Here is a 72089-nt window from a genome sequence, read left to right as displayed (position 1 = left end):
CACCCTGGCCCATAATCACTGTGCACTCAGCCTGCGTGCTGCGTTCACCTATTTCTACCTGACATGTGAAAACCTCCTTTACCTGTAAAGATGCACTGGATGAATAAGAATACAGTTTGCGATTAACTTGTGGTACTCTTGAGTCACACTATTTTCTCTGCTTTAAGTATTTCCCAGGTCTTCTCATCTATAATGCTGCTTGATGCCCCTGAGTCTATGAGCATGTTCAGACTAACATTTCCTACTGAGAATGGGACTGTCTCTGTCTTACTGTCATTGTTTATTGTGAAAGCATAGTCTCTCTGTTCTTCCTCTTCCACACATTTCACTGTTTTTGCTGCCCTTTGTTTTTGCACATTTTGTAAAACTGATCCTTCCCATTACTGTTTCGTTGCATTTCTTGCATCTCCGTTTATGATCAGACCCTTCCCGTCTGTGAATAACTCGAATGCTGTCAACCATCTTGACCAGCGTGGAGCTATCGTCCCGGGATCACTGTAGCAGTCAAACTTCGCGATCCCCGAATTATTCTCCATTTTCTGATCTATTCACTAACTCACTCACAGATTTAACTACCCTGTTGCAGGTGTAGGTGCACATAAATAACAGGCAGAGTCGGGCTGTGTCACTTAGTAACGTGTATTCACCGGCTGTGCCCATAACAGAACTGAGGCATGTTACACAAGGCAAGTATATATCAATCAGTGCCCACAGGGGGCGCTGTTGGCTGCATAACATTACCCTACAACATCTCCCTTCCTTTCGTAGAATACAATACCAAACAATATAATGGATAGTATTAGCCATTAGAACATTACTGCTCATATCCCGATATTAAAATAGTGCATCAAGAAGGAACAGCAAGTCCATATCAACCAAAACCTTTGCAGAACAATAACAACAAAATGGCAGCACCAGAACATCCACAAGACCACTGAATAAGAACATTAGAAGTGAACATCACAGTTTTTGTTTCGCTTTTTTTTAATTAAATGCCCACAGTCCAGTGTGTGTGTGTGTGTGTGTGTGTGTGTGTGTGTGTGTGTGTGTGTGTGTGTGTGTGTGTGTGTGTGTGTGTGTGTGTGTGTGTGTGTGTGTGTGTTTTAAACAATGTCCACTGTCCCGCATATGTGTGTGTGTGTGTGTGTGTGTGTGTGTGTGTGTGTGTGTGTGTGTGTGTGTGTGTGTGTGTGTGTGTCAATCTCAGTACAGTGTATGACCTAGAGGTCAAGTCTTTCTGGAGGCTTAATCTGCCTCCCACTCCGGGAGAAGGCCCAGCCCTCTAACTCACGGCATGGTGTGGTCACAGCCTGTAGGGGAGATGGTGGCGACCTCGGGGCTGACGACCTTGGAGACATCGCAGGGCTGCTGACGACTTCCTCCATGCTGCCCCCGCCCACATGGCCCATTTAGCTGCACACGTGCCCACAGGCTGCTCCGGTGGCCGTTCTGTGTGGGCTGACGGCTGTGGAGGGGCAACCTCCGCTGGTCGGAGGGGCGACCTCCGCTGGTCAGAGATAAACCCTGTTGCGACGATACGTGGTCCCCTCCACGTTGACGAGATAGGACCGCGGTCCCACCTGCTGCAGGTACACACCTCTCCGCCATCGGCCTGTCCTGTCACCTGGGAGTGTTTTCATCCTGACAGGCTGGCCGACGTTCAGCTCTGGCAGATCCCTCCAGTTCTGTCCAACCCAGTCGCACGGACTTTCGTGATGGCATCACGTTAATTAATCTATCGTGATACCATCACGATTATGACCTGATTTACTTGATGTGGTCATGATCTGATAGAACCCTAACCCTAACCCTAACCTTCGTGACCACATCACGTAAATCAGATCATAATCGTGATGGTATCACGATCGAAAGTCCGTGCGACTGGGTAGGTTCTGTCATATGTCAGCTTCGCCTTAGCAGCTGCCTTGAGGGCCACCGGGACATTTCTTGGTGCGCACTGGACAGGGGCCACAGTGCTATCCAACTCGAAGTGAACATCACCTGGCAGTGACTCGACTGGGCTGGTGAACACGTCATTGTAAGTGTTAATGAGACAGCCTTTGGTTAGCTCACCTGTCTTGCAGTGCTCCACTTTATTCAGCTCATGAAGCGTATCAAGCCAAGTCTCTCGCATGTCTCCCCTGAAAGCAAGGGCTTCTGGCTGGTGTGCACGACCTCAAAGTCCAGTCTGTGCATTTTGCCCCTGATGACACACTGTGTGCTGTCCACGCCCATTGAGCTCATCCACTCACTGTTGTAGAGTCTCAGCCTGGTGAGGCTTTTCTGAAGAGGCACTCTAGGTGCCAGTCTCATCTTGTCTTTCAAGCTCATCACGTTGCAGGTGGCTCCAGAGTCAAGCTGGCACCTCTGGACCCCTCTGTGCAGTGGCAGGTTTACAAACCAATATTTTCCTTGAGTGTTCACAGCCCCCATGCTCTCAGCCGTGTACACATCCCTCTCATCGCGGTCGCTGTCCTCTGGGTCCCCTAGCGGCGGGTCATCCACAGCGTTCAACTGACGTGCTTGCTGGCCTCTTTTCATGCATACTTTGGCAAAGTGATTAGCAGTGCCACACAAGCGACATGACTTTCCAAATGCGGGGCACAGGTCTCGCCCCCGTCTGTGCGGTGTGCCACAGTACTTGCATTCACTTGTGCCTCTCTGTGGCTGTGCAGATGTGTTGGTGGGCTCGGATGGCCTGCTGGTAGGTCTCCGTCCTGGTCGCTGTCCATGTGCTACATTGATGCTCTCCCCAGGCACAGAGCTGCTAAGTGACATGGATTTTAACTTATTGTCCAACACCTCCGCTGCACGGCAAATGTCAATAGCTCCCTCCAACTTAAGCTCCTTTTCTCCTAGCATGCGTCGTCTGGCGCCCTCATCAGTTGTTCCAAGAATAAGCCTGTCCCTTATGAGCTCGTCTCTTATAGCTCCATATTCACATGTGGCAGCCTTTTCTCTCAGTCTTGTGACAAAAGCATCCACAGGTCCTCCGTTCTCTTGTTTAAGGTTGCCAAAAACATACCTCTCAATGATGACGTTTTCGGTAGGTGTAAAGTATTCCCCCAGTTTGTCGAGTATCGCTCTGGCGTCTTTCTGCTCTTCCGCTGTGAGTCCAAGGTTGTGCATGTAAACATGGAGGCATTCCTTCCCCATTAGCCTCCTGAGTGTTGCTGCCTGCACCGGCTTCTCTGCCTTGTCGATCCCGGTCGCAAGCAAATAATTCATGGGCTCCGGAGGCGGAATATTGGAAGCCATCGTCTTGGCTCGATGCTAATGCTAGCAGGCTAACTGAAACTTCTAGCTACGCTTAGTAAAAAAAATAAACGCACGCTGTTCAAGCAACAGACAACGTAAGACTCACTTTGGGTTCCAATACAGCTTCTGACACCATGTTGCAGGTGTAGGTGCATATAAATAATAGACAGAGTCAGGCTGTGTCTCTTAGTAACGTGTATTCACCGGCTGTGCCCATAACAGAACTGAGGCGTTTACACAAGGCAAGTATACATCAATCAGTGCCCCCAGGGGGCGCTGTTGGCTGCATAACATTACCCTACAACATACCTGTTACCCTCGTCGCCATTGTTGTGTATTAAGATCACCGAATTACACTCAATACTTAACGAATTGAATCACACGGACACGGAGTAAACCATAACGTGATTTTAGGGAAACTTCCATTCCAACACACTGCTGCGTGTCACATCAACTTCCCGGTTCCCATCACTCTATGTGCTAAAGTTATCAGTCTTAAGTTGATGTGACATGCAGCAGGGTGTTGGAATGGAAGTTTCCCTAAAGTCACGTTAAGGTTTACTCCGTGTCCGTGTGATTCAGTTCGTTAAGTTTTAAGTCTTAATACACAACAATGTATTATGTATTAATCACTGGAATAGGCTTGTCAGAGCTTTTACCGCAGGGTTCAGTACGTCGAAGCACGGAGTGGTGTTCTGGGAGACTTCTTGTAGAGGGCTGCCTGATTGCCGCAGGTGTGTCTGATGGATGATGCAAACACCTGGTGCAGCGCAGCGCTCGTCTCCTCAGAGCGCGAACCGAGCGCTCGGATGTTCCCGGCGCATCCGAGCTGGAGGAGTGGCTCGAACGTGCCGGCGAGGCAGCTCGGGGAGGTGAAACCACAACAGGACCCCCACCTCCCCCCCTCCTACGGGAGACACCGGGTGACCGGGCGACCGTGCGACGGCGTCGGGGTGGGCCAGATAGAACTCCTCCAGGAGTACGGGGTCGGCCAGGTAGGCCCGTAACCAAGCCAGTCCATCAGGTATTGGTAACCCCGGCACATGCAGAGAACGACGAGAAGTCAGATGACTTCCCAGACCAAATCGCCACCGTCGAGGACCCTGGGAGGCGGAGGAGCTTGGACAGGGGGACAGGGGCTAGAGGCTACCGGTTTGAGGTGAGAGACATGAAACACAGGATAGATCTTGAGTGAGGCAGGGAGGAGGAGACGTACCGCGGAGGGCTTGATGATGCGGTCAGTGGTGTAGGGACCGATGTAGCGAGGCGCCAGCTTCCGGGAGAGAGTCGGGAGGGGCAGGTCCTGGGCCAGTAGCCACACCCTCTGGCCAGGACGATAGGCCGGGGCTGGCACTCCCCGCCGGTTGGCGCCGCGCCGGGACCGCTCTGTGGCTCGCAACATAGCGGCCCGGGCGATCTTCCAGATGCGATGGCACCGGCGGAGATGGGCCCTGGTGGACGGGACCGCCACCTCCAACTCCTGACGGGGAAACAAAAAAGAAGCCCGCTGCAACCGGGGATGACGAGGGCCTTATGATTCCTGAGGCCAGGGACTCTGTGATGTAATTGTGCATAGACTCCTTCTCCAGGACCGAGAGGTTATATATAACCGACCGTTTGGAAGGGCGGCCCCGGGAAGGAGGTCTATGGCGCAATCATAGGGATGGTGAGGGGGAAGTAAAAGGGCACTGTCTTTGCTAAACACAGGAGCTGAATCGTAATAAACAGAGGGTACACCAGTGAGATCCGGGGGAGAGAGCACGAGACTGGGGCCACTGAACGGAGCGAGAGCGAAGCGAAGGCAGTTGGCATGACACGCAACGCTCCAACCCAATATCCGCCCAATGGACCATGAGATGTGGGGATCGTGCCACGGTCTACCTAACACTAGGGTCGCTGTAGGGGCGTGCAAGACCAAAAAACGCGCAGTCTCTACGTCATTACCCGAAAGAGTGAGCGTGAGAGAAACTGTGCTGTGTGTAATCCTACCAAGTGAACGACCGTCTAAGACTTGGGCTATGAGGGGAGTGTCAAGGGGGACGAGTGGAATGCCGGTTTGCCGGGCCAGCGGGATGTCAATGAAACACTCGTCCGCCCCCGAATCTAACAGTGCACTGATAGAAATTGATTCCTTATCCCAGGTGAGAGTGGCAGGAAACAACCGGTTGTGCTCTTCTTTGGACTGGGGCAGGGTGGTCAAGTTCACTAGGACACACCCCACTAGTGAGCCTGGTCTTTTGGGCGAGTCGGGCAGGCTCGGATGTAGTGGCCCGTCTTCCCACAGTAGAGGCAGAGTCCGCCCCCGAATCTAACAGTGCGCTGATAGAAATTGATTCCTTATCCCAGGTGAGAGTGGCAGGAAACAACCAGTTGTGCTCTTCTTTGGACTGGGGCAGGGTGGTCAAGTTCATTAGGACACACCCCACTAGTGAGCCTGGTCTTTTGGGCGAGTCAGGCAGGCTCAGATGTACTGGCCCGTCTTCCCACAGTAGAGGCAGAGTCAGTCACGCATCCTCTGCTCCCGTTCCTCCAGTGGAAGCCGTGACCGACCCAACTGCATAGACTCCTACTCCGACCTGGATACAGATGATGCTGGGAGTTGCATGGAGTACTGAGAGGGTGGCGAGTGGCTGCAGGACGCTGGAACAGGGGACCTGCTGGTAGTATGGGCGGGGGTAGGTCTATGGGAGGCTCCGGCACGTTGAGCGCACTCCAGACGCCGCTCCCGCAACCATTCGTCAATCTGGAGAGCGAGGTTGATGAGCTCATTGAAGGAAGAGGGCCGGTCTCTAACAATGAGATCCTTAATGGAATCACCGAGCCCCCTCCTGTACGCGCTCTTAAGCATTGTGTCGCCCCACCCACTGCCCCGACTCGAAAGGTCCATAGTTAGATCCGAAGCATTGTTCGGCAAAGTGAGTCTAGTTAGCAGCGCTGGCTAACTAACGTAGCCGTTCCCTCTGCACGTAAGGAACTCCACAAAGACGAAAGAAGAAAAAGCTCGCTAGAAGGACGACAATGGCAGACGGATTTCGGCGACCAGACCCTCTTACCTTCGATGGTAATTATTGTATTTTTAAATCACGTCAGGACACAGCGCTGTCGCTCGACACAACCTCTCCATGGCATTCTTTATTTAGACTGACACAGCATCAAAGGCAGACCCGATCAAACAACCAAGAGCCCGCAGGCATCACCAATCGATCCCAGCACAATAGAACAGCACCAAATCAAATGCAGCACTGTCGATGTGTGCAGACATAACAATCCCCCCCCCCCCCCGGCCTAGCATGAGAGAGGCTGGGGAGACGCCTGTGGTCGAGTGCTGTGTGGCCCAATAGTGCAGCAGAGTGTGACGGATGGCCTGCGTGAAAGAGCACCCTTGGGCCATGTGTGCTCTGAGGCCGTTCTTCAGTGACTGGTGAAAACGTTCAACGCCGCCATTGGCCTGGGGGTGGTAGTACGCAGTGCGTATATGACGGATGCCCTTGCTTTCGAGATAAGCAGTGAACTCAGCAGAGACCAGCTGAGGGCCGTTGTCAGTGGTGATGGCCTTTGGGAGGCCCCAGCGAGAGAAAAGAGAGTCCAGGAAGTCGATGATGATCTGTGAGGTCACAGTGCCGGAAGTGGTGAGTTCAGGCCATTTTGAGTGTAGATCGTAGGCGACCACCATGAAGCGTTGGTGGTGGGGAACTCCATGGATCTCACCACAAATGTCCAACTGCAGGTGTTCCCAGGGCTGAGAGGGCCAGGCGAGAGGTTGCAGGGGTGGGGGAGCCTGGTGGCCAGTCTTGCCACTCACAAGGCAGGCAGAACAGTCCTTCACCAGAGCCTCAATATCTCTGTCTATCCCCGGCCACCACACCAGGTCTCGGCAGCGCTGTTTCAGTTTCACAATGCCCAGGTGGCCTTCATGCGCCGTATTCAAAACACATGCACGGAGAGCAGCTGGGACCACTGTGCAAAACCCACGTGCCACGCAGGTGTCGTTCCAGCAGGAGAGCTCTTGTCTGACTCGGGCGAACGCAGCCAGCTCCTCTGGGACCTTGTGAGGCCAGCCGTTCTGGATGTAGGTGCGGAGCTGGGAGAGGACAGGGTCCTGTTCGGAGGCTGCCCTCAGCTCCTGCAGAGAGACAGTGGCCTGGAGGGGTGTGTGTAGCATTTGGACAATGTCCTTTTCCACACAGTCAGTGTCCGTCTGTGGAGCTGGGGTGGAGACAGAGCGAGAGAGCAGGTCGGCGACAACATTGTCTCTGCCTGGGGTGAACTGCAGGCTGAAGTTGTACTGGCGGAGGCGGTCAGACCAGCGGTGCAGCCTCAGGGGTTTGTGGCCTGTCCCAGATGTGGACAGCAGCGCTGTCAGGGCCTGGTGATCTGTCCTGAGGGTGAAGGAGCGGCCATAGAGGTAGAGGTGCCACCTTTCACAAGCCCAGATACAGGCTAATGCCTCACGCTCACCCACGGAGTACCGCTGCTCGGTCAGGTTGAGGGCACGGGAGGCGAAGGCAATGGGCTTCTCCATACCGTTCTGGGTTTGAGACAGCACAGCCCCTATCGCTGTGGCTGATGCGTCACAGGTCACAAAGGTGGAGCTGGAGATGTCGAAGTGAGCCAACACTGGTGGTGAAGTCAGTTGAGTCTTGAGATCACGCACAGCGTCACTGCATGCCTTTGACCACACCCATGGCTCGTCCTTACGCAGCAGCTGGCGCAGGGGGGCTGTGGTCGCAGAGTACTGGGGAAGAAACCTCAGGTAGTAACTTGTCATACCCAGGAAGGAGGCGACCTGGGCGGCCGAGCTGGGCTCAGGGATGGCCTGAATGGCGTCCACGTTGGATTGTAGTGGAGTTACACCGCTCGCTGACAGCCGGAACCCCACGAAGTCGATGGCTGGCACAGAGAGGACACATTTCTCAGCATTGAGAGTTAGCTTGTGCTTGGACAGGGCTGCGAAGACCATGTTAAGGCGCTTGTCGTGGATTTCACAGGTGGGCCCGTGTACCACTATATCGTCCAGATAAATGGCCACGCCCAGTATGCCAGCCAGCACGGAGACCATGATTTTCTGGAAGAAGCCAGGAGCGGAGCTGAGACCGAAAGGCATCCTGGTGTAGCGAAACACTCCTGCATGTGTCACAAAGGCTGTGAGGTTTCGGCTGCTGGGGTGGAGGGGCACCTGTAAGTACCCCTGTCTGAGGTCGAGCTTGGAGAACACCTCAGAGCCATAGAACTGAGCAGTGAGTTCTTCTGAGGTGGGCAGTGGATACTTATCAGGGACCACTGCCTTATTTACTGCACGTAGATCGACGCAGACACGCAGGCCCCCCGACTTCTTCTTAGCCACCACGAGGTTTGAGACCCAAGGTGACGCATCCACCGGTTCAATGATGCCAGCTTCCAGCAGTTGTTGCAGCTCGGCGGAGACCCCATCATGGAGAGCCAACGGGATGCGGCGCAGTGGTTGGATGACAGATTTCACAGCAGAGTTGAGGAGAGGTTGATGGGTGAAGGCGGAGAGGCAGCCCAGCCCCACAAACAGCGATGGCCACTTCTGCTGCCAAGGTGTGGCGACAGTCAGGATTGCTGCCCCCCTTGCGTCTAAGAGGGAGAACCCCAGAGCGGAGAACAGGTCCAGGCCCATCAGGTTGGCCCCACGGCGTGCCACATGAAAAACTGCATTGGGCACCAGCTTGGTTCCATAGCGGACAGTCACTTGGAGAGAGCCAACCAGATCGATTTTGGAGTCACCATACCCACAGAGGACAGCTGAGGGTGCGGACAGTGGCAGTGAACCGAAAAATTGACTGTAGGTATCAACATTCAGGAGAGACACACTTGCACCGGTGTCCAACAGCAGGGGGATGCACACATCATTAATGTTGACTGTGCATGATTTGAATGACACTGGCCCAGAGCTCACCTTGTGAATGACGGCGGTTGAAGACTGGGGGGTGTGGCCCTCTGACCCAGCCGGGGAAGATCGACAGACGTTGGCAAAGTGATTGTGCTTACCGCAGCTACGGCATGTCTGGCCACGGGCAGGGCAGTTCTGAGCCCTTGAAACATGAGACCGAGACCCACAGTTACCACAGGACTGTTGAGGGCGGGGCCGAGAACGCCGTCGTTGCAGGTGCAAGACGTCCCCAGTGGAGTCGGCGCCCGCCTCGCTCTGGTTGGGTTGCGTCCCGAGGGGCAGCCGTGAGTAGAGGGAGGAGTCGTTGGCAGCTTGACTGGAGGTGGCCACTTGCTGTGTATTTAGCATAGCAGCACACTCAGCTGCTCCCTCAACCTGTAGTGCGATGGTAATTGCTCTGGACAGCAGCAGATCGTCTTTTTCCAGCAGGAGAGTCTCACGCACCTTTGCGTTGTTGGTGTGTTCGATTAGCTGGTCGCGAACCATCTCGTCCTGAAGCGCGCCAAACTTGCATGAGCTAGCTAGCCCTCGCAAATTAGCTACGTACTGCCGCACAGACTCACCAGGCAGTTGGTGTCGCTGACGGAATATTAATCGCCGAAGGAGGGCACTCTGTGGAGCAGCGAAATGGGTGCTCATAAGTCCCACAGCTTCGGCAAAGCTTGTGACGTTCCCCAGAGTCCCGAGCACACGATGACCCTCTGCTCCCAAGCAGTGTAGCAACAGAGCCGTCTTCCTAGCCTGGCTCACGTCGTCGAGCCCTGAGGCGATGATGTAATTTTCAAAACTATGTAGCCAGCGTGTCCATGGTACCGGAGGCTCGCCAGGTAATGCCAGGAAGGGGGCAGGTGGTGGGAGAGAAATATCAGCCATCCTCGTCGCCAATATTGTATTTTTAAATCACTTCAGGACACAGCGCTGTCGCTCGACACAACCTCTCCGTGGCATTCTTTATTTAGACTGACACAGCATCAAAGGCAGACCCGATCAAACAACCCAGAGCCCGCAGGCATCACCAATCGATCCCAGCACAATAGAACAGCACCAAATCAAATGCAGCACTGTCGATGTGTGCAGACATAACAGTAATGTAGCAGAGAATTGGCGCATATTCGACCAGGAATATGACATATTCATCGCCGCAGCGCACAGTGACAAACCAGCCAAAACGCAAGCATACATACTGCTAAACTTAGCAGGAGCAGAGGCGATCGAATGTGAACGCTCATTCACATATTTACCAGCGGTGCTCCCAGAAGACGGGGTCGTCATAAGGCGGGCAGAGACACGAGAAGACCCGGAATGTTTGAAAAGAAAATTCAGGTAAATTTGCAACCCTCAGACAAACATCACCATGGAGAGGCATTCCTTCGACTCCAGAAACCTGGGGAAACAGTGGAAGCATATATGAGTACACTCAGGATCAAATCTAAAAGCTGTAATTTCGGAGTTCTCCAGCAGGAGCTGATCAGAGATCGTTTAGTGTGTGGCATTACCAGTGATAAGTGTCAGAAAAGCTCTACTCAAGGAAAGTGAGCTAACTCTAGCTAAGGCTATTCATATGTGTCAAATAAGTGAACAAGCTGAGCAACACAGCAAAACTCTGACCACTCCAATGCATGCCCCAGTCAGCGTGGATGCTGTCCAATATCCAAAAGCCTTTAGAAAAAAGCAGAAGGGAGTCAGATTAACGTCGCAGTGTGAACAAACTTCAACAACAGGGATCACCAACTGCAGAAATTGCGGTGGAAATCACCCACCAAGGGAGTGTCCGGCATACGGGCAGCAGTGCCACAACTGCAACAAATACAACCATTTCAAAAGGTACTGCAGGTCTGCTAGACAAGCCCGTGCATACAAACTTGTCAATCATCTGGTCACAGCAGAGGACTCAGACAGCAGCGATGGCTCATTTCATCTAGATGGACTATCACTAGACACTAGAGAAATCAGCACAATCAACCTGGAGAACATAAAGAACAAAAAGGAGATCTATTGCTCCGTCACAGTGAATGGCAAACCATTGAAACTAGAAGTAGACACTGGGGCCAAGTGTAATGTCATCTCCTCAGACACTTACAACTTCGTGAAACAGCTAGAGAAAATCGACAAGACACAGACAGCCAAACTAGTCGCATACGGCGGAACCGTGATCCACACAGAAGGCACTGCGCTGCTAAACTGTCAAACGAGGACGCAGACACACACGCTGCAGTTCCATGTGGTGAAAAACAATGTCCAACCACTACTTGGCCTACCAGACTGCCTAAAGATGGACTTAATCACTCTAAACAACGAGGTACATCAAGTTGACGTCAGCGAGGATTCAACATTCTCACACATAATATTCTCTGAATATGCTGACCTGTTCAACGACGAGATTGGCTCACTACCAGTAACATACTCAATGAAAGTCGACCCAAATGTCACACCTATCATGAGGCCACCAAGGCGCATCCCCGTAGCGATGAAGGACAAAGTCAAAAAAGAGCTGGATCGGATGGTGACATTGGGAGTAATCACACCAATGACAGAGCCCACAGAATGGGTTTCTGCAATGGTTGCCACACACAAGAAGGACACTGACAACATTCGCATATGCATCGATCCACGTGACTTGAATGAAGCTTTAATGCGCCCTCACCATCCTATGCTCACGGTCGAAGAGGTGGCTACACAAATGTCTGACGCCACTGTGTTTTCGGTGCTGGGTGCAAAAAGTTCATTCTGGCAAATCAAACTAGACACAGAATCCTCCATCCGAACAACATTTGCCACACCCCTGGGGAGGTTCAGATTCCTGAGAATGCCCTTTGGAATCAGTTCGGCATCAGAGGTCTTCCAACGAGCGATGGAGCAGGTCTTCACAGGCTATCCATGTGCGATCATCGTCGATGACATCATCATGGCCGGCAACAGAGTAGAGGAACATGATGCCAACCTCAAAAAGGTCCTGGACAGGGCTCGGAAAGTGAAGCTCAGACTGAATCCGGTGAAATGCAGGTTCAGACTCAAACAGGTGAGCTACGTGGGACACGTCTTCACAGACCAGGGGCTCAAAGCTGACCCTGCGAAGATAAAAGCAATCGCTGAGATACCCCCACCTGAACACAAGGCTGCTCTTCAGAGATTCTTAGGAATGACACCATAACTTGGAAAGTTCATCCCTAACTCCAGTGAACTGTCTGCACCACTTCGCCAGCTGCTGCAACGTGACGTAGCCTGGTGTTGGAAAAAGGAACACAAAGATGCATTCAACAGACTGAAGGCCCACATATCACGCCCTTTGGTGCGAAATACTATGACGTGAGAAAGCCTGTCACACTCACCTGTGATGCATCACAGTATGGCCTTGGTGCAGCTTGCCTACAGGGAGGCGAACCCATAGCATATGCCTCGCGCACCTTGACGGAGACTGAGACAAGATATGCTCAGGTAGAAAAGGAGCTGCTGGCGGTGGTGTTTGCATGTTTCAAGTCCTACGACTATGTCTACGGCAAGCCAATCACAGTCGAAACTGACCATCAGCCCCTCATCACAATCCTGAACAAATCAATCCACACTGCACCAGCGCGTCTGCAACGCATGATGCTGACGCAAGTTCAACTTGATGCTTGTCTAGAAGAAAGGGAAGTTTCGGCCATGTACTTGGCCGACACGCTGTCTCGTGCACCAAGGAAAAGCGCATCACAGCATCAAACTGAACAGAAAGACTTCAAAGTGATGGCAGTCCAGCCCATCTCATCAAATCGTCTGAAGGAGCTGCGAGAACACACAGCTGCAGACTCTTCAATGCAAGCTCTCTGCCGCACTATAAAGCAAGGATGGCCCGACCGAGCAAGCAGTGCTGCAGCCGCTGCAAGACCATTCTTTGCATTCCGGGATAAGCTCACCATCGACAATGACATTGTAATGAAAGGACCAAGAGTGGTCATTCCCCAAACACTACAGTCTGAGTACCTGACCATTCTACACAAAGGACATCCTGGGGCCGAAGCAACGAAACGCAGAGCATGTAATATTGCATTCTGGCCATCCATGGCAAAGGATGTTGAGAACATGGTCCAAGCCTGCAGTGTGTGCAACAGTCTAAAAGGACATCAACAGAAAGAGCCACTGCAACCTACCCCAATCCCAGAAGTGCCCTGGTCCACCATCGCCACAGACATCTTCGAGTGGAACAGTCACCACTACTGGTCTTGGTTGACTCGTACTCAGGGTGGTATGAAATCGACCCACTTAAAAACCTCTCCTCACAAAATGTGGTCAACAAGGTAAAGCGGCACTTCTCAATCCATGGCGTCCCTGACACTGTCTTTTCAGACAATGGCACCCAGTTCTCCAGTCAGACTTTTCATGAGTTTGCCACAACCTGGGGTTTCCACCACGCCACCAGCAGTCCTGAATACCCACAAGCAAACGGCCTGGCAGAACGCGCAGTTCGAAGCGCAAACAGGCTGCTTGAAACTTCAAAGAGAGATGGGACAGATCTACTTCTGAATCTGCTGAACATTCGGAACGTGCCACGAGATACAACCCTGGGCTCTCCCGCTCAGCGTCTCCTATCTAGGAGAACACGCACCACCCTACCTGCCAGCCAGCAGCTGTTGGCGCAATCGTCAAAGGACAGCCTGTTTCATGTACACACACACACACACACACACACACACACACACACACACACACACACACACACATACAGGACAGGGTAAGGTGTGATTTGAACTGAATTCTGTAGCCTGGATGGTTTCAACAGTTTGTACATTGGAATGATTTATGTATGTATCTTTGCTGTTGGATGATGACTTATGTGTACTGTAAAGTTTAATGTAGGTTTTTGCTATTTTTGTTTGTTTTGTTTTTGTTTTTCTCTGTCTTGTTTTAAATGTATGTATTAAATGTATTGTTTTTACGTGGACCCCAGTAAGACTAGTGGTGCTTTAGGGCACAGCTAATGGGGATCCTGATAAATAAACTAAACTAAACTAAACTAAACCAAACTAAACACTGTAATGGTCCGGGCTCAGCTGTCAAAGAAACGGGGAATGCAGAAAGCGCACTATGACAAGTCAAGCAGGCCACTGCCTGCACTGGAACCGTCCCAAATGGTCCGTCTTCAGACTATAGGGACATGACAAGATCGGAGTGATCAAAAGGAAGTGCAACGAACCTAGATCTTACATCGTTGAATCGGAAGGAAAGGAATACAGGAGAAACCGACGGCACATTCTGCCAGTATCGGAACCTCAACATATCCTCGACCAAAATGAACACGTTCCATCAGTACTTACCAGAGCAAGACAAGGATGGCACTCAAGTGGAACGCATTCCATCAGTACTCACTAGAGAGCCAGACCATGGCCCTCAAGCGACCACTGAAGAGCCACCACCAGTCGTGGAGCCACCTGGACAATCTCAATCCCCCTATATCACAAGATCTGGGAGGATTTCAAAGCCCAACCCAAAATACACTGAATGAAGAGTGCATGGACACAAGAACTGACTTGCCTTGTTGGTTGAAATGTTAAATGGTAAATTCTACCTACCGTCATAAGTATACTTCTCTTGTTGAAATGTTGTTGAAATGTTGTTGAACTGTTTAATGTTATATTAACACACAGGCGTAGTTCGTGTAAGACCAGTACAAGCTAGCCAGTACTGCTTTACTAAATATAAGCTACTTGGAAACACAGTGAACATTTTGAAAACATAATTGCAGCTCTGAACTAAAGAAGGAGGATGTAGTTAACCTTGTAGCGTTATGTTTGTACTGACCTGCATTCCATACTTACAGAATAGTCACGTGATCATGCAGCCTAGTGGCGGCATTATACACACAGCTACATGCCTGTACACTGTACCTGAGTTCCCCTGCAACGATTATTAAATGTTAAGCCTAGACACTAACACTGCCTCCATGCGAGTCATTCTACACTCTTGGACATCATTTACTTCCTCATATGTTTCTCCATCGTCTGCACTTTGTGAGATTGTTGGTACTTGTTGCTGCTCTGGCCTGTGAGCTGGTTTTGGTCCTGTAACTGGTTCTTTGTCAGCTGATACATTTCTCACTGGTTGGAACTGATGAGCGGAGGGATCCAGCAGCCTCTGTGGCTCTGAGTGAGTAGCACGAGGTCTAATAGGAGTCATCCTATACACCAGTATGAGACGGGGGCTATGTGAATCCTCTTCTTTGTCCGTCTCATAAGAGTCCTGCTCTGACATCCCATTGTTGTTAGTTCTCCGTTTCGTTTGTTCCCTTTTTACAGATCCAGTTCCAGTCTCTTCTAAAGGTAAGGCATTCACTGGCAGCAAGAGATTTTGATGGAGCACCCGGATGACTTTGCCTCCACGCTCAGCTTGTACTTTGTACACAGGCCCTTCACCGACTCTCTCGATCATACGGTGGACCCTCTCCTCCCAGTATGCACGGAGTTTGCTTGGGCAGCCTCTTTCGGAGAGGTTCCGCACAAGCACCCTGTCACCTGGTTGGAGGGTGGCACCTTTCACATCCTTGTCATATTGCCTTTTTCCCTTTACTGAGGATTTTTTACTATTTTCTGAGGCAATTTTGAATGCCTCCCGCATCCTGCTTGCCCATTTTTGTGCAACCATTTGCTGTCTGGGGTCTCTTGCTCAGGTTTCAGGTCAAAGACTAAGTTGATTGGCAAGCGTGGAGCTCTTCCATATAAGAGAAAGAATGGTGAGTATCCCATAGTTTCGTGGGCAGCGCAAATTGTACGCGTTGTGGTGACCCACATCTATATAACGAAAGACATTCACCTAAGAGGACAGTGTACCTTTAAGGGAAGAGGCGAGGGGTCAGATAATGCACTTCCGCTTCCGGTTCACAGTTCAGTGTCGTTGTCGAATGTATGACATGCTAAGTTGGAGCTAGTAAACTACCTCGACTACGTCTACTCACGTCTCCTGTCTCGTTGTTTTCTAACTCCACATTGGTGACCCCGACGTGATCGAACTACTAATACGAGTATGTCTGACAACGAAGACGCCGGTGCTAACAACATGGCTATTGCTAACGCTAGCATTTACGCCGCTACTGTGAAGCTACCCGACTTTTGGCAGCATAATCCACGGCCGTGGTTTCAACATGTAGAAGCCCAGTTCCAGCTGAGAGGGATAACGCAGGATGCAACGCAGTACTTCCACGTAGTGGCGGCGTTAGACGCATCGACAACGGCGCGAGCAATGACACTGTTGGAAGCTCCGCCAGCTGCTGGCAAGTACGATGCTATAAAGACATTCCTCCTGAAACTATTTGAACTGTCGGAGCTGGAGAAGGCATACCGTTTACTGTCCCTGAATGGCCTCGGCGACGGCAAACCGTCTGAGTTAATGGAAAAATTGCTGTCTGTGCTGGGATCGGCTGATCCGGCCTTTCTTTTCACACACATTTTTCTGAGGCAGCTCCCCACGCCTGTACGCACAGCACTGGCCAGTTCTCCTCTCGCCGCCTCCAAGGACTACCGTTCTCTGGCTGCTGAAGCAGACAGGGTTTTCCTGGCCAACCGGCAACAGTTTGTGCATGCCCTGCTACCCCACCAGACCGCCCCACCACCACCTGTGTACGACTATATGGACACCGCGGCTGCGGTGACAGCCTGCCGCCAACCTGACGACGGGCTGTGTTATTACCATGCCAGGTTTGGGGCAAAAGCAAAACAGTGTCGCAAACCCTGCAGTTACAGGGTTCAGGGAAACGCCAAGGCCGGCGCTCATTAACGGCTATGGGCGCCGGCCGTGACTGCAAGCTGTTGTTCATCAGAGACTCCTTGTCGGGCCGACGGCTGCTGGTTGACTCTGGCGCTCAACGCAGCATACTACCAGCACAAGCTGTGGACACGTTGACCGACAGTCACGGCCCCCAGATGGACGCCGCCAACGGCACGTCCATTCGGACGTACGGTATCAGACATGTGGACGTGTGTTTTGGCGGCCGACGTTTCGGCTGGAACTTTGTGATGGCTGCTGTATCCACCCCGCTCCTAGGTGCGGATTTCCTCTGTGCTTTCAACCTGCTGGTGGATGTTAAAAACTGTCGCATGATTGATGCCGTCTCTTTTGCGTCATACCCCTGCACGCTTGGGGGGGGCTGGAGCGCTGTGCCTCGCTAACACACTCTCCCCCGGGGATCCATACCAACGCCTGCTCGCAAATTTCCCCGAGCTCACCACACCCACCTTCTCCTCGGCGGTGGCCAAGCACGGCGTGGAACATCATATCACCACAGTGGGCCCCCCAGTTTACGCCCGGGCCCGACGCCTCGACTCGGCCAAGCTCGCAATAGCCAGGGAGGAGTTTTCGACTATGGAGCGCCTCGGCATTGTCCGCCGTTCTGACAGCCCGTGGGCTTCCCCTCTTCACATGGTTACTAAGGCCGACGGGGGTTGGCGCCCGTGCGGGGACATGGTCGCCTAAACAATGCCACGACCCCCAACCGGTACCCCATACCGCACATACAAGATTTTTCTACCCACCTGGCGGGCGCTGCCATCCATTCCAAAATCGACTTAGTGCGGGGGTATCACCAAGTGCCGGTCCACCCACTGGATGTCCCAAAAACGGCTGTCATCACACCCTTTGGGCTCTTTGAGTTCTTACGTATGCCTTTCGGCCTTAAAGGGGCGGCGCAGACGTTTCAGCGCCTTATGGATTCTGTGCTCCGCGACATGCCATTTTTGTTTGTGTACTTAGACGACATCCTCGTGGCCAGCGCGTCGGCGGAGGAACACATGACGCACCTCAGACAGCTGTTCGACAGGCTCAGCGAACACGGCCTCATCATCAACCCAGCTAAGTGTCAGTTCGGGGAGTCGTCCATCACCTTCCTTGGGCACCACATCACTCCACAGGGGGCCGTTCCCCTCCCTGCCAGGGTTGAGGCTGTCACCATGTTCCCCCGCCCCCGCACTGTACAGTCGCTGCAGGAATTCCTGGGCATGGTGAACTTTTATAACCGTTTCCTGCCCCGTGCCGACTACGCCGTGGGGGCCGTGTGTGAGCAGTGGGTGGGGGGGGGTGGCTGGCAGCCGTTGGCGTTCTTCAGTAAACAACTCCGTGAGAGCGAGCGCAAATACAGCACCTTTGATAGGGAACTACTGGGTCTCTTCCTCGCAACCAGACACTTTAGGTTCCTATTGGAGGACCGACAGTTCACCGCTTTCGTGGACCACAAACCGCTGACGTTCTGTATGGCCAAAACCTCAGAACCGTGGTCTGGGCGTCAGCAGCGTCATCTCGCGGCGGTTTCCGAGTTTACCACGGACATACAACACGTGTCGGGCAAGGATAACTCCGTCGCCGACTGCCTTTCACGGGCGGTTGTTAACGCCGTTCACTTGGGACTCGACTACGCCGCTATGGCAGCGGACCAAGCCAAGGACGCGACCGTTCAAGACTACCGGTCGACCCCTACGGCGCTACGGCTGGAGGACGTGACGTTCGACGCGGCCAACACCACCCTCCTCTGTGACATCTCCACCGGTCAACCGCGCCCCCTGGTGCCTACTTCCTGGCGGCGCCGAGTTTTCGACACCGTCCACGGCCTTTCCCACCCGGGAGTGAAGGCCTCGACCAAATTGGTGAGCGTCAAGTTTGTTTGGCCTGGGCTCCGTAAGGATGTTAGAGCCTGGGCCGGCTCTTGTGTGGCGTGCCAACGCGCCAAGGTGCACCGCCATACCAAGGCCCCTTTGGCGCCGTTTGTGGTTCCAGAGAGGCGGTTTGACCACGTCAATGTTGACCTGGTGGGTCCCCTGCCCCCCTCCCGTGGTTATACGTTCCTCCTCACTATTGTGGACAGGGCCACCAGGTGGCCAGAGGCTATTCCCTTGTCCTCCACGACGGCAGCAGAGGTAGCACGGGCGTTCATCGGCTGCTGGGTGGCCCGTTTCGGCACACCGGGTGACATCACGAGCGACCGGGGCTCCCAGTTTACCTCGGAGCTCTGGACGGCGGTCGCTGAGCACCTGGGGATGAAGATCCACCGCACTACGGCGTACAACCCGCAGAGCAACGGACTTTGTGAGCGGTTCCATCGGGACATGAAAGCCGCTCTGCGGGCAAGCCTCACTGGCTGCGACTGGATGGACCGGCTCCCATGGGTCATGCTCGGCCTGCGTTCGGCCCCGAAGGAAGACCTCCAGACCTCTTCCGCTGAGCTGGTGTATGGCCAGCCCCTGCGAGTTCCGGGGGAGTTTCTTCCGGATGCTACGACACCCTGGTCGGCCGCCTCTCACCTCAGTGCGTCCCGGAGCGCTGCCGGTGCCTTCGCTCCCGTTCCGATGTCTCAACACTGCCTCCCCCGGTCCTACGTCCCCAAGGATCTGCCATCGGCGAGGTACGTCTTCATTAGGCACGACAGCCATCGGTCCCCGCTGCAGCCCCCATACGACGGGCCCTTCCGCGTCCTGGAGGCGGGGGATAAGAACTTTGTGGTGGACATGGGGGGCAGGCCGGAGCGGGTCGCTATAGACCGTCTCAAGCCTGCTCACTTGGACATTGGGGAGCCAATGCAATTGGCCCTACCCCCGCGGCGGGGACGCCCTCCTAGGTCGGCCCCGGCACCTGCCTCTGTTCCTGCTTCGGCCCCGCCTATGGCCCGGGTTTCGGCCCCATCTGTTTCCCCTCCTGTGAAGCGCAGCCGTTATGGCCGCAGGGTCCACCCCCCGACTCGTCACTTGTTTTCCCCGTGACTTTGCACTATGTCATTGACTGTTCTGTTGTAGAGTCTATTTTTATGTTCATGAGTTGCGCTTTTGCTGTTTTGCATTGTTTTGTGTAGGTGAATTCTGGGGGGGCCTGTGTGGTGACCCACATCTATATAACTAGAGACATTCACCTAAGAGAGAATGCACTTCCGCTTCCGGTCCAGAGAGTTCAGTGTCGTTGTCGAATATATGACATGTAAAGTTGGAGCTAGTAAACTACCTCGACTACGTCTACTCTCACGTCTCCTGTCTCGTTGTTTTCTAACTCCACATTGTCCTATTTTATTTTATTGTATTTATTTTATCTTTTTAATTTATTATTTCTGTTCGCTTGTTTTGTCCTCATTGTCTTTGACATGTTTGATGTACTGTTCTTAGCTACTCTGTTGTTACAGAGCATACTGGCTTTGTTTGATGTGTTTGTATATTGGAAGTCTTGATTAAAAACAATCTTTTAAAAAAATCCTCCTCTCCTTCTTCTTCTTCTTCTGCTGCTGCTGCTGCTGCTTCTTCTGCTGGATTAATGGCGAATTGCAACCAGATGGAGCATTATCGCCACCTACAGTCCAGCATCCCTGAGAAAAGTGACGCAAGTCCTCATTTGCGCTTGGGGCAATGATCTTAATGCGCCGCAGCTATGACACCTACAAATCCAGGCAAACTAGCAATTTGCATAAATGCTTCTTTTTTTGTATTAATTCAAATTGAGTGGTGGGTAAATTAATGAATCTGCGTATTTTCGTGCTGTAAGGGTAATTATAAAGTTTCACTGATGATTCTTGTTGCATTTTTCCCAGCTGCCAAAAAGCGTCAAGTTACAATGACTGGCTCCTGCGGACAGGGCATCTGTTTTGCTTGTAGCTTGTGTGACTGCATGAGGTCAGTCATAAACATTATCCATCTCGATATAACGATATCATTTGATAAACTCGTTGTTGCCAAATGGGCGCGGTGCATCTCTTCCCCTAGGGGATCTATTTTTACCTCCACCTGAGCGCCATCTTCTGGGGACTCCCAACAGGCTATGATTAGGATAGCTCACACGCTCTCTTAAATTCTGTGGGAAACGGGAATACTTTCCTCAACAAAGAACGGTGATTAAAATGCTCTTAATACTATTCTTAATAGCAGGACCAATTTCATGCAGTGAGAAATATTGGACGGTTATGACCGATTTCCAACTCAAACGCGCTTGATTAATCCGCGCCGCAACTATACATAAAGGAGATTCGCTCCCTGATGACAAGCGCGCACACAGCGCTCGGATGACATCATAGAGCCGCGCCACTTACTTTACAACGCGGGTTGATGACGACACGCTGGCGCGCACAAACCGCTACCGGCGCGAGGACCCACGGTCACGCAAATCTGTTTCACACAAGCACACGTCACAGTATACAGAACAAAGAGACACTGCCATTAATGTCCCCCGATAAAAAACACAAAAACAAGCGTATTGCTTCCTTTCGATCTAGATCACCGTGTCCTAGTGTGTCTAAAAGTGGAAGTAAAGATAACCTTTACCTCCACCTTCAGGTTAAATGAGGATATATGCTTTGTTCGATCTTTGGGATTCATATGCTTGATAAATTGATGGTTCTGAGAGGACGAAGAAGTCGACCACAATTTACTTTTAAATTATTACTGGAATTAGGAGATGATGGCAGAAAATACTGAATTTTAAAAGATTTTCTGAAAAAGTCAGGAGTGAAAATTAGCGAAAAATCTTCTTCTTTCGGCTTGTTCTGTTTCCCAGGGGCCGGACAGTTTCCATCGGTACCCTGTGACAGCACCGATGGCGGTCTTGTCAATCCGCATAATGATTTGGCACAACACAAACCCTGTGGCCGGGGGACAGGTATGGACGGCGCTGGACGCCATGCCAGTATTCACGGACTTGCGCCCATGCCTGTCGCCATGGAAGTTAGCGAAAATTATTGTTTTGTTAGTTTTTGTTTTTAGTACAATAGATGGCGCGTGTGTACAGTTGACGGATGTAATCTGCTTTTAAAACTGAAAGAAGAAGATTCACAGCGACCGGAAGTCGGTTGCCCTTTTGGCGCGGTCCGCGTGAGCCGCGTCGGCCATCTTTGCGTTCTACCATTGAGAGATTACTACTCTGTCCCGCGTGTGTCAAGGTACTGACGCTATTAACTTATCCCGTCTGTTGCGGTCAGCGCTGTTTTACACCGTCGGTTCGTTTAGAGCTTCAGGGAATCACAACTGTGCAACGTTGGGAACTGCTGAGCGTTCGAAGAAAAGAAAGAAGAAAGAGAGAAAGGCAATCCTCGGATCGGATAAAGATTCCTGCTGTTATGGCGACTGCTACCCCTAGCCGTGAAGCGGGTCGGCCGGCGGCCTCGACTCCTCTCTCCCCGACCCGCATCTCCCGCCTGCAGGAGAAACAGGAGCTGCAGCACTTGAACGACAGGCTTGCGGTCTACATCGACCGGGTACGAGCTCTGGAGCTGGAGAACGACCGGTTGATGGTCAAAGTGTCCGAGAAGGAAGAGGTGACGACCAGAGAGGTGAGCTGAGCGCCGCCATGCCGATTTTTACCTGCCCGCTGGTGTCTAAAATAACATTGTAAATAACGACCCACCCAACGTAGCAGATTATAAATATGGCCCACCCAACAGAGACGCTAGGTCTAATGGAGTCCAAAACAAAGCTAACAAGTCGCGGTACGCAAGCAATAATTGCAAATAACCCACAATAAAATATCTTCAGTAGCGAATTTCCTTATGTACCCACGGAGCTCATTGTCCAAACATAATATTGTCGTTGTGGTGTAGAAGCAAACGTCCGATAACTAAAACGTTGTCGCTGATAAGCGTTAATGGTGTGCGCTGCTTGGCTACATAGAGAGAGAGAGCAGCGTCTCATACATTCTGCTCGGCGCCTTAACCAGCGAGGCTTACGGAGGTTTGAGCGGGAGGGCGCGCGACACCACCCGTCTTGTGCGGAACGCGGATCCGTCAGATTATGTGACCACGCTTTTCAAACACGCTATTTCACACGGGATACTTCAGTCAAATCACGTTAGAAATGGCTAAGATTGGGCATTCTGTTGGAGATGGTTAATTTTTGACGTGGCTTTGGTGTGGTTAAAATATGGATTGACTAGCATCAAAGGGCACGGTGAAAATAGCGCGTTTTGAGGGCAGGGTCACATACATGATGGGTCACAGAGTTTGGTGTAACACCGGAGCATGGCGGACATGTTGAGCGCGGTTAGCTCCGTTTCAGTGTGTTCACCAGCCTGGGACAGGTGTTGAGTGATTAAGGCATTACTGTATTTTCTCCAGAAGAAGTTAGGTAAATGCACTTTATAAGGCATATGTATCATATCTTATATGGGTCCAGGTTTCATGTACAGCCTATACTTGTCTTCTCTGGTTGTTTATTGCCTATATGAGCACCAGTGTAAATAAACAGTATGCAGTGATTTTGAATGTCCAGTCTCATATGAAGTATAATTTCCAAATGAAAATGGTTTTGAAATTTAACTGTTTAGAACAACGTTTCATTTCATGTTACCATAGACATGGCGAGACACACCGTACCCACTTAGCCTCTGGTTTAAACAACAAATGGCCACTCTAATCTTACAGGACACTTAACATTTAAAGGCTTCTGTGGTAGTATCTGTAGCAATGTCAAACAGTGGACTAGGCAAATGAGCCCCAGTTGGTTATTTAGGGTTCTTCTTTGATGGAAATAATTTTTCCATGACTTTTACTTGAACGTACTTGTGGAACAGACTCAAAATCATATTTATTTTCAAGTAGTTCAAGAAGATAAAAGGAATTTGACTTGGTATGTTGGTGCATGAAGAAAAAAATTAACAGCAACAGTAAGGTAAAAGTTAAAAGAATAATAAGATTTAAATACAAGACAAAATAAAAATAATTAAAAATGGGTGAAATAAGGTGCAATAATGTGGAAATACTGGGAATATGGCAAGTACTCTATTTTCAAATTTTAAGTGAGAATTTTGTAATAAGTTATTTTCAGAATGAGTTGTTGCAGAATAAGCATTAGTTACATGTTAGTGCGGGCTTTATGCAAAGTGTCCATGTACAGAGAGCACAGTAGGACATATATTGCACTGTGTGTGCATATGAGTATGTGTGCAGGTATATGTCATGTCGTGGTTTGAAGAGGGGGGGGGTAGTGTCAAAATCTTTGAGTGTCTTTGGGCTTGTTGGAAATGCCTACTGCTGTGGGGAAGAAGCCATTCTTGTGGCGCGAGGTTCTGGTTTTTATAGACCTTAACCTCTTGCCAGAGGGAAGTATTAACTTAGCTGGTCACCTTACATACCCCCTTCAAACAACCATACAAACTTCAAGCATTGTTGTCCAATCTCTGTGGCCAAAAACATGCAAGCTCAGCTAATAAAATAGAAATTAAATTAAAATAGAAATATGATGTTGTAACCCACATGATTACATGTACCCTGTGACGTATGTAAGTTCCACGAGTAGCCTCTAGGAGGCACACTAGCTACAAAGTTTAAACCATACAAACAGCCGTCGACAATAGAGAAGAGAAATACGGATATTTAGAAATACGGACAACTGTGACTATGGATACTTGAATTATTGATATTTGAGCTACAGGACAATTGAACTACGACAAAAAAGATCCCTCCCATGAAGCTTCCTTGACAGATGATCTCCTGTTGAAGGAAGAAGGAAGACTCTCTTCTCTTGTGTTTTGTACGCTGCTGGAATCCTGACTGGGTTTTTTTTGTACCCCGAACAACCCCCCTTGCTACACCGTTTGGAACCCTTGGATACCCCCTTTGGATTGCCCCCATCATCGCCCTGGATTTGGATTCATCATCATCGCCTCTACATTAACTTGCCTCTGTGATTGTGGTAGGATCTGGACATTGCACCTTGCAGAGATTGGAAGACTGAATCATTCCCCCTTTTCTTTTCTTTATTATTTTCTTTGAGTGCACTCATACTTTATTTTGGATTATTTTCTTTAATTTGTTAGTGTAGAATATGGCTGCATAAGTAATATATTCGAAGGGTATAAAATAGAATATAGATAGATATAGACAATAAATAGAATATTAGGAAGAACTTTTAAAAAGTATAATAGAGTAAAATATATATATATATATATATATATATATATATATATATATATATATAACACATCTAATTTAGTATTGATATTGAAATAACTTTACTTTGAACTGTTGAAATAAATTGTTTTTTTTTTATTGTAAACTATACCCACGAGTGTGTGTGTTGTCTTTGGGGTGAGTACTAGAATCTGGTCTAGAAAAAAACCTACACCAATCTCCACTGAACTTAGACATTAGACTGTAAACTGTCCCTGCGCAAGCATAGGCCCATTCCCCTGTCGTGCAGGTTACAGAAAGTTGGCGAGCCAGCCAGGAGATTGGTTAATTAGCGTTTCAGGCCATATACTACCCCACTGACCACACCTCTCTATAAAATACTTGATTATATATTTATTTATTTTTGAAAATAACACAGTCAATATGGATCTTTGCAATCAGTATAAAGTCCATGGACAAAACTGCTTATTAGTTGAAGGTGTCAATGAAATGAGCTCTGCCGAAACGATAATAAGCTTCTTCGAACAACATGGGAAGATCTCATCCTGCATCAGAGTTACGGATGAGCCCAACCAACCTAATGGTAGGGTAATAATAGAATTTGAGTGTGAAAAGTCAATCACCAGGATAACCCCAGATACCCTTGGCCTTATACCTAGCCCTGTTGATCCAACTACTCTATGGAATGTCAGAACAATTAGACAAATATGTCAAGAGGAAATAGGCAAAGACTTAGCCCAGCAATATCTCGAAGAACTCAGCGCTATTGGTGGTAGTGCCATGTCAGGCTATGCCTCCATCTTAGAAAATGAACTGAGACGCATTCGGTCTACAGCATCACAGAAAACTGACAACACGTCTTTACCGGATCACAGCCCTATGCAGGACACTCAGCCTAACATTGATGTTGAGCACATGCCTAGCATGACCCAAGAATGTAACAGACGGCCATCTATATCTGACATTCACCGTGCTCCAACCACACACTCATCCGTGCGTAATTCAATGAGCCTTGAAGGAGACATCATTAGTCCCCCGAGTATCCAGAACATAGTAGTAGAACATGTTATTAAGAATGAGTCAACACAACCATACAGTAGCCCAAGTAAAATTCGAACCTTCTCAGGTAGGCTTCCAAAGCCAAATGGGGAAGTAGATTATGAAGCTTGGAGAACTCAAGTTGAGCTGCTTCTAAGTGACACCTATGTCACCGATTCACAAAAAATCAGAAAGGTTCTAGAGAGTTTGGTTGGTCCAGCTTCTGACATGGTGAAACCACTTGGTGTCAATGCAAACCCTGTTGCGTACGTAAACCACATCGAATCAGCCTTTGGAGTCGTAGAAGATGGAGAAGAGCTTTTTGCTGCATTCTTGAGTGCAAACCAGAATTCTGGAGAGAAGCCATCTGATTATTTGTTCAGACTTCAGACCCTCCTCACTAAAGTCATCTCTAGAGGGGGAGCTTCACTTGTAGATTCAGAAAAACACTTAATAAGACAGTTCTGCAGAGGATGCTGGGACCACTCGTTGATTTTAGGTCTTCAGCTTGAACAGAAAAAAAATAGCCCATCCTCATTTCCTGAATTGCTTCATCAGCTTAGGACAGAAGAAGGCCGTCGTTCAGCTAAACTAGATAGGATGAAGAAACATCTAGGGAGCTCAAAAGCTTCAGTGCATGCCCACACTGTTTATGGAATCGAAGCCCCAGCCGAAAACAAAAATGAAGACACACAGAAACTCCGCGATGAGGTAGCTGAGTTAAAGAAACAAATTGCAACCCTGTCCATCAAGGAAGAACCACAGCCAAACAGAACTCAGATTGAAACCAGCTGCATGGTCACGAATGCCTCCACACCTCGAATTTACACACCTCGTTTTCCCAAGCCATGGTTCTGCTTTAAATGTGGTGGAGATGGTCACATTGCTGCCCACTGTGTGAGTGCCCCCAACCCCGTTCTTGTCCATCAAAAGAACACCGAGCTGAGACAAAAACGTGAAGCTCACAGGAATACGCATACCTTCACCTCCATGCCTTTAAACTAGTAGCAGCTCCTGTTTCGGGACGTTCAGGAGCTAAGTACCAGCATAAGAGTCCCAAACCCATTAATGATATTATGAATAGAACCCAGACAAGAAAAAATAGATACAGACAAAGATACCAAAATAGCCAATCCCTTCCCTGTGAACTTGTAGGGCCACGCTGCACTGCATCTGTCTCCATTGAAGGAATAGAATGTGAATCAATCCTTGACACCGGTTCCCAAGTAACAACCATTTCAGAGACATTCTACTTGAACCACTTATCGTTCCTCCCCATCCAGCCCATTCAGACTCTTTTCCAGATAGAAGGTGCAGGTGGCCAACATGTTTCTTACCAGGGTTATATCCAAGCCCTCATCTCCTTCCCCAGCAGCATCACTGGCGTAGCTGAACAGGTCTCTTCATTAGTTCTCATTGTGCCAAATTGCCATTTTAACACTCAGATTCCCCTATTGATTGGAACCAGTGTCCTTGACAGATTATATGAAGGTGGCATAGAAAAGCATGGAAGAGAATTCTTACAAAGGCCCAATATCAATAGTGACTGTATCTTGCTGTTCCAGCATGTTGCCCTAAGTCATCAGGAAGAGATTTCCACCAATCATGTTAAGTTGCATGGCCGCCATCCTGTCACCATTCCACCAGGAAGAAAAGTGTCTGTCTTTGGAGATGTCAGAGTGAAGAAACATTTCCCACGTTCCCTTTTCGTGGTCGAATCCCCTGAAACCGTTTCCTTACCTGGTGGAGTGTTCGTTGAAAATTCCTTGATAGAAACTCCACTTCGATCTTTAAACAAGATTCCTGTCATTCTCAGAAATGTGACTGATCGTAGTGTCACACTGCATCCAAGGCAGGTGATAGCTGAAATGATGGTAGCACAGTATGTGATGCCGTCTGAATCCCAAAATATGACTGTGCCTGACATCCCTCAGTCTCAAAGTAACACCACCAACTTTGATTTGGAAGATTCCCCCATTCCAGAAGAGTGGAAAAAACGGATCACACACCAGCTGAAGAGCATGCCAGAGGTGTTTGCTGTTGATGACTTGTCTCATGGTCATACGACTGCAGTAAAACATCGCATCCGACTCCAGGATGAGGCCCCTTTTAGAGAGCGACCCAGACCCATTCATCCCTCTGACAGAGAAGCTGTCAAACAACATCTAAGAGAGCTGCTAGACGCTGGAATTATTCCCGAGTCAGAGTCTCCATTTGCTTCCCCCATTGTAGTTGTCAAGAAGAAGAATGGTGCAATAAGACTCTGCATAGATTTCAGGAAGCTGAACATGAGAACGATCAAAGATGCCTATGCTCCCCCCAACATCGAAGACACCTTCTCTGCTCTTAGTGGAGCCAAATGGTTTTCTGTCATGGATCTGAAGTCAGGGTACTATCAAGTAGAAGTTGCAGAGGAAGATAAGCACAAGACCGCTTTTGTCTGCCCTCTAGGCTTCTATGAGTTTAATCGTATGCCCCAAGGTGTGACAAATGCACCAAGCACCTTTCAGAGATTGATGGAGAAATGTGTTGGAGACCTGCATCTCAATGAAGTACTAGTATTTCTGGATGACCTGATTGTCTTCTCTGACACACTAGAAGAGCACGAGGCCAGATTGATGGAAGTGTTGAACCGGCTCAAAGACTATGGCCTAAAGTTGTCCCCTGAAAAATGCCATTTTTTCCAGACTTCTGTTAAATACCTTGGCCATGTTGTAGATGCCAATGGAGTCCACACAGATCCAAGCAAAGTCTCTGCTTTGAGAGAATGGCCTCAACCCACCAACAGAAAAGAGCTCAAATGCTTCCTAGGATTTGCTGGATATTACCGACGTTTTGTGGAAGGGTACTCTAAAATAGCAAAGCCATTGAATGCTCTAACTGCTGGCTATGTTGCTCCAAGGAAAAGAGGGAAGATTTACAAGAAGGACAGGGTCAAGACTTCCATCAATCCCACCTTACCTTTTGGAAATGAGTGGACTTAAGAGTGTGACGTTGCTTTTAGAACTCTCATAGATAAACTGACTTCGGCCCCTGTTCTTGCCTTCGCCAATCCCAATCTTCCTTACGTCCTGCATACTGATGCCAGCCGCGATGGTCTCGGTGCTGCGCTCTATCAGGAACACGATGGGAAGCTGAGGGTTGTAGCTTATGCCAGCAGAGGACTATCCAGAAGTGAACAAAACTATCCTGCCCACAAGCAAGAGTACCTCGCCTTGAAATGGGCCATCTGTGAGAAATTCCATGATTACCTCTATGGAACAGAATTTCAGGTTTTAACAGACAATAACCCCCTAACTTATGTGTTGACCACAGCAAAGCTTGATGCAGCAGGACATCGCTGGTTAGCCGCTGTATCAACCTACAGATTCACCATAAAGTATAGGGCTGGGATCAGCAATCAAGACGCCGATGGGTTGTCCAGCGACCTCAGAGTCCGTCAGAAGAAGATGAGTTCAAGCAGGAGAAAGCGAGGATAGAAGAGCTGAAGCAAAGGGTTTTGGATGGAGAAAGCAAAAATGTTTCTGGTGACATGCTGTTTGCTTTATGTCAACGCCACTCTGTGACCACTTTGGCTGACTATTTGCAGCCAGAACTCCCCATTCTTGCTGAATCCTTAGCTGCCATCCCTGATGACTTTGTGTTCTCTTGACAAGGCACCCTCCCTGGAATGACTCACAATGACTGGTATCAGTCTCAAAGACAGGATCCATCTATCAGACGTGTGATCAGTTTCATTCAAGGAAACCGAAAACCCACTTTTCAAGAGATGTCCTCTGAACTGGCAGAAGTCAAGCTGCTCCTTAGAGAATGGAATAGACTAGAGCTTATAGATGGAGTACTGTTCAGGAAATGTCTTAATCGTGGGAATCAGATCTATCAGCTGGTGCTGCCTAGTAGCCACAGAGAAAGAGCATTGCAAGGCCTTCATGATGAAGTCGGTCATCTTGGCGCTCAGCGTGTCCTTCATCTTGTTCGTTCCAGATTTTTCTGGCCAAAGATGTTTCAGTCTGTTGAACAGAAGTGTAGAACTTGTGAAAGATGCGTGAGGCGGAAAGCCAATTCCCAGCATGCTGCTCATATGGAGAATATACAGACCAGTTATCCCCTTGAACTGGTGTGTATGGATTACCTCTGTATTGAGCCTGATAGTAAGGACACTAGAAACATCCTCGTCATCACGGATCACTTCACCAAGTTTGCCGTTGCCATCCCCACGAAAGACCAAAAGGCGAATACGGTTGCCAAAACACTGTGGAAAAACTTCATTGTACAATATGGTTTTCCAAGTCGCCTTCTCAGTGACCAGGGGAGAGATTTTGAATCCCACACCATCAAGGAGTTGTGCTGTCTGATTGGAACCGAAAAGATCGGAACCACGCCATACCATCCACGTGGAAACCCTGTCGAGAGATTTAACAGGACCCTTCTCAGCATGCTTGGGACACTAGAAGACAAGGATAAATATCATTGGAGGGACTTTGTCAAACCGCTAGTCCATGCATACAACTGCACGAAAAATGACACCACAGGCTACTCTCCATATGAATTGTTGTTTGGTAGGCAGCCAAGACTACCCATTGATCTGGTTCTAGGCCTTACACCAGACCAAATTGGATTCAAGTCGCATTCGGAGTATGTTAAACATCTTCGACAGCGCCTCCAAGACAGCTATGCACTTGCTTCTGAAAGCTCTAAGAAGATGGGAGAGAAGAATAAAGCCAGGTTTGATAATAAGATCAGAGCCGCAGAACTTGTTCCCGGAGATAGAGTCCTGGTGAAGAATGTCAATTTAAGAGGAAAACATAAACTTGCGGACAGATGGGAAAAGGAAGTCCATACTGTGGTGAAGAGGATGGGAGATGGCCCGGTGTATGTCGTCAAGCAAGAACAGGGTGAAGGTCCACACCGTACCCTTCACAGAGACCTTCTTCTGCCCTGCGGCTTTCTACCTGTTACAGATAAAGTCTCAGAACCTGAAACAAACTTACCAACAAGGAGGCTGAGACGCAGGGAAGCAGTCTCGCAGCAGACCAGGCATGACAATATTGTTGACCCAGATATGCCCAGCAGTGATGAGGATGAGGATTGCTATCCACAGATCTCCACAAGGTTTCCCCAAAGCATTAGGACAACCACACAGGCCACCCCTCTAGCACGTGCCACGGAACTGTTGAACCCAGTCGGGTTGAATCCAAGTCCGTCGGAGTTCTCCCAATCTGATAGTCCACTCCTTAGTGAAGTACCCCATACCCCTGAGTCTGTTCACAATCAGTTACTTGAAAAGAAACCAATTGGGCGTGAGACAGAAGTAGTCACAGATTAATTCTCTCAACCTGTTCGAAGACACTTACCTGAGGGAGACCCCGCATCATCTACTACTGTTGTACCTCAATTTGGACCTATTGAAGGACATTCACCTGAAAACAACCCACTTGAACCTGAGAGTGCACCGCCCACTGGTGTGACAGGCCAGGCTGATCTGTCTGACGGAAACCCGTCTGAGAGCGAACCGATCAGAAGATCTATCAGAGAAAGACATCCCCCTGAGAGACTCTGTTATGGTGAACTAGGAAGGCCTTTAGTCCTAGCCATGGCCTCATTTTTCGAAAGTTTGGGCAGAAATGTCCCTGATTCTTCTAGAGTGCCCTCTGCAAGACCATACAGTGTTTAGACGCATGCAGAGACTGATGCGGTTTAGAGGGGGAGAATGTAACCCACATGATTACATGTACCCTGTGACGTATGTAAGTTCCACGAGTAGCCTCTAGGAGGCACACTAGCTACAGAGTTTAAACCATACAAACAGCCGTCGACAATAGAGAAGAGAAATACGGATATTTAGAAATACGGACAACTGTGACTATGGATACTTGAATTACTGATATTTGAACTACGGATATTTGAGCTACAGGACAATTGAACTACGACAAAAAAAGATCCCTCCCATGAAGCTTCCTTGACAGATGATCTCCTGTTGAAGGAAGAAGGAAGACTCTCTTCTCTTGTGTTTTGTACGCTGCTGGAATCCTGACTGGTTTTTTTTGTACCCCGAACAACCCCCCTTGCTACACCGTTTGGAACCCTTGGATACCCCCTTTGGATTGCCCCCATCATCGCCCTGGATTTGGATTCATCATCATCGCCTCTACATTAACTTGCCTCTGTGATTGTGGTAGGATCTGGACATTGCACCTTGCACAGATTGGAAGACTGAATCATTCCCCCTTTTCTTTTCTTTATTATTTTCTTTGAGTGCACTCATACTTTATTTTGGATTATTTTCTTTAATTTGTTAGTGTAGAATATGGCTGCATAAGTAATATATTCGAAGGGTATAAAATAGAATATAGATAGATATAGACAATAAATAGAATATTAGGAAGAACTTTTAAAAAGTATAATAGAGTAAAATATATATATATATATAACACATCTAATTTAGTGTTGATATTGAAATAACTTTACTTTGAACTGTTGAAATAAATTGTTTTTTTTTATTGTAAACTATACCCACGAGTGTGTGTGTTGTCTTTGGGGTGAGTACTAGAATCTGGTCTAGAAAAAAACCTACACCAATCTCCACTGAACTTAGACATTAGACTGTAAACTGTCCCTGCGCAAGCATAGGCCCATTCCCCTGTCGTGCAGGTTACAATGTCATTGGCTAAAAATAAGGGAGGGGTCAGAATAGTTTACCAATGGACAACTGTTGGACTACGGCGTTAACTTTTTTATATATATAATATACCAATGGATATGACTAGATTTCCTAATCTCTTGGATTAAAGAAATTAAGTATATGACAAATATTTGTAGATTAGTCCTATGTCAGTTTGGAAACATAGCTTCGATCGGAACCCTGTTTTGTAGCTTCTACCATTTTGTCAGGGATTTAAATCTTACAAGAGCTCCAAAAGCATCAAAAAGGACAAATATCCCAAATAATGCCCACTTTTTGCAAAGCACAACTTGTTTTTAGTACAGATGGGTTGGCAGTCTAAGTCAAATATAATGGGTTTCACCCAAGCTTTCTTCAGGCGTTGGCTGCCAGCATAACAGCCAAATACTTAATTAAGTCCGGCCAACTACTTTGATATATTCAATTTTTATTCTAATAAAATAGTTTTAATTAACAAGTTGCAATCTGTCTATCAGTCCTGCCCCCACATATAAATGTGCACACACTTAGCTGAAAGATTGTGTCCTGCCAAGTAGAGAGCGGAGAGTCGGCCTCAGTGTTTGACAAATAATAACAAAATAATTGATGACAGAACACATTAAGAATTGCATTGATTGCACAGACAGGAGACATCCTCATTAGCTGGGCTACTTTTTTACAGCAAAGCCATCTCTAAGACTCATTGCAAACACACTAAAGCATGCAATGTTGTCAAAGTAACAGGCCCATGTCATATTAGTAAAATGTAGGCTATCCCACAGGCTCACACTGTAATTTTACTTTAAAATGTCCTAGAATGCTTTTATATTTTTTGCCATTGACCAATTATGCAAACTAATGTGAGATGCCCCAAATCATGTTTTAAAAATAATATGGAACTTATTGCAGTAATATATGTGAAGTACAGTGCATCTGGAAAGTATTCACACCCCTTCACTTTCCCCACATTTTGTTATGTTACAGCCTTATTCCAAAATGGATTCAATTCTTTTTTTTCCCCTCATCAATCTACACACAATACCCCATATTGACAAAGTGAAAAGGGTTTTGTAGAAATTTTTGCAAATTTATTAAACATAAAAAACTGAAATATTGCATGTACATAAGTATTCACACCCTTTGCTATGACACTCAAAATTGAGCTCTGGTTCATCCTGTTACCACTGATCATCCTTGAGATGTTTCTACATCTTAATTGGAGTCCACCTGTAGTAAATTCAATTGATTGGACATGATATGGAAAGGCACACACCTGTCTATATAAGGTCCCACTGTTGACAGCGCATGTGAGAGCAGAAACCAAGCCATGAAGTCAAAGGAATTGTCTGTGGACCTCCAAGACAGGATTGTATCGAGGCACAGATCTGGGGAAGGGTACAAAAACATTTCTATTGCTTTGAAGGTCCCGAAGAGCACAGTGGTCTCCATCATTCCTAAATGGAAGAAGTTTGGATCCACCAGGACTCTTCCTAGAGCTGGCCACCCAGCCAAACTGAGCAATCGGGGGAGAAGGGCCTTGGTCAGGGAGATGACCAAGAACCCGATGGTCACTCTGACAGAGCTCCAGCATTCCTCTGTGGAGATGGGAAACCTTCCAGAAGGACAACCATCTCTGCAGCACTCCACCAATCAGGCCTTTATGGTAGAGTGGCCAGACGGAAGCCTCTGCTCAGTAAAAGGCACATGACAGCCCGCTTGGAGTTTGCCAGAAAGCACCTAAAGCAGCAGTCCCCAACCCCCGGGCCGCGGACCGGTACTAGTCCATGGGTCATTTGGTACCGGGCCGCAGGGAAAGAATAAATAACTTACATTATTTCCGTTTTATTTATTATCTGAGTCTGAACGATGTTTTATTTTGAAAAATGACCGGATTCCCTCTGTTACATCCGTCTATGACTCACTCTTGACGCTTGTCTCGGTCACGTGATACGTTGCCGCAAAAATTAAACCCACAAGCTAGCAAAATGAGTAAAAAACAAACGTCTTTGGAAAGTTTCTTTGCGAAGGGGAAAAGGCCCAGTGAGGAGACAGAAGAGCCTACGACTTCCAAGAAAAAGAAAGCTGCATTTAACAGACAATACCAGGAGTCCTACTAAAAATATGGATTTATCGCGACAGGTGATTCCCACGCAGCAAGCCCGCTCTGCATAATGTGTGGCGACCGGCTCTCTAATGAGGCAATGAAGCCTTCAAAACGGCTTCGCCACTTGGAGACCAAGCACCCTGCATTAAAAGACAAGCCTTCGGAGTATTTTGAAATAAAAAAGCATGAACAAGAAGGACAGAAGCAATTACTGAGGGCCACCACATCAACAAATGCGAGTGCACTGAGAGCATCATACTTGGTGGCTAATCGTATTGCTAAGGCTAAGAAGCCATTCACCATTGGTGAAGAATTGATCCTGCCCGCCACTAAAGACATTTGCCGTGAACTTCTAGGAGAGGCTGCGGTTAAAAAGATAGCACAGGTGCCTCTTTCGGCCAGCACCGTCACTCGGCACATTGAGGAAATAGCAGAGGACATTGAGACACAATTGTTGGAGAGGATTAATACATCACTGTGGTACGCACTCCAGGTTGATGAGTCTACAGATATTGACAACAAGGCAATACTACTTGTTTATGTGCGATATCTTTATCAGGAGGATGTGCATGAGGATATGTTATGTGCACTATCGTTGCCAACCAAAACCACAGCCATAGAACTATTCAAGTCGCTGGATGATTATATATCAGGAAAACTGAAATGGTCCTTTTGTGTCGGCATATGCACAGACGGAGCTGCTGCCATGACTGGACGGCTGTCTGGTTTAACTACTCGGATTAAGGAGGTTGCACCTGAATGTGAGTCTACGCATTGTGTCATTCACCAGGAAATGCTGGCTAGCCGAAAAATACCACCGGAACTTAACAGCGTATAGAATGATGTCGTTAAAGTTATTAACCACGTCAGAGCACGCGCCCTTAACTTGCGACTGTTCGAGCAGTTTTGTGAGGAGATGGACGCGGAGTACAGACACCTTATCTTATACACAGAAATAAGATGGTTATCCCGAGGGAGATCGCTGGCCAGAGTGTTTGAATTACGAGAGCCGCTGCAGAGATTTCTCTCAGAAAAAAGTCACCGCTGGCAGCACATGTCAGTGACGAGGAATGGGTCGCAAAACTCGCTTACTTGTGCGACATATTCAACCTGCTCAATGAACTCAATCGGTTACTTCAGGGGGAAATGACAACTGTCTTCAAGTTGGCAGATAAAGTAGCTGCATTTAAAGCCAAACTGGATTTGTGGGGACGGCACGTGAACAGAGGTATATTTGACATGTTTCAAACATTCGCGGGGATTTTGGAAGAGACTGAGACCGAGCCTTCATTCTCCCAGCTGGTGCACGATCACCTGTCTTTGCTTTTAAAAGAGTTTGAGCGCTACTTCCCAACCACAAAAGACCCACGAACTGCCACGGAATGGTTCCGCAACCCATTTGTCAACAAACCAGGTGAATCCAGCATGTCAATGCAAGAAGAAGATCAACTGCTGGAGATCGCAAATGGCGGCGGCCTTAAAAGTATGTTTGAGACAACAACTCTGCCGGTGTTCTGGATTAAAGTCACGGCAGAATACCCTGAGATCGCCACAACAGCACTGAAAACCCTGTTGCCATTTCTGACATCCTATTTGTGTGAAGCGGGATTTTCTGCAGTGACAGCAACCAAAACAAAATGACGGAGTAGACTGGACATAAGCAACACACTTCGGGTGTCAGTGTGTCCCATTACCCCTAGATGGGACCGTCTCGTTGCAGAGAAACAAGCTCAGGGCTCCCACTGATTTAGTGTTATGGTGAGTTGTATTTTCATGCAATTTATATTTGTTTTTGTGTTGTATCTTATTTTGAAGGCATGTTTAAACGTTACCATGGCGACCAGAGAGTGTTAGGGGGCAGAGAGGATGTTACTCATGTTATGTTGTTGGCGCGATGTTACGAGGACGCTGCTAATAAAGTTGCATACAAGTACACAGTGGATTCACGTTTATTATTATATTTAGAAAATACCACAGTTTTTATGCTGGTTGTATCATTTTATTTTGTGTATTTATCCGCCACACCTTAAAGGCTGGTCCGTGAAAATATTGTCTGACATTAAACCAGTCCGTGGCGCAAAAAAGGTTGGGGACCGCTGACCTAAAGGACTCTCAGACCATGAGAAACAAGATTCTCTGGTCTGATGAAACCAAGATTGAACTCTTTGGCATGAATCCAAACGTCACGTCTGGAGGAAACCAGGCACCTCTCATCACCTTGCTAATACCATCCCTACAGTGAAGCATGGTGGTGGTAGCATCATGCTGTGGGGATGTTTTTCAGTGGCAGGAACTGGGAGACTAGTCAGGATCGAGGGAAAGATGAATGGAGTACAGTACAGAGAGATCCTTGATGAAAACCTGCTCCAGAGCGCTCAGGACCTCAGACTGGGGCGAAGGTTTGCCTTTCAACATGACAACGACCCTAAGCACACAGCCAAGACAACGAAGGAGTGGCTTTGGGACAAGTCTGTGAATGTCCTAGAATGGCCCAGCCAGAGCCCAGACTTGAACCCCATTGAACATCTCTAGAAAGACGTGAAAATAGCTGTGCAGCGACGCTCCCCATCCAACCTTACAGAGCTCGAGAGGATCTGCAGAGAAGAATGGGAGAAATACCCCAAATATAGGTGTGCCAAGCTTGTAGCTTCATACCCAAGAAGATTTGAGGCTGTAATCGCTGCCAAGGGTGCCTCAACCAAGTACTGAGTAAAAGGTGTGAATACTTATGGACATGCAATATTTCAGTTTTTTATTTTTAATAAATTTGCAAAAATTTCTCCAAAACCCTTTTTGCTTTGTCATTATGGGGTATTGTATGTAGATTGATGAGAAAAAAAAGGAATTTAATCCATTTTGGAATAAGGCTGTAACATAACAAAATGTGGGGAAAGTGGAGGGGTGTGAATACTTTACGGATGCACTGTATATATGTTTTTCCACGTCATACACTACCGTTCAAAAGTTTGGGATCACCCAAACAATTTTGTGTTTTCCATGAAAAGTCACACTTATTCACCACCATATGTTGTGAAATGAATAGAAAATAGAGTCAAGACATTGACAAGGTTAGAAATAATGATTTGTATTTGAAATAAGATTTTTTTTTACATCAAACTTTGCTTTCGTCAAAGAATCCTCCATTTGCAGCAATTACAGCATTGCAGACCTTTGGCATTCTAGCTGTTAATTTGTTGAGGTAATCTGGAGAAATTGCACCCCACGCTTCCAGAAGCAGCTCCCACAAGTTGGATTGGTTGGATGGGCACTTCTTTGAGCAGATTGAGTTTCTGGAGCATCACATTTGTGGGGTCAATTAAACGCTCAAAATGGCCAGAGAAAGAGAACTTTCATCTGAAACTCAACAGTCTATTCTTGTTCTTAGAAATGAAGGCTATTCCATGTGAGAAATTGCTAAGAAATTGAAGATTTCCTACACCGGTGTGTACTACTCCCTTCAGAGGACAGCACAAACAGGCTCTAACCAGAGTAGAAAAAGAAGTGGGAGGCCGCGTTGCACAACTGAGCAAGAAGATAAGTACATTAGAGTCTCTAGTTTGAGAAACAGACGCCTCACAGGTCCCCAACTGGCATCTTCATTAAATAGTACCTGTTAGAGCCTGTTTGTGCTGTCCTCTGAAGGGAGTAGTACACACCGGTGTAGGAAATCTTCAATTTCTTAGCAATTTCTCGCATGGAATAGCCTTCATTTCTAAGAACAAGAATAGACTGTCGAGTTTCAGATGAAAGTTCTCTTTTTCTGGCCATTTTGAGCGTTTAATTGACCCCACAAATGTGATGCTCCAGAAACTCAATCTGCTCAAAGAAGCGCCCATCCAACCAATCCAACTTGTGGGAGCTGCTTCTGGAAGCGTGGGGTGCAATTTCTCCAGATTACCTCAACAAATTAACAGCTAGAATGCCAAAGGTCTGCAATGCTGTAATTGCTGCAAATGGAGGATTCTTTGACGAAAGCAAAGTTTGATGTAAAAAAAATCTTATTTCAAATACAAATCATTATTTCTAACCTTGTCAATGTCTTGACTCTATTTTCTATTCATTTCACAACATATGGTGGTGAATAAGTGTGACTTTTCATGGAAAACACGAAATTGTTTGGGTGATCCCAAACTTTTGAACGGTAGTGTATATTTTATCCATGGTTTACATGTTTGGTTATCCTGTCACTGACCCATCATTGTGGCATGTCGGGATAAACCCAAAATGAAAAATAAGGTCTGATTATTCTTTATTACAAAAGTTCTGATCAGTCAGGAATAGGCGTGGTTTTAAATGGTAATGGATATTTACAGACTGGGCTTAAACGCACAAGAAACCTAATTCTCCTTTACAATAATTTGCTACGTTTTCATTTTTCATATGAAGGAGTTTATTTTTACTTGTGCAAATAGCAGCATAAACAACAACAGAACATGAGAACATCGTCACATCCTCACACACCTGCAGCGCTGCTATTAACAAAATAAAAAAGACGGAATAAAATAGACCAACAGGCCTACATGAAAAATGTAAATTCCAAATAGTAGCCAGACTTTCTAAAGAACAAAAACAGTTTAAAGGGTCCACTGTGGTAAAGCGGTCTAAGCATCGGCTTTTTGTCGATGCAGTTGCCCACTGGGGACCAGGGTTTGCGCCTTGGTCTCGTCAGATCCGACTATGGCCGGATTCCATGAAGCAGCAATAATTGGCAACACTGTCTTCGGGAGGGGGCGGAGTCGGCTTGTGTTCGTCACATAAATGCGTCTCTGTGTGTGTGGGGAAAAAGCAGTGGTTCGGCCTGGATTCGCCTCGTCACGAAAGTGGCGAGGCGTCTCCTTCAAGACTGCCGGCCGGAGAGATGCAGTTGGCGAACGCATGCAGTACGAGGGTGGGTGTTTGAGCTAGAATAGGGAGCAATTGGCCACTAAATTGGGTGAAAATCAGAAATAAATCTTTTCCAAAAAAAAAAAGAACAAAAACAGATTAACAAAGCAAAAACACACTGAATCCTCCGGCTCCAAGTGCGCTGTATAATCATAAATCTTCCGTGTAGAAAAATATTTCATAACTTACTAGGATAAAGAGCTAGTAGCCAGACTTTCTGTTTAAACAGATTAACAAAACAAAAACGTACATTCAGTCCTCTAGCTAATTAATTATCATAAACAGCCAACCGATAAACAAAAGGCCTACGTCAGTCCTCAGCATAGCGAACAGCTTTTCTACTGGTTTTTATTCAGAAATAGCAACATGTCAGCATGCTGTTGGGTTATTCTAGAGCACACTGTTTACTGTGAGACCCGTGACGGAGAATATCCGCTCGCATGGTACAGATGTCCCAGGAATGCAGAGATGGCGCCTCGCTAGAGTGGCCAGCCTCAAGAAGCGCGTCTGATTAGCTTTCCACAAGACGAGGATTCGTATCCACTGAGGGGGGCTTGTCTGTCATATGTGTCCACCTCTGTCTCTGGGTCATTCGCTTGTTGAGAGGCGTTGTAGTCGTCTCCCAGGAGCAACATCATGGTGTTTCCCTGGTGGTGTTGTGGACACATGCAGACACTTTCTCAGTAAGTCTCCACCACATCAATTAGTTTAGCTGTGAGGATGTTAGCCGTGTGTCTGCCTGGCGTACTTTGTGTTAATAGAATGGCTGATTTAACCTGCCGGCCTTATCGATATCGTGGCATGTAACTGTCACATAGCTCTACGTTGTGAGCACCGTCCAGCAGTCGTTCGTAAGAGCCACAAATTTAGTGCTAGCAAGTTGCATTTTAAGCTCTCGTTTTTTCTCTGCAAAACGGGCTTCAATTTGACAGGTAATGGCAGGGGTGGAAATTAACTTTTTTGTCCACCTGCCACTGTGGCTGGTGGATTCCAAAATCTACCAGCCACTCAATTTTTTTACCAGCCACTTTCTTGTTTTAACCGGCAGTGTGTAACTGCATGTGAAAAATAATAAAACAAGATCCACAATATTCAAGCAATAGGCTATTTTAAATATTTAAACTCTTAAAATACTATTTTCAAAATCTAGTTTACTCTTCTATGGTTTTCAAAATTGTGTACACTACCTTTAAAACATTTAACATATTTGTCAAAAAATAACCAGTGTATCAGTGCCACCAAAATTCCCTTTATTATTACGTAAACCAAGACTGTAACAAGTAGAAGGAATTGTGTCAGTATGGGTCTTAATTCAACACTTAATCTAACGTTAGTAAATGACGATTTACTTGCTAACTACACGTAACGTTAGCTAGCTAATGACATTACATGACAGCTATATTCTGACCTTAATTCAACACTTAATCTAACGTTAGTGAATAGATTTCTAAAAAATTACGATTTACTTGCATTGCCACACGTAATCTGTAAATGGCCTTCCTTTTTTGGCGATTGCGTGGGCATTTCTAAACAGTAGGCTCATCTTCTCCAACTGGGACGTGTTCATGGCAGCGGTATCCTGTGGGGTCGATTTTCCCTGTACTATCTTTATTACATGGATGTGGCATTTGGATGATTCATCGTCTTTTATGGCTTCCAATTTTAGGTTTTTTAGTCCCAATGATGAAACTGTTAGCTTTCTTGTTGGCATCTGAAGCGTGTTGACGACATACCCAACAGAACATTGTCTGGCTTGTCTCCTCGTAAACTAACCAATCACGGGACTCTCTGTCTCCGTTGTCAGTTATTCTCCACTTCTCATTAAAAAAACGTTTTCGTTTCGTCTTCGCCTCTTTAACCTGTCTCCTCCTGGGATGTTTTCTCTGCAGACCTCTTAACCCCTGCGATGTAACGCCACATTGTGTTTTCTGGCTCTCTCCTCGTCCTCGAAAGTGTCTGTGTGAATTAGCAGACTCGCAAGACAAGCGTCCCTATACTCTGCCTCTGATTGGCTAACCAACGATGGCAACAAGTACTAGCCAATTAGAGGCAGAGTAGGGCGGGTCATAGGGGGGAAAATAAGGCAGATTCGCCATTCAGTATGTCACAAATTTCTACTTTTCTTTACCCGCCACCGTGGCTGGTAGGTTGAGCAAATTCACCCGCCAATACGCAAATCCACCCGCATTTGGCGTGTAGCGGGTGCTAATTTCCATCCCTGGGTAATAGTCCTGATGGGATTTGGTGTTTAGGCTTGATATAGCCCAGTAGCTCTTGAAAATCCTTGCCACAGACTATGATGGGCAAAATGTCTTTCTCCACCATTCAAATTCAAATGTCTTTATTTCGAACATGCCAAATAAAAAAAATGACCAAGCATAAATTTAAAAAAAAACAAACAACAAATGATGAAAATAAAACCAGAAGAATTCTCAGTGGAGAATCCAACAAAAATTATATGTTCAAAAAGGGACAGGAGGAAGTTACTACTCATAATTTCCTGCCCCCTCTCTAATGCTCAGTTAATAAACCTAATTAATAAACTTAGTTTTTTACAAATCAGAGTATGTCATTCTCAATAACTATCTCACACTCACTCATCCAGCGTCGTCCTTGTGGGCATTAGCTGCTCGTGCTGCCTGCCTGGTGATGTTGCCCCATCTGTCCCTGTCTCTTATGGCATTGAACATTTCAGCCATCGAGTGTCCTGTCCATTCCTTTAAGTTGTCCATATACTTCATCCTGGGGCAACCACGTCCTCGTTTACCCTCCATCTTCCTATGATGTCGCTTGTGAGAGAGCATTTTTTGTTTCGGCTTGAATGACCAAAGAAGCTCATCTTTCTTTTAGCAATGGCACCCTATAGTTCTCATTTGATGCCAAGTTGTCGTAGGATGCTTTGATTGGTTCTTTTCTCTGCCGGTTGATGTTTAAGCGTCCATGTTTCATCAGATTGTATTCTATCTTTATCTTTTTTTTCCTATCTCACAATGACTCAATAAAAAATAAAAGCAATAACAATCAACAAAAAAGTAAGAAAACAGCATCGATTTCCAAGAATCTCTGAGATTCTCTTGCATTATCTCCTCAGACCGCTGCACATCACATCTTCTCCCTGCTAACCTGGAGGCCTAAGTTTGTTGTCCTCCATCACACTTGTAGATGTTGGCTTCGCAAGTGCTATTGGATTGTGCTTGTAGTACTCCATTGCATATTTTACAAATAACCTTGTTGTCGTTTTGGTCGAAATGGTCTCACACAGTACTTCATTTTGCTCGGGCAAAGTGAAATAGGCACATGTGGTTGGTTGCACGTGTCGACATACCCTCATGAGCTGATTAATATGTATAGCCTATTTTTCTTTTAGTATACAACAAGCTTTTTTAACTGATAGTATTAATCGGTCAATTCTTATTGTCGGTTAAATGGTTAATTATGAACATCTCAAGTCTGCATGTATCATGGGTTGCAAGGCCCTCTCAAGTCTCATAGCCAAAGCTTTAGCAATTATCTTTGCATCAGGGTTCAAAAGTAAGATTGGTCTGTGGGAACCACATTCTGTTGGCGGTTTACCTGGCTTTAGAATAAGAGTGATCTGGGCATTTTGCAGCGAAGAGGGAAGGTAACCCTGTTCGAAGGATTCTGGAGCTATTAGTTTTTCTTTAAATTAATTTATAAATGTCTATTGAGAGCCCATCGGGTCTTGATGCTTTATAGGGCTGTCGGTGAATATTCCAAATTGAAATATATAACTGAATTGTGAAGAAAAAAAAAATATTCGAGTGTGAAAATTAATATTCGTTTGTGGGGGGGGGGGGCACACTACCGCAACTGTCTGCCTCGTGAATTCTCGCAAGGGCCTTGGCCACTGCACTGAATACACTGCATGACGGACACGAGTCACACAACATTACTTTCATTGGTGAAAAATGAAATTTAGGTCAAGCTGAAACGAGCGAATAATTCAACAACCGTGTGGTAAAGATGGCAGAGTTCACAGCCCAACTCAGCCGCAGAGAGAGTGATTTTTCACTCCGAACACTGAAAATGGAAAAATTGTGGAACCTTGAAATCAAGTCAAAAAGACATGCATGTTAGGGTTGATACTCCTGTCTGTGCCCCTGACCAAGGCATGGCAAGACAAACTGGCGTTGGTCCCTGGGCGCTGCACGGCAGCTGCCCACATCTCCTAGCTACACAGCTAGAATTTGTTAAATGCAGAGCGTAATTTCCCTACAGGGATCATTAAAGTATATAAAAAGTCGTATGAGAGCTGTGTAAGCTACAGTTAGCTTCATTAGTAAGCTTCAGTTAAGGGTAAGCTTCAGTTAGCGATCACTGAATACAACTGGCCTATATTTGGGACCTTTAATTCCTTTCGCACAAAACTCTTGCTCAGCAAAGATGGAAAAATACTATCAAATTGGTTATTTAAACCAGTAGGAATATTACCTAATCTGTATAAAAATCAGGGTATCAAATAACACATCAGTTTACGCATCATTCATCTCGCTCTGGGAGACGGCGCATTCTAATTTCTCTCTCTAGCACCGACCACGGCGCAGAGAGAGAGAGGTCTATGGTCTTTAAATGAAGTTTTGCGGTAAAGGACATTCTTTTATTTGTTTATTTTTTAATGTGTGGGTGTAGATCTTTTTAAAAGACATGTTTACGTTGAAATAAATGTACCCATACAAGTAGTTATGTGTCTCGCTGTATTGGTTTGCCCTCTTATGGACATAATGCGCAAAAAATATATTCAAATGGGTTTGAACGCATGTGTTGTTTTTTAGAAGGAATAATGGAGTGTCATTTTTGGTCAATTTTGACAGCCCTAATGCTTTACCACCGTTCATGTTTAGAATGGTGTTGGAAACATCCTCTAAATCCAATTCCTTATCTAGCTCAAGTTTTGTACCTTCAGGGATACAGGGAATTTCTAGTCCATCTACAAAAATGTTCTGGTTTTCTGAATTCATTGGATAGTCTGACTGATGGAGGGCCTTATAAAACAAAACGAAAGCATTGTTAATCTCCAATGGATCTGTAGTTACTTCCCCCTGTTCATTCCTAATTGCATTTATGGTTCTATCTGGGTCGTTTCTTAATTTGCCAGGCTAGCCATTTACTGGTGTCTTTATGCATGCTCACTAATTCGGGTAAGAAAATCAAAGACAGTTGAATCAGTTCATCTGGACACTATGTGTTGAGAGAAACGTTTCATCACTCATCTAAGTGACCTCTTCAGTCTCAACTGACTGCAGGTATCCCCACCTTTATAAACAATACAGTTGCATAACGACTGAAACCAACGATCAGTTTCATATGAAAATAGGCGTGACCGTTAACTACAGTTTCAATGGCCATGTGTACTATTCACAGACGATTTGGAAATGTTTGCAGTCACAGCATTGTAAGATGGCAACAGGTGTACTCTAAGCCCCCCCCCCCCCCGGTTTAGGAGTGGTTGTTCCCTCTTCCCATGGCCTCTTAGACTCCCTGTTCAAACCAGTGTTCCTCCCTATCAAAGATGTGCACATCCTCATCCTTGAAAGAATGGCCGCTGGCTTGTAGATGGGTGTTGACTGCAGAGTCCTGGCCTAATGTGTTAGCTCTTCTGTGTTGTGCCATCCTCTTGGCCATCGTCTGTTTAGTTTCCCCAATGTACAAGTCACGGCAACCCTTCCAGCATGTAGCAGTGTACACTGTATTGTTTGTGTACTCTGTTTGTGCCAGGGTACCTGATCCTTGGGGTGGACCAATTTCTGGCACAGCGTGTTTTGGGGGTTTGAAAGCAACTGAGACATGGTGTTTGGAAAATGCGTGTCTCAAGTTTTCCGGCATTCCCGCCACATATGGAATCACCACTAGTTTACGCTTAGGCAGCTGTTGTCCTTCTCTTCTCTTCAATCAGCTGGTGCACTGTTTGGGCGTCTTCCTGGCTTTGGCAAACGCCCAGTTAGGATAATCACACTTAACCAGGGTCTGTTTAATATGGGATTTCTCCCCTTCCCCAGCCGCTGTGTCGGTGGGGATATTGTGAGCTCGGTGGTACAACGTCATGATGACTCCTAATTTGTGCTCCAGTGGATGATGAGAGTCAAACCTTAAGTACTGAATGAAGCAACATTCAGTTGTAAGTTCGAAGTGTGTTTTTTTTTTTTAATGGCGGTGAACATTACAATATATTTCCTACAACTATAGCAATTGAATTCTCGACCAAAGGGTGTGCTCCAATTATCGGGGCATCACATTGCTCAGCCTCCCTGGAAAAGTCTACTCTAGGGTGCTGGAAAGGAGGCTCCGGCTGATTGTCGAACCTTGGATCCAGGAGGAACAATGCGGATTCTGTCCTGGCCGTGGAACAACAGACCAACTCTTCACCCTTGCGGAAGTGCTGAGGGGGGTGCATGGGAGTTTGACCAGCCAGTCTACATGTGTTTTGTGGACTTGGAAAAGGCTTACGACCGTGTACCCCAGTGCACTCTGTGGGGGGGTGATGCGGGAGTATGGGGTACCGGGGCAGTTGCTATAAGTCATCCAGTCCTTGTATAACCAAAGTGAGAGCTGTGTCCGCATTCTCGGTACAAGGTCAAACACGTTTTTGGTGGGTGATGGACTCCGCCAAGGTTGTCCCTTGTCTCCGATTCTCTTTGTGATATTCGTGGACAGGATCTCAAGGTGCAGCCAAGGTGAGAAGTGTGTCTGTTTTGAGAACCTCAGAATTGCATCTCTGCTGTTGGCAGATGATGTGGTTTTGTTGGCTTCATCAGAACACAACCTCAAGCGTGCACTAGGGCGGTTTGCAGCTGAGTGTGAAATGGCTGGGATGAGGGTCAGTACCTCCAAGTCTGAGGCCAACTGTTCTCTACCGGAAAATTGTGGATTGCTCCCTCCGGGTTGAGGATGAGTTGTTGCCTCAAGTGAAGGAGGTCAAGTATCTCGGGGTCTTGCTCACAGGGTAGGATAGAGCGGGAGATTGACAGGCAGATTGGTGCCGCCTCAGCAGTAATGTGGACGTTGTACCGGACCGTTGTGTTGAAGAGGGAGCTGAGCTGGAAGGCAAAGCTCTCAATTGACCAGTCAGTCTTCGTTCCAACCTTCACCTATGGTCATGAGCTTTTGGTAATGACTGAAAGGGTGAGATCGCGGATACAAGCGGCTGAAACGAGTTTCCTCCGTGTGGTGTCTGGGCTCAGCCTTAGAGATAGGGTGATGAGCTCGGACATCCAGAGGGAGCTTGGAGTAGAGCCGCTGCTCCTTCGCGTCGAAAGGAGCCAGTTGAGGTGGTTCAGGCAACTGCTTAGGATGCCTGCTGGGCGCCTTCTTTTGGAGGTTTTCCAGACATGCCAACTGGGAGGTGACCCTGTGGTAGACCCAGAACTCACTGGAGGGACTACATGTCCAGTCTGGCCTGGGAACGCCTTGGGATCCCCCAGGAGGACCTGGAAGACGTTGCTGGGGAGAGGGATGTCTGGAGTGCCCTACTTAGCTTGCTGCCACCACGACCCTACCCCGGAGAGGCGGCTGAAGATTAATGAATGAAGGAATTCTTGAAACAGCGCACGTTGTTGTTATAATTTACTACTAATTCTTAATGTCCACAAGAAATAAGAACTGCGTGGGAAACAGCAAATCAGCAAAGCTGACTTCACTGCTCTCTGCTAGCTAGCCAAATAACAGGTGAAATGGCAGAGCTGAACACGGGACGAAATTATCACTACCATCCGCACAGAGGTGAAAGTGCTACAAGCAGAAATTATGGCTGAACTTCGTGCAAATACTCTACTGCGCAAAAACATAGTTAAAGAACTTCATTCCACAATGGCTTCACTAATTTTCTCAGGTTTGAAAATGGATAATTTTTCGGGAAAATGTTAAATCACCAGATGGCATTAAAGCTCTTAATATAAACGTTTTGTTTTGTATTACAGAAGGGTATTGACAGTAAATAACACTGCCATTAACTATGGGACCTTCTGCCATCAGTTACATCAACCACTTCAACAAGCCCATTACAGCCCGCTTTAAGGTACTGGGGAAAAAGTATTGTTATGCTACTGGTATCGAATTCCAAACTGGTATCAGCATCGGTACCGGAAAATCTTGAAAGATACCCAGCCCTAGTTTACCATAACTAACACAATAGGAGTGATTAAAAAAAACACCCTAATTCAATTATTTCTTGAACTGTTATGCAAGCAGTTTGTTTAAAATGATCTCAAAATTCCTTTTTGTTTTTTATTGTTGATTACTCAGATGTTCTCAAAATAAAATGGGGAAAGAGACTACAATTTAAACAAACAATATGGAAAAAAGAAAGTGGATTTCATAGAGCCTTACCACGTTGACTGACTTTCATTTCCTTTTTCAAGGTAACGGGTCTAAAGGCTTTGTATGAGGCTGAGTTGGCGGATGCTCGGCGTGTTCTGGATGAGACCGCGAGAGAACGAGCCAGATTGCAGATAGATTTGGGCAAGGCTCAGGCTGAACTGGATGAAGCTACACGCAGGTAATGTATGATGCTGAATTCCCAGTAAAAAGGAAAAGAAAAAAATATTAGATTAAATAATTCAGATGTGGCGTGTCAACAGTTACTCTCTAAATTGGGAGGGGGGTAGATACATGGATAGATACTTTATTGATCCCAAGGGAAATGAAAGTGTCATTACAGCTCATATAATCCAAAGGTATTAACACTAGAACGACTGGGATTTCACTGTAACAAACGTAACAAACCGTGAAATGTGAAAAAAGAACTGAACCGCTCTGATGGCCGAGCGGAATAAACCGCTGTTCTTGCAATCCGCTCGTCATGTGGTTGGGAGGTTCGTATCCCAGACTCGCCGTAACCGGTCATGGCCAGAGCATCCACAGGGTAAGGCATTCATTAGGCCACCCTTACCTGGGGGATAGTGGGTGTAGATCGGTGTAGTGTTGGGTGACTCGTCGTTCTCCAGCAACCCCTCTGGCCCATCCGGGCGCCTGCAGCCAAGCAACCGAAAGCATTCTTCCTACGCCTCCTTCGCAACCTGAAGGTAATGCAATCCATGCGAGGCTTCAGCGTGTAAAATAGTGAGAGCAGCCAACACGAATTTGAAGGAAGCTTGTGTTACGACTATCTCCTTCCTGTGGAAACGTGAGCCAGGGGAGTTATTCGACAAGAGTTACGGCCATATGCCATTGGGTTAATCGGGGGGGATAAGAGAAAAACTAGAAATAAATTTTTATATATATATATATATATTGATGCAACCGTCCCAAACAACGACCGGAACTTAAAAACTACTAGAACGACCGTGGGCGGTATGGTTTTTAAACTATATTCTGTCAAGATAAATACCCAATTGAAATATTAATGCATTACATATGTTGGTACATTTGTTAAGAAACAACTGACACCAATATTAACATTTTAATAACTTAAGTACTATTTCTTGAACAGTTTAAAAAAAGCCTGTAAATACTGCAACACCTCGGTGGTAGTCATGGTGCGTCTGTAACCAGACATGTTGCAATAATCAAACATCAAGTTTAGACTATTTCTCTGCACTAGAGAACGCTAGTGTGTATCTAGGACAGAGCAATGAACTTCCACCAAGGAAATGATGTGACCAACACACGTCATAAATAGTGACAAGACGCGCAAATTATGTGCGACCAATTTGACCAGCCATAGTTAATTTAGAAGATGGCGCTGTACTATTATGACTCGCTATGAGGGACTCTCATTTTGTTTGTTTTGGTGTTGCATGTCTTTTGTTGCACAAAATTAGTCTTGCAGTTACCTATGACTGCAGTCATCCAGTCTGTCCTCTGCACATCCATCCTGTCTGGTTTGGATCGGCCACCAAACAGGACAGGGACAGACTACAACAGACAAGTTAGGTCTGCAGAGAAAATCATTGGCGCCAACCTGCCCTCCATTCAGGACTTATACACCTCTAGACTCTGGAAACGGGCAGGCAACATCACTGTAGACCCATCACAACCTGTTCCAACTCCTCCCCTCTGGTAGGCACTACAGAGTGCTGTACCCCAAAACAACCAGATATAAAAACAGTTTCTTCCCGCGGGCTGTCATTCAAATGAACACAACTCTAGGATGACCGGGATTTCACTCCTACCTAAAACCACCATGGGCGGTCAAAATGATGGCCAGTGTTTAAACTCAATATTCTGTCAAGATAAATACCCAATTGAGATAGTAATGCATTACATATGTTAGTATGTCTGTTAGGAAACGATTGACACCAACATTAACATTTTAACAACTATAATACTATTTTTAAACAATTTAAACTTCAGAGAGACATGGTCAAACTTGAGTAGCAAAATTGAAAAAGTGAAAATATTACCTGAAAAACAAAATGGAAAACACATCTTGCTAATCTAACAAACGTAACAAGGCCTATAAAACGTGAAATGTGAAAGAACTGAAAATAACCATTTAAACAGTCCCAAACAACGATCCCTACTTAAAAACTACTAGAACGGCCATGAGCGAAACTAAGAGCAAAGCCAGATGTACGCTGTACAACCTAAAGGTGAAATATTGTGGCAATACTGCAGATGAGACTTTTCACAAACATGTTGAAAAATAAGTTGATTGCTTAACTCTTTTTTAAAGGTTAAAAATCCAGAGCCTTTCTCAGTTGGTGATTCAGACCTTCAAACTTGTGCCTCTTTGGAGTTTTCTGATGTCAATAAAGAGTACGCAATCCACATGAATTTTGTAGATGGGCGGGAGGGTCTGCTGCCTAAACCAGACTGTAACAACCCCCAGAATGCTTTGTCATTGTTAATATCTTCTTCTTTCTTCCATTGCTGACTGACTACGCCCTGTCTACTTCATTTCAGTTTGAAGAAGAAGGATGGTGACCTGGCAGCAGCAGTCTCCAGGGCTGGTACTTTGGAAGGCCAGCTGAATCAGAATGAAGCGGCTCTCTCCACAGCTCTGAGCCAGAATGCTGCTCTGACTGCTGAACTGGGAGACCTCAAAGGCCTGCTGGCTAAGGTTTGAGTAGTGCATGCAGATGCAGAAGATGATGTCAATACCATGTGCAAAAAAAGTCATCAGACACTTTATCCTTGTGATGAGGACAAATCATTGCATGACTTAAGTGAAACCCACACTAGGTTTGCCAAAACCTGACAACGTTAATGGTCAGCTAGTCACATTAATACTGAAGTGTTTGTTGTAAGGCTGCCACTAGTGTTTAGTTTTGATTTAAGTGTTTTATGGTAGTGGAATGAATGCTGAATAGGAATGACAATTAATTCTATTCTCAAATTTTTCAGAAATGTTGCAGGCAAAGGCAGTCTTTTTAACATCTTCTCACCACAACCTGCTTAAGATGAAATGTGTGCCATTTCTTCAGATACAGGGTGCTTCTAGTGGTTGCAACGGTAACTTGTACCTCTAAACATCCCTTGTTTTATTGAAAACCCCACAGGCAGAGGACAGCCATGCTGTCGCTAAGCGCCAGCTGGAGGCCGAAACTCTGATGCGTGTGGACTTGGAGAACCGTTGTCAATCCTTGACTGAGGAGCTAGAGTTCAGGAAGAGCATGTTCGAAGAGGTGTGGTGTCTTAACTCTCAAGACTCTACTTATCTGAAGTGTATATGTTCCTATTTATGTATGTGAAATGGAAATGCCGTGTTGGTTGTTAATGTGCCATTGATTTATAATTATGGATATCGTTGTTTCCTGGAGGTGTTATTTGTAATTCTGCCTGAGTCGTGAATCGATGTGGAAAACAGTCGAACAAAGCAAGCAAGACAAAGAAATTCAAATAGAAAGTTTGCAGATACATCAGGCATGTTTGCTGACATAGTTTGCTGTGTTAGCTGCATACTTTACTGAGGACTGCTTTGTTTGACTGAGCTTCAACTTACACCCAAAACTCAGCAGACTTGAGTCCTGTGTTTAATATTGTTTTTAATGCAAAAAATCTACAGGGATGGGGAGGGATGAAAACACTGAAAAAACATTATCTTTTCATTTAAAAGAAAAACAGACTGCCACTATGTAGGGGAAGCAGATGCACACTCTGACTTTCCCACAGCAAGTCCATGACGTTGCCAACAATAGGTCGCAAGATTAGTTGTGCTACCTGTATATTTCCCTGCTGTTTTTCACACTACCACATGTTTATCAAGGTTTTCTGTCTTGTTAAATGAAAGATGGCCCACTCCTGTGATCTGTAAGTGTTTGGTGGTGCAGCATTGGTTGTAGAGAGGAATAATGTTTGTTTATCACATTGTGACAGGCAGAGACAGGTGAGCAATACCAAGGGTGAGAAGTTTGAGGACAGGCAAGAGAAAAACACAACACGAAAGGAGCAGCAATGGCAGTTATTAGAAGACATATAAATAAGGCTTTACTGATGCACCGGAGCCTGCGTTAATTTTTCTTGCATGATTCCCGACCGACTCTTGACCGACGCTGACTGTCTGAATTGATGTAGTGTATCTTCAGCATTACGTCTGGTATATCAGTTTGAATCGGTGCATCATCCCACCCCTACTTGCTACCATTATGCAACCCCTACTGAAATTTACTAGTCATAGTTTACTTCAATAAAGCTGAACTGTTACACAACCCCTTTTAACACCTTTCAACTTTTGATTGACTGTAGGAATGTAATATACTGTTTCAATGCCCAAAATGATTTTTAACTTTAAAGATGTTCAGCTTGAGGCTCTCTCGGGGTGAAAGGGCCATTCTGAAGGGCAGTGTATAGGAGCAGTGTGTAAGGAACAGTGTACAGGGGCAGTGTATAGGACAGTGTGTATTCTGTTGTCTGGATTGTGATTTAGAGGTCTTCTGGAAGTCGGACTGAAAAAAAATATCTATACCTTTTATAGCCTTAATTATTGTGCTGCTCTCTTTTGGTTCCTAAAAAAAATCTATTGTGGGGGTACTCGTGGCACAGCGTATTACTATGCTAGTGTCCCTGTAGTGAGGTTCTTGGGTAGAATCCCACTCCCCGCCTCTGGCTTGGCCAGGTGTCGAATGGGGTGTGATTGGCAGCACTTCTGGTGGTAGAAGAACTGGCTGATTGTTCTCTCATCATTGCAACTAGCAACTGCTACACGTTGCGGGGCACCTGTACAGCTGTGGGTGAATCTGGGGGGAAATGATGTGGGCCTCTGCACACATTATTTTCCCCTGAGAAAAGTAGTCACCTGGCTCCATGTGCTTTGAAAGAGGATGCAAAAGGCTTCACCCTCCAACCACTGTAGTGGTCATGCAATGGTTGGACCAAGGTAGAAGAGACAGTTGGACATTCTGAAGGGGAAAGCACAAGGGGGTAGTTGCAGCTTATTCAGAATGGGTAAATTGTGTTGTTGTTCTGGTTTCCTGTGAGGATTATATTTTTCTGCTTGTCTGAAGCTAGACTCAATACATTTCTGAATGTTTTGAATGTGAACCAACTTTATCTAATGTCTAGTGGCACCAGCCTTTCAATAGTGTGAGGATTCATTCAAAAGCTGTTGAAATAACCTGTCAGAAGATGACCTAAAATGTGTCCCAGCTCTTAACGGTTTGGAAAGCTGCTTTTAAAAAGGGTTTATCCCTTTGTGTGTTGGAGGGCTTCTATTTTGTGTACTACTTACATTTTTATGCAGCTTTTTTTCCCCTGCTTTTCACCATCATTTATGATGTACTTTATTCATGTAAAGCATATACAATCTGATCTTGAGCCATGTCGTTCTCCCTCTTTGTTTAGGAGGTTCGTGAGTCTCGGCGTAGACAGGAACAGAGGATAGTGGAAGTGGATTCTGGAGTTAGGCAGGACTACGAGTTTAAACTGGCACAAGCTCTGCAGGTATGGTTGTGTCTCATATCAAATGGTAAGCATGATGAGACAATTCAAGGCATGCAAACTTAAATAGCTTTTTAGGAATTTCCAGAAATTAGGTTTTCCCCATCATAGCAGCAGATGTGCTTTTTGTCACTCATTTACAAACACAGTGAAATAAAGTGGTATTATAAATGTTACAAGAAAAAGGTTGCACTGGGGATTATATGTGTAAGATCAAAATCCCATAAAAAAAGTTAGCCTAACATGACTGGCTTTTTTATTCTTTACTGTTGTCTTAACCATGCTGCTGTTACTTCTTCTAAAAAGTAGCATGCTAGACTAACCTCTCCTGTCCCTTAGTATAACAATATTTGGTCTCTTATCAAATCAAGGCAAAACATGCCAAAAAATTATGTTTGAAAAAAAAGAAAGAACAGTGGGGTAGCTCTTGCTATGGTGAAGTGATACACAATCTAATGTTGCCCTTTGAGCGGAAAACTTTGTATGTTACTATTTGCTTATATATTTGTGGTAAATGTGTCCATAGGAAAGTTAGGCCTTTAACATTTGTTGAAACCAGTGAATGAAAATGGCAAAGGTTGAATAAATGGAAATTAATAGAAGCCGCTACTTCTAATAAACAAATGCTACGTGTCTGTGGTTAAGGCTTGGGATTACACCGTCATGATTAGCGAAAATAATTAGTAGTCAGGACAGTGTAATACTTACATAGTCACTAATCAAGTTTACATCAGTTTTGTCTGAAGTACTTAAGCTAATCCGGTATGTTGTGTCAGGACCTGAGGAGGCAGCATGATGAACAGGTTTCTTTGTACAAGGAAGAACTGGAGCAAACTTTTCTGGCAAAGGTAAGGGACACTCAGTCTATCTTCTGTTGGTCTGTCTCGCTTCCTCTCAATACCTCATTCTCAGCCTTTTTCCCCTCCAGCTGGAAAATGCCAAAGTGTCTTCAGAGATGAATGACAAGGCAGTGAATGTAGCAAGGGAGGAGCTACAGGAGTCTCGCATGAGAATAGAAAGCCTTGGCTATCAGCTGAACACTTTGCAGAAACAGGTACCACAGACGCAGAAACACTCAGTTGCACAAACACTGGAGCTACTAAAGTTTAACTCGAAAGTCCATATCATGCATTTTTTGTGGGTGGCCAGTAATTGTAAGCATTGTGGCTCACTGTTCCTGTTAAGGCAATAGTTGTTATATAACAAAAACAATGTTTCTGACACTAACCTGTCATTTAATTCATTTTTTGTGTTCTTGTGTTACATTTTCCTGATAACTTTTTTAAAATTATTATTTGTGTTAGGCATCATCTGCAGAAGACCGTGCAAGAGAGCTGGAGGAAATAATGTCAGCAGAGAGAGATAAGCACCGCCGAGCCATTGAGGGAAAGGAACAGGAAATGAATGAGCTAAGAGAGAGGATGAACGCCCAGCTAAATGAATATCAAGAGTTGCTGGATGTTAAGCTAGCTTTGGATATGGAGATCAATGCATACAGGAAGTTGCTGGAGGGAGAGGAGCATAGGTAAAGAAACACACACAGGCTGTGGATGTGGAGGCTAATGCATACTGGACACTACTAGAAAAGGCTAACTGTATATAGTAAGCTAAGAGCCTTGTGTCCAGCTTAAGCTCTCCAGTGTTTTTCAAATAAAAGTCAGACACAGCAATAACAATATATATGACAATATATATAGCAGATAAGTCAGTTGTTCACAGTTGCATATCCTAAGACAGTGGTGTCCAACCCTGCTCCTGGAGTGCTACTCTCCTGCTGGTTTTCATTCCAACTCTAATTTAACACATCCGATTCAATTAATCAGTGTCTTGATTACTAGTTAATAAGTGGAATCAGGTGTGTTAAATGAAGTTAGGTGTGAAAACTGGCATAATGGTTGCTCTCCAGGAGCAGCAGCGTTGGACACCACCGCCCTAGGATTTTCATTGCTCTGCTGCATTGTGCATTATGCACACACTAATGGATGTTGGCCTTTGATATGGAGATGGCTATGTGTTGGGTACTGTTTAGAGGGAGGCACATCACATCTCATACACATACTTAATAATAGCTCTGATGTGAATGGGCCCATAGATAGATTTTATAATGTGAAATGAGCCTGGCTTGAGTTTAAAAGAAAAAGTATGGCTATTTATTGAATTAAAATCTCTCTTTCTCACCAGATTGAAGCTGTCCCCGAGTCCCTCCCAACGTGTTGCTGTTTCTAGAGTAACAGGTTCCTCCTCCTGTCGTTCCTCCAAAAGGAAGAGGCTGGAGGCGGAGTCTGAGGAGGGACAGATGGAGGAAGGAGGACAGCTCCTTGTGTCAGAGGAGGCAACGGCTAGTGGAGCAGTGACTATATCGCCCACTGATATGGATGGAAATTTTGTAACACTTACTAATGATTCTGAACAGGTATGTAATAGTGGTACACTATGGAAATTCTTATAGCAAAACACCTCAATACCCAGATCAAGGAACTATCAGGAGACTTCTTACAAACCCAGAACCGAGTGCAGTAGTCACATGTGGTAACTAGTGATTGGTGTCTGTGCTCCTGGGATGCTGCACAGAAGGATGGTTAAGGAACATTATAATGTGTATCTTACAAAGAATCAACGTTCGAGCCCGCTGAAAGGTACAATCTACAATTGATGCTGACAGCAGCTGTCCCCCTTATTTCAGCCATTAAGCCAACTTCAGCCAACCCCCCCCCCACACACACACACACACACACACACACACACAACAGCGGTCCACCCCACTTCTGCCATGGTTTTGGTTGGACTTCATAAACATGTGCTTTATTATATGTGAATGGTAAAACCAGCCAACGCCACATCGCTTTCACTTCCTTTTAAGGCTCTCAGTTGTGTCCATTTCTCAAATACGCAATGTTGGCCCGATGGAGAGATATTTGTCATGTTTCTTGTTGCCAGTAGAGCGCTCATGTGGCTAGCTTGACTTCAGTCAAGTTGCATTTTATGTAGCGCTTTTCTAGCTGCAACAGCCACTCAAAGCGCTTTACATTTCTGGTCAATTCTGAATTTCAGACACCTGTTGCAATAAAACACAAGCCTTGATTTACCATGAAGTTGAGCACTGATACTTGGAATACCCAGACAACTGGAAGGTATATAAAAGTCCTAACAAAACAAGTATTTTCACGCCAATCTAACCTTGTAGAAGGTGGGGTCGGATTAGTCAAGAACCCTCTTAACTATAACACTCCCGTCAGACCAAGGCTTCATTTCAATACTGTGTAAGTTTATTTAGTGAGGCACAGGTTGACTCAAAATTTACAGTCATAAGCAATGTATCCATAACTGGTTCATGGTAGGCAGGAAAAGGAAGTTCATGGTGTGAAGGGAGAGATTTATTTGTGAACCATTAAACATAAAAGCATATCTACCGTATTTTCCGGACTACAAGTAGCACCGGAGTATAAGTTGCACTCAGCAAAAAACGCGTTTTGAGTCACATATAAGTTGCTTCAGTGTATAAGTCACATTTATATGGCGTTGCCATCAAAATTGAATGAGTAGAACAGACATTCCCATTCAAATCAACATAACAGGATGGTCAGCAGTGGCCATTTTTATTTGAACTGCTGCCATTAGAAAAAGACTAACTGTTGTAGCAGGCTAACTTCCATATAAACCGACTTGCGGCAAGTCACAGACTCACTGAAGTGAGGTTTTGCCATAACAAACAAACAAGCAGTGGAGTAGTACGAACATTTATTGCCCCACTGACGTGTGTTGTCGCCATCTCAACTAACAGCAATCGCCATTTTCTTTTGAAGCACTCAAATGACCACGCAAACCGTTTAATGTCCGTCCTACTCTTATTCAATGTCTATGGGTGGTACAGTATTTTCAAGTGAGTCACAAGATTAAACGGTGCCATCCAGTGTCCTTAGTTGAAATGCAGTCTATTTGTCCAACAAAATTACATTGTATAAATCACTTTGTGATGGACTGGCGGCCTGTCCAGAATGTCTCCCCGCCTGCCGCCCAGTGACTGCTGGGATAGGCTCCAGCATCCTCGCAACCCTGAGAGCAGGATAAGTGGTTTGGATAAAGGATGGACAGATAAATCGCTTTGGAATATAATTTACAGGACCAGACAGACTGGTAAACAAAGCGACTTGTCGTCTGGGAAATACGGACTATAAAAATGTCTGGAAAATGGGCACACCTAGAAGTAGAGCTTGGTTTGGTCCATAAAGAGGAAGAAATCATCAGTCAGTTGTGTGGTACAGTTGGCCTATATAAAAAAAATCAAAAATGCCGATATGAAAAAATAAGTAAGAATAAGTTACAGATGCCATGGCATCCTAAATGAGCAGGAAACGAGACTTGGCACTGTTTTGTCATGTTTGGACAAACAAATGTAGATGGGGAAAAATAGGCTCATCGATCCAAAATGGCTATCATATAACCCTTTTTTGGGTTTTTGTTTTTTTTCAAAAGGTGATATAATAGAGTAATATAGTAAAAGTATTGTGTGGTATTAGAAACTGTAGGCCTTTCAGCTCTTTACACACAGCACAATTTTTAAATCAAGTCCGTGCTTGGGTAGTTTATAAAGTTCCAATTTTCCAGTTTGCATTTTGTATTCAGTTGGTGTGAATGAGCCTTTATCCTGATATGCCATGACTTTGTATTATTTTGTGTGTCTGTCTGTGCGTACATGTATGTGTGTGTGCAGGACCAGCCTCTTGGTAGCTGGCGATTGAAAAGAAAGGTTGACAGCGAGGAAGAGATTGTCTACAAATTCTCTCCAAAGTTTGTCCTCAAGGCAGGACAGTCAGTAACGGTAAGAATCAAAAACTGGCATATAGTTAGTGGTGCTGGTTGATGCTTTCAGGGTCAGCGGTGTGGTAACATTTAAACTAGCATGTAGTTAGTGGTGCTGGTTGATGCTTTCGGGGTCGTCAGCATGGTAACATTTAAACTAGCATGTAGTTGGTGGTGCTGGTTGATGCTTTCAGGGTCAGCAGTGTGGTAACATTTAGTTCGAGGTGCCTACTTACAATAGTTGAAAGTCTGCTAAAGCCTAGAATACAGTTGAACTAAAGTATGTTTCCCTCTGCTTGATGCATATCCACTCTTTGTGATGATCTGAGCTGAACCTGGGACTGTACGATAAGCAAAAAGATGGGGGGCCGATGGTTAGTGAGTTTCAGGGCCACTACCCAGGATGAAATGAGGAACATCCATGAGTACATCAGAAAGAGCCCCACAGGATCTGCTGAGTGAGTGCCTCAGGCAGCAGAAGGCGGAGTGCGGAGGGAGAAGAAGAGGAGGTATCATGGAAAATCAAGCCCCTCCATGGGATGTACCATCGACAGATAGAAAACATAGCTGATATGGAGAAATCCTACCAATGGCTAGAAAAGCTGTACTGAGGACAGCACAGGGGCTCTGATCATAGCAGCACAAGAACAGGCACTCAGGACCACATCAATTGTGGCAGGGGTCTACACACACACACACAACCCTTTTGTGGTTTGAAATTGCAAGTGATCAAATTGTGATTTAGTTTATCATGCGATTAACATGGGTTAATTGTGTAGCTGTATTGTAAGATACTTTGGATCAGAGGATGAAGGCATATTAGTCAAGGCATGTAGAGGAATTGGTGTACGCGCAGGGATATCTCACTGGTTTGGTCAGGGCAAGCAAAGACACAGTTTGGCATATCTCCGAATTGCGGCAAAGCCACGGAGATGCCACCGATAGCTGTCAACGTGTGACCGTTGGTCTCACTGCACCGTTATGTATGCAATAAAGGTGCAATTATATGTTCATTTATAGTGTTTACTTCCCAGTCTCTGAAGTTTCATGGAGGGGTAGCCTTCAGCCAGCAACTTTTACATCCCATTCCTTTGCTGTCAATGGAGCTGCTAGTCAGTTGCCTTCAAGTCAAGTCAATTTCATTTGCATAGCCGATTATCACAAATTACACATTGGCCTCAAGGGGCTTTACAGCAACACAACATCCTGTCCTTAGACCCTCACATCAGATAAGGAACAACTCCCACAATCATGCTCTTCACAATTCATAAGGATGTAGTCCTTTAGTGGTATACTGTATGGCCTTTACAAAATATTGGGTTACGTGTCAAAAAAAAACTGCTAAAACGGTTGCGAGTAATTTTTGCCTATAGAAAAATTAATGGTGGCATAGTTAACTGAATGCAACCAGCAGCTGTCACAGGTTGACACGTTCCCTCCTTATGACAGCCAGACACAGTCACAGGGCTCCAGACTTACAGCCAACTAATTTATAGGTGACATGGTCTTGCTCTTTAACTGCAATGTATGTATTGTGTGTTTATTCATACCTTTGTATATGTAGGTGTGGTCAGCTGATGCAGGTGTGGCCCACAGTCCTCCAACTGACCTGTTGTGGAAGAGCCAGTCTTCCTGGGGGACAGGAAATGAAATCATTACCACCTTGACTGACGCAGATGGAGAGGTACTAATATTTAAAGGCTCCCTCCAGTCATGTTTTAAGACATGTAAAATGCTCTGTTTGATATAAGAAATTCTGTTGTTTGTTTTTTTTCTGCAAAATAAGTTGTTATCTTGATAAAATCACGTCTACCCCCTCACTGAAAAATCTGGAATGTATGAATATGCAAATTATCCCCACCCTCAATTCAAATCTCCCACACAGTACGCTGGGTGTGAACACAATTCGCGTGCCCAGGCCCATTTGAAAAGGGGGTCTTGAGTACGGTTCATGTGTACTGTGGTACGGTTTGCATCAGGTGGGAAAACAACTGTACCAAAACACGGAAGTGGACTACTGTGCTACAAAGGCCTCTCTCAATGCTGTGTGTTTCCTCCAAAATCTGCTGATCTCATGTGTGTAGATATGCAGGTGTACTCGGGTATGGAACAGCATTACTCAGTGAAAGCTGAGCGATGGGGGGGGCAGTTGTACTCGGGCACGGTACGAAGCAATTGTACCCAATATGAAAACACCCCCAGATGCCCCATGAGGAAGAAATGCTTTAACACCATAGAAAGTCTGGAGAAAGTGAGAGAAGAGTAAACTTACTGGTTGACCAACATGTTGGCTCATACTTGCTGTGTCCCCGAAATTAATGGATGGCAGTGTCGGGCTTCAATATAAGTTTTGTGGCAAAACCATCTGTTTTTGTGATAAATTTTCAAAATCCATCTCTTGAAAATGGCTACTGCAAACCTGCATTTTCGGGATCACCGGATCGAATCCCTGTGTTACCTCCGACTTGGTTGGGCGTCCCTACAGACACAATTGGCCTTGTCTGCGGGTGGGAAGTCGGAAGTAGGTGTGTGTCCTGGTCGCTACACTAGCGCCTCTGGTTGGTCGGGGCATCCCCAGATCGGCAGAGAGGAGGTGGAGCAGCAAACAGGACGGCTCAAAAAGAGCAAAGTAATTGGCCAGATACAAATTTGGGGGGGGGGACCTGCGTTTTCTCTGGAAGTTTGGCTGGGACATCATGATTTTTCCAAATGTCTGGGATTTTTGGATCCTTTGGTAATAAATGAAGGCTCACTGTATCTCCGTTTTTAAATTTGCAGCTGAAAACAAAACACGTCTCTACCATCATTTTGAATGTAGTGGCTGGCAAAATTACAAAAGTAGGTACAATTGGGTTCTCCTCTGGCTCGCATCGCCAAAGCACCACCCTGTCCATGAACGGGATTTGTTTTTTTGTTTTTGTTTTTTTCCCTAATGCTGTCCTTGGTACACTGCAGTTTCAAAGCAGATATGCTAGGCCACGGTGTTGACCGCTTATCATGCTCCTGATGTGTCTTACAACTTTACCCTGACACCACATGGACATGTTAACAAGGTTAAAAACTTATTTTCATCAGAGGGGGGTCTTAAAATTTTAATTAAGCTTATATTTATTCAGCACTAGCAGTATAAATACATACAATGGAAGTCTTCCTCGCTACGCTTGTAATGGCTGCCCTCGTGTTTGGATAAGAATGGGCATTGACCATTTAAACGTCACATCTGGACCAGGTTTTAGATCCAGATTTTTAAAAAAAAGCCATAGTGCAGCTAATGAAGCAACATAAGTTTACAGTTACAACAAGTACTCTGAAGTTGTGTTTTTGTTGCTTATAGCCCTCTGTTTATCTGCCCTCATGACTGTCATAGTATCTCTAATCTTTGAAAATGAGATTCGCCTGGGAAAAGACTGAAGGGCTTTATGGTTTCACGTTGTTCTGTCCTAACAATGACGTTGTGTTTGAGCAGGAGGTGGCCAGAAGGAGTGTCACCAAGACTCAGGTAGAAGTGGAGAATGGAGAGGAGGAAGTGATGGAAAGGAGTGTGAGTGCTTTTTCTTCAGTTAAGAGTGTTTTTTCTTCTTTATGTTCATCTATTTTGCTATGTTGAAGAAGACTGGACGTTTTCTGATGTTAAGCTTATTTGCATTTCTAAACCCCCCTTCTGCTTTTAAGGTCCCATGGAATGGCATTAAATACCAGTGTTGAAAATACGACGTAACTCAGTGTTGTGTCATATTTTGGAATAGAATAGAACTGTTTAGTGGGATTTGTAAGGTGATTTGACTTACAGCCAATAATGGCCGGGTGTTTTCAAAGAATACGGCCATCAGTATGCTATTGGCTAGTTTCAGTTTGGTAGATCACTTATCTTCTCTGAATTCTTGTTGCCATTCTTTGGACTTTTTTGTGTATGCCCACAAGTGCAGCATGTCGTAAGTAAAAACAAGCACAAAACCGTCCACACCCACAGCGTGCTTGTACGTGTAGGTGCAGCAAGGTAGGTCGTCCTTGAGTGAGTGACCGCCGATGATGATAATTTGCCACGCATAGCCAAGGCTCCGCTTTTTTGGTTTTTATTCTTCGAAGTCATCCAGCATGCTGAATTTCGCCATTAGAGGACACTGTTACATAACCTCACAGGAACAACTTTTGGATCCGGTGAAACATAAAATTTGGGTGAAAATCAGTTTAAAAATCTGCATATTTTTTGGTGAAAATCGGTAAAAACCGAAAACGCTGAGCCTTGCGCATAGCCCACAACAGAAGTTGCGTGCACATCCTAGCAGTTGTGCACACTTCCTGCTAAACGGCCTTATTAAACATCCCTTTCAGGTCACCCATGACGGAGTGACCACAATTTGCTACACGTAGCCCACGGTGGCAGTTGCGCACACGCGCTGTGGAAAAAATTACTGTTTATCACACATTCCTAGAACATAGTGTTTAATAGATGTAAATTAAGTGCAAATTGAACAATAAATAAAGTGTCTTTATGCATGCTCAGTAATCCAGGTAAGGAAATCACAGCAAGGTGAATCGGTTAATCTTGACACGATGTTTACTGGGAGAAACGTTTCATCTCTCATCCAAGTGACTTCATCAGTCTCAACTGACTGCAGGTGTCCCCACCCTTATAAACAATACAGTGGTATAACGACCCAAACCAACGACCAGTTTCATATGCAAATATAGGTGTGACCATTAATTAGAGTTACAATGGCCATATGTACTATTCACAGAGGATTGGGGAATAGTTGCAATCACGGCATTGTAAGATGGTGACAGATGTACCCTTAGCGCCCCCCCCCCCCAGTTCTGGGATGGTCGTTCTCTCTTCACATAGATGGCGTCTTTGACTCCCCATTCAAACCAGCGTTCCTCCCTATCAAGGACGTGCACATCCTCATCACATCTCAACAGTTGAGAAGCATATTTTCTAAACACCGTGTCTCGGTTGCTTTAAAGCCCAAAAACACGCTGCACCAGAAATTGGCCCCCTCCCCCGAGGATCGGGTCCCCCGGCACAAATGGAGCAATATAGTGTAGCAGTTACGTGCCAGGAGGATTGCCGTGACTTGTACATTGGGGCAACTTAAACAGACGCTGGCCAAGAGGATGACACAACTCAGGAGAGCTAACACGTCAGGCCAGGACTCCACAGTCTACACCATCTACAGACAAGGACTCCACACTCTACACCATCTACAGACCAGTGGCCACTCATTCAAGGATGAGGATGTGCACATCCTTGATAGGGAGGAATGCTGGTTTGAACGGGGAGTCAAAGAGGCCATCTATGTGAAGAGGGAATGACCATCCCTGAACCGGGGGGGGCTAAGATTACATATGTCACCATCTTACAATGCTGTGATTGCAGCTATTCCCCAACCCTCTGTGAATAGTACACATGACCATTGTAACTCTAGTTAATGGTCACACCCATATTTGCATATGAGACAGATCTTTGGATTTGGGTCGTGATGTCACTGTATTGTTTATAAGGGTAGGGACACCTGCGGTCACTATTGTTTATAAGGGTGGGGATACCTGCGGTCACTTTTGTTTATAAGGGTGGGGATACCTGCAGTCACTGTATTGTTTATAAGGATGGGGACACCTGCAGTCACTGTTTTGTTTATAAGGGTGGGGATACCTGCAATCACTTTTGTTTATAAGGGTGGGGATACCTGGAGTCACTGTATTGTTTATAAGGGTGGGACACCTGCAGTCACTGTATTGTTTATAAGGGTGGGGACACCTGCAGTCACTATTGTTTATAAGGGTGGGGATACCTGCAGTCACTGTATTGTTTATAAGGTTCGGGACACTTGCAGTCACTGTATTGTTTATAAGGGTGGGACACCTGCAGTCACTGTATTGTTTATAAGGGTGGAGACACCTGCAGTCACTGTATTGTTTATAAGGGTGGGGACACCTGCAGTCACTATTGTTTATAAGGGTGGGGACACCTGCAGACATTCTACTACTACTACTTTCGGCTGTTCCCATTAGGGGTCACCACAGTGGATCATCCGTTTCCATTTCTTCCTGTCTTCTGCTTCTTCCTCTGTTACACCAGCCACCTGCATGTCCTCCCTCACCACATCCATAAACCTCCTCTTTGGCCTTCCTCTTTTCCTCTTTCCTGGAAGCTCCATATTCCGCATCCTTCTCCCAATATACCCAGCATCTCTCCTCCACACATGTCCAAGCCATCTCAATCTTGCCTCTCTTGCTTTGTCTCCAAACCGTCCAACTTGAGCGGTCCCTCTAATATTATTGTTCTTAATCTTGTTCTTCTTCGTCACTCCCAGTGTCTGATACCTGCAAACGCTGTATTGTTTATAAGGGTCGGACACCTGCAGTCAGGTGAGACTGACGAATCACTTGGACGAGTGATGAAACGTTTCTCCCACTAAACATTATGTCCAGATGAACTGATTCACCTTTCTGTGGGTAAATAAAATGCGTTTGTCATTCCACGGGACATTTAAAAGCATTGGCAGTACCCTTGGAGGCCTTCTCCCTGTTTCAACCAGTTTTCCCAATGAAAAATAGGGGATCATACTTCTAGGTGATCTGACCATTTGGAACCCTAATTTCCTCTTTGTCTTTATTCAGGGTAAGAAGACTACATCGAGAGAGTGTGCCATCATGTGATGACTTTTTTTCTCTCTTTTTTTATAACTTTTTTGCCATGCATCCTCCAACCCCATCCAGGAGTCACTCAAATATTTTTCTATACATCATTTTTGATACGTCATTTTACTGTCTTTTCATAGCTGGAGATAATAAGAGGACTTTTTTACCGTGTTTTAATGCTCAGTAAATTTTGAATTTTAAAATTTTAAATGTAGATGATAATGCAGCAACTGTAATCATGTGTTGATTGCAGATTACATGTTATCTTTACTGCAAACGTTAAGGTAATATGACACTGGCGCTAAATGTCCATATGAACAGTATGGCAATCTTACCTTTTACATCAATAGACAGTTGTGTTGCTGTTTTCAGTCTTTTCTACTCGGTACTTGATTTCATTCATTTGGGGGATGCAAAATGGCCCTAATTAAAAGTAGCACATTAAGATTGGTGGCTAGGTGATTTTCAGAAATTATTAGATCTTTCAGAACCTGTTATGCCTCAACCATAGTTTTTTTTTTTCCTCCTCAAAATATGTGATGAATGTGACAAATCCAATGTTTTTAAATGCAAATTTGTAGTTGCCTACCGAGAGCGTTGTCAGACCTGTGATCACAGATCCTGACTAATGCATTAGTACAGCCCTCAGCTCAGTTCTAAACTTCTGCTCTTCTTACATCTCTTCTCCTCTCCTTTCCTGCCCAATAGATTAAGGAAATGTCAGAGCTTGTTTCCTTTTCTGTATGTCCTCCAATGAGAGTAGGTGTCAGAAAGCGAAGTTTGGAATTGACTGAACAAGTCTTTAAGGGGTGAGGTTAAGGTTACTGATGTCTAATGATTGCTCATGTTGGAGAATGTATAGGCAGGGTAGATTTGGTATTGTTAGCTTGGCTTAGAGCCCATGGTTAGTTCTCCATTTTAGAACACTAGTTTTATTTGAAACAATGTCGCAGCTTACAACTTCCTTTGTCACAAGTCTGATTTCTGCAAGTGAGATTTGACGTGTTAGCTTTGGGCTGACTGTAACCTAATTTCTAATGTGAACCTGACTGGATAAGTGACGGCACAAATGTCAAACGTTCATCATATTGCATCTGTCACTTGCAGAAATCAGGAGAACTGTGTGGGAGGGCAGTTCTCAGCCAGGCTACACACACCTTGATATGCACCTGAATGGCTGTTGAGATAAAACATAATTTGTATGATAAAAGATTTACAGTAGATGGCATTTAGGTCATATCAAATACAGTCAATAAGTCTAGGATACCTGACATGTGCAGGAGGGTGGGACAAAAGATGTGGATTGGATTTATGTAGTCATCACATATTATAGACTTTAGAAATATGCGTGTGTGGATTACTTTTGAAATGTAATCTTGTCAGTGTTCAGATGATTTTCACAGTCAGAAACTTATAAGGACACTGGTGTATTGAGATGAAAATGTAGGCAGGGCAGACCACAGAGTACAGAAACTGATGGGGCAGTGAGGTATGGTCAGTATTCTGATGCAGTTGAATTGACCTTTCATAGCCATCTCAAAGTGTGAGAAGTAAAATAATAAGAGAAATTCTTTGGCTCATGTTAGACAATTTGCCCCAACCATTGGCTTTAATATGATTTCTTCATATTGTGGATCTTGGCATTCCAGCCACTGATCTAAGCGGTGGTATTCAAGGCATCATGGGATGTGCTGCCTCCACACCCTTCTGGAAGCTAGGACACTGCCATGATTATAAATTCATGGGGTCATGCCTCTAAAACAGAGTTGTTCTAGTGGAACTTGCCCTAGAGATGACACGTTGAAACTCAGTTGTGATGCTTTCATTGACTCGGCTGTGCAGGGACAGAGTTCCTCTTGCTGCACCAGTCGTTTAATTCAGGTTCCTCTGCCTCTTCTGGAGTAAGAAATGTAAATTTAGAACAGTAGCCACTGAAAACTCACGATACTGAGATGGTCAATATTGTAATGACCATTTGCTATACAGTGGTCAGTTTTTGAACTGTCTTGAAATAGCATCATGAAGCTAACATGATGGCCATTGGAAACTGCAGTGGACAAACCATGGCTCTACTTTCTAATTCGTGAATGCTGACTAATATTATGCATTTATAGCCATTGCTTTGCATTACTTTAATATTGATGTTTTGATGGTGTTACTCTGTAATTTAGTTTGCTCACTTGTATTGTGTTTGTACTAAGTTTCTCTGGGGTGATAAAGGTTTGGGTGTTCATGGATGGCCAATTGGACCAGTGTTGAAAAGAAAATGCAACCTGGGCTTATCCCAGGTCCTGCCATTGAAATATAATCTGTTACTTTCAACGCCTGTCATTTGATGACAGGTTTAAGCTTGCAGCTATCCAGCTGACTTGCCAGTACCTGCCACTGGAGGCTGCGCATGGGGCTCATGAAAGGAGTTAAACAAGTTTACCATAAACTGCGGCTCTTTACACCACAAGCACTGTGTTAGTGAACCTAGATTCAAATCTCAACATCCTGGACTCAACGTGTATTCAAAGGCTCTGACAGAAATGATGTTAATCATTCAAAACGCTCCTCGTACCTTGGAAGTTTACTGAAAATTCAATGTTCATATTGCAAAGCAAAAAATATTTACTGTATTCTTGGATGAAAAACAGACTGGACACATGTCTGAATGTTCTCATTCATCCAGGTCATGTTTATCCAAAGGAATTGAATCAAGTGCAACTGGACTTGGTATATATATCCGTATATACCAAGTCCAGTTGCACTTGATTCAATTCCTTTGGACAGACTGGGCACAGTGTTGAAGCAGATGTTGGATGGTTGGACTGAAGAGCATTAAGCTAGTTGCTTAGATGAGAAGGAGAGCTGCAGGGCCTTCAGTTCTCTGTCCTGTTCAGCAGGTGCTTGGGACCTGAAAGAGCTGCATGGAATGTTTTGAATAGTTTCTCAGATTTAACTTGAAAGTTGTTTGTCTTGTGGCCATACTAACAGTTTTGAGATATCTGTGTACAAGTCTGGTTTGAGGGTTTTCCAGAATGGCAGTCAGTGATGTAGCTGTGTTTGAGCCATTTCTTCTGAAGTTGTGAATAAATGTGACTGTGTCCAGTAACTACGTGATGCAATACATTCATTACAGAGCTATAGACGGTGTGTAGGCATGCCATGACTGAGCCGGTACCAGTCCTGAAGGCTTTATTCATATGGTTCCACCTGGCAGGCTGATGACTGACTGGTGTCCTGCGTCCTCTGGTGTCTTCTGTGGCTGTCGGCTGATGGTTACAGCAGACCACATCTGGACAGATGAAGACTCAGTCAAGATGAGACGTAGGCATAGCACAACAGTCCATCATCCTGTCAGGTGGAACCGTATGAATAAACCCTCAGGACTCGTACCGGGTCAGTCATGGCATGTCTACACGGTCTACTGCTGTGTGGTGAATGTGTCATGTAATGTAGTTAATGTACATCGTTACCAAATAAACACTGAGCCTAAACACCCAACTCTTCATCACTGTAGTCTTTTAGTGTTATAGGGGTGAGGTGGCATGCCAAATGTCAGTTTGTTCATTGGTATACTTGCTATTGAAAACTATTTTTTGTATACATAAATGTTTTCCATATTAAGAAATGTCTCCTTTTGTTCTTGCTCAGGGATGTATGTGATTCTTCCGTATTTTCAGACCCAAATTAATGACCCGCCTGAATCGTGAAGATCCGTTAAAAAAAAAAAATTGGGGCGGGGGGGGGTGGGTCTGGTGGACAGGTGTATCGATAGTAGCTTTTTTCAATACTCTGGTAGTAGTTTAAGTAATTTATTTATCGTGTCATCACCAAGAAAACCCGCCCTCTTTGGATCCCTTCGTAGTTGCTAATTGGTTCAGATTTAGAACGTCAAGTACAGTATAACAAGTATTGAAATTACTGAAATGTGGTTGTTAGACTACCCACTGGCATGTGAAAACAAAGTTTTTTTGGCTGCGTAATGAGTGCTATTTTGATTGTGGCTATTGAAACCACCCTGATCTGGTGGCCATTTTTTCTCCTGTCTTTTTCTGCTGAGCTGATCACATCGCTGATTCTGCTACAAACCTGGGACCACTGAGATTTGTACTGCGTTGAGTTGCATAGGGAGTGAAAGGAAGAGGCATGTTTGGTGCATGAAGCATATCAGCCGGCTGATAAGTCGTGCTTTTGCAGATTTATTCATTCATCTTCAGCCGCTTCTCTGGGGTTGGGTTGTGATGCAACATTTAAAAGCCACACTTTACTACGTTTAGAGCGCTCAAGGAGTTTAGGGAATGTCAGCATAGTTCAGTAGAGGGGATTAAAATACTAGTATCTCTGTGAATATGGAAGAAATAAAGAACTAGTTCATTTTTTTTGGGACTGAACTTAGTTCAAAATTGTGACGTACATTTTAATCTGTGAATTGAACTTGGGGCTAGCTGTTGCGAAGGGTAAACTTGCACACACTCCCTAACATCAGCATAAAATACAACTCTACACCCAACAAAAACTATAAACGATAATATTGAAATAGGCTACTACAGTCTGAAATGGTAAAGGAGCTTACTTTTGATGATTACAGCAGGCAATGAGGGGGCTTGGTGTGGGTGGCGAGTTGAGAACGATGCCTGAACTGTAGCTGAATACTCGTCTTCCTGCTCCTCACGATGTCTTTTTGTGACAGACATAAGCAAACTGCCTTGTTTCACCATGAGTTTCATCTTAACCTACGTTACAAGCAGGTAGCTAGTAGAAAGTAGCTTCTGTTCCTCTGTGCAAGGCTGTACACTGAGTGAAAGAGGGGCTGCTCACTATCCGGCATTTGTAAAATGCACTGCCACTCAAAAATCTGCCCTATGATCATCATATGGTAAAGAAGAAGCAAGAAACAAGAATTTAATTGAAACTATTCGTTGACTGCTATTCACTGGGTGATCCAGCAAAAAGGAAGCCTTCTGATTGGGTGGACCTGGGTGCCAAGTGGGTGGGCTCAGGCCTACCCACAGCTACACGGCAATTATGAATGGTTTACATCTTGTGACCCCTCTGTATTTGCTCTCGTGAAGTCTTCTCCTTATGGAAGACTTGGATAATGATATCAGAATCGGAATACTTTATTCCAGTGGTTCTCAACCTTTTTGGGGTCCTGGACCCCCTGCGTATTTTTGATCTACCCTGAGGACCCCTCCACCTGATCTTGGGGGAGGGGGGTTGCAATTTGATAGAAACAGTAGAAACTGCATTTTAAATTGCATTATAGCATTTATTCACTCTTTGGGGCAAAAATAAGAGCTTTCAGTTGTAACTTAGATATAGTTAACAAAACAGAATTCTTATGCCGTAACTTTCAGATATATGTAACAACACAGAATATGTATTCAGTGACTTTCAGATATATGTAACAACAGAATTTTTATGCAGTAACTTTTAACAATGCAAACGGGAGCGAGATCTCTTATTAAAATACAATAAATTACACTTGTGAAACATGTAATTAGAGAAAAAAGTCCTGTTACCCTTTATAGTTTAGGTAGATAAAGGTCTCAGTCACATTTGAGTAAAATAATCCTATTTCTATAAATGTCATAGGATCTTTTTTTTAAAGATATTTTATTTTCACGGACCCCTTGCAATTACACCACGGACCACTAGGGGTCCGTGGACCCCCGGTTGAGAAACACTGCTTTATTCATCCCAAGGGGAAATTGGGATATGCCCACCTGCTGGAGATTCTTCGTTTGGCCTGATTTTGTGAAGGAGTTTTTTCATTTTATTTGTATAGCCTGAATCCCAGCCACTGAGCATGCAAAAGCCAGTGCATTCTTAGTGCCAGCCCCACACCCAGCTAAATGGGGAGGGTTGTGTCAGGAAGGGCATCTGGCGTAAAACCTTTGCCAAATCAAATATCCATTCATTGTCCAAACCGCTTATCCTGCTCTCAGGGAAAATCGAATATGTGCATCATAAATCAGATTTCCATACCGGATCGGTTGAGGCCCGGATTACCAACGACCGCCACCGGTACTGTTGGCCAGCAGGGTGCCTGTGGAAACTATGCTACTGTTGGGCGAAGGAGAAGAGGAAGGCATGTACAGAGGAGGAAGGGTAGGAATGTGGAGGTGAGAGTCGGAACTTTGAATGTTGGCACTATGACTGGTAAAGAGAGAGAGCTGGCTGATATGATGGAGAGAAGAAAGGTAGGTGTACTGTGTGTGTACAAGAGACGAGGAGGAAGGAGAGTAAGGCCAGGAGCATCGGAGGTGGGTTCAGACTCTTCTATCATGGTGTGGATGGGAGGAGAAATGGGGTAGGGGTAATTCTGAAGGAAGAGTATGTCAAGAGTGTGATGGAGGTGAAGAGAGTGTCAGACAGAGTGATGAGTATGAAGCTGGAAATCGAAGGTGTATTGATGAATGTTATCAGCGCATATGCCCCGCAAATTGGGTGTGAGATGGAAGAGAGAAGAATTCTGGAGTGAGTTGGATGAAGTGGTGGAGAGTGTGCCCATGGAGGAGAGAGTGGTGATTGGAGCGGAGTTCAATAAACATGTTGGTGAAGGGAGCAGAGGTGATGGGTGGGTATGGTGTCAAGGAGAGAAATGTGGAAGGACAGATGGTGGTGGATTTTCTGAAAAGGGTGGAAATGGCTGTGGTGAATACATATTTCAAGAAGAGGGAGGAACACAGGGTGACGTACAAGAGTGGAGGAAAGTGAACACAGTTGGACTATATCTTATGTAGAAGGTGCGATCTAAAAGGGATTGGAGACTGCAAGGTAGTGACAGGGCAGAACGTAGCTAGGCAGCATCGGATGGTGGTCTGTAGGATGACTTTGGAGACCAAGAAGAGGAAGAGAGTGAAGGCAGAACCAAGGATCAAATGGAACTTGAAGAAGGAAGACTTGTGTGGAGTTCAGGGAGGAGGTAAGACAGGAACTGGGTGGTAGTGAAGAGTTGCCAGATGGCTGGACAACCACTGCAGAAATAGTGAGGGAGACAGCTAGGAAGGTACTTGGTGTGTCATCAGGACAGAGGAAGGAAGACAAGGAGACTTGGTGGTGGAATGAGGAAGTACAGCAAAGTATACGAAGGAAGAGGTTGGCAAAGAAGAAGTGGGATAGTCAGAGAGATGAA

General features: G+C 45.6%; 1 protein-coding gene across 1 annotated transcript; it reads left to right on the top strand.

The window, feature by feature from the left end:
• Positions 1-21999: 21999 nt before the first annotated feature.
• lmnb2 (lamin B2) lies at positions 22000-68579 on the top strand. The gene is made up of 13 exons (XM_056278068.1): positions 22000-22427; positions 48064-48200; positions 50549-50705; positions 51145-51270; positions 53426-53524; positions 54298-54369; positions 54450-54575; positions 54826-55046; positions 55703-55934; positions 58233-58340; positions 59886-60005; positions 61788-61862; positions 64943-68579. The coding sequence occupies exons 1-13, from the start codon at positions 22215-22217 to the stop codon at positions 64979-64981; spliced, it is 1725 nt and encodes a 574-aa protein (XP_056134043.1). The 5' UTR covers positions 22000-22214; the 3' UTR covers positions 64982-68579.
• Positions 68580-72089: the final 3510 nt, after the last annotated feature.

This window comes from Lampris incognitus, chromosome 3 (assembly GCF_029633865.1).
Source record: "Lampris incognitus isolate fLamInc1 chromosome 3, fLamInc1.hap2, whole genome shotgun sequence".
NCBI classification, from domain to species: Eukaryota; Metazoa; Chordata; class Actinopteri; order Lampriformes; family Lampridae; genus Lampris; species Lampris incognitus.
The sequence above is the reverse complement of the archived record's forward strand: the minus strand, read 5'-3'. Positions and strand labels throughout refer to the sequence as shown.

Coding starts and splice junctions, on each gene's coding strand:
- lmnb2 (XM_056278068.1), top strand. CDS start 22,215: ATGGCGACTGCTACCCCTAGCCGTGAAGCGGGTCGGCCGGCGGCCTCG. Junction 54,370..54,449: donor AGCAAACTTTTCTGGCAAAG/GTAAGGGACACT, acceptor TTTCCCCTCCAG/CTGGAAAATGCCAAAGTGTC. Junction 54,576..54,825: donor TGAACACTTTGCAGAAACAG/GTACCACAGACG, acceptor TATTTGTGTTAG/GCATCATCTGCAGAAGACCG.